Source organism: Papaver somniferum, unplaced genomic scaffold, assembly GCF_003573695.1.
Source record: "Papaver somniferum cultivar HN1 unplaced genomic scaffold, ASM357369v1 unplaced-scaffold_83, whole genome shotgun sequence".
Taxonomy (NCBI): domain Eukaryota; kingdom Viridiplantae; phylum Streptophyta; class Magnoliopsida; order Ranunculales; family Papaveraceae; genus Papaver; species Papaver somniferum.
In genome coordinates, this window is record NW_020651304.1 from 1909117 (window position 1) to 1981205 (window position 72089).

At 35.4% G+C, this 72089-nt stretch overlaps 1 protein-coding gene and 1 long non-coding RNA gene across 4 annotated transcripts; both read right to left on the bottom strand.

Annotated features, from left to right (window-relative positions):
* Positions 1-33207: 33207 nt before the first annotated feature.
* Positions 33208-41485, bottom strand: LOC113345802 (glucuronokinase 1-like). Its single transcript, XM_026589473.1, has 6 exons — positions 41137-41485; positions 40898-41047; positions 39876-40064; positions 39666-39782; positions 39290-39450; positions 33208-33829 (listed from the first exon to the last, which is right to left on the bottom strand). Exons 1-6 carry the CDS (start codon positions 41338-41340, stop codon positions 33571-33573), a joined length of 1080 nt encoding a protein of 359 aa, XP_026445258.1. The 5' UTR covers positions 41341-41485; the 3' UTR covers positions 33208-33570.
* A 5579-nt stretch (positions 41486-47064) lies between these two features.
* LOC113345717 lies at positions 47065-49925 on the bottom strand. Of its 3 annotated transcripts, XR_003358269.1 has the most exons (6): positions 49741-49925; positions 49544-49580; positions 48937-49236; positions 48209-48280; positions 47726-47834; positions 47065-47353 (listed from the first exon to the last, which is right to left on the bottom strand). It is a non-coding gene; the product is annotated as an uncharacterized LOC113345717 (long non-coding RNA). The 3 variants fall into 3 exon arrangements; XR_003358268.1 differs by lacking the exon at positions 48209-48280 and having other exon boundaries at positions 49741-49918; XR_003358267.1 differs by lacking the exons at positions 47065-47353; positions 48209-48280 and having other exon boundaries at positions 47360-47834; positions 49741-49915.
* Positions 49926-72089: the final 22164 nt, after the last annotated feature.

Below are 72089 nucleotides of genomic sequence, written 5' to 3' on the forward strand. Positions count from 1 at the left end.
CTCCCCCTTTGTCAATTTTACTGACAAAACTATCATCACATATGGAATACAAAATAAATAAACTTTGTAGCTCTCAATCCAAATGTTTGATTTCCTTGGTTCTTCAATATTACTCAAAATTTTTGTCACTTCCAAGTACTCCAATGATTCTGAACGTGTTCAACTCAGCATCATAGTTGTTGAAGATTCGTAGCTACAACAATGAGAAAACAATTGCTCTCAATCATTGTTATATAGTGTCATAGTATTATTACACAACATCAAATTCCAATTGTATCACAATTTTGACAACAATACTATGGTGATATGTATCACTCCCCCTTAGTCAATATTTCATATCACATGAAAACCACTCCCCCTTAAGTAATGATTCGTAAACCATATGTATCTGTAGTGTGAACTACACATTAATTCTCCCCCTTTTTGTCAATAAAATTGGCGAAAGTACGAAAACTAGTGGGATCCTAATGAAATTTCCATAGAGACACTTCATGACCAAAAGATAATAACATATAAACTTTATTTAGATGCAATCATATAGTCGAAACTACTTGCATTCATCAAGGAGTTTATAAAGATACAAGATAACCACTATAATATTCCACAGCCGCACTCCCCACAAAGATTTGGAAATTAAACACAAGTTCAATTAAGAACTCACCCCCATAAAATGTCATTCCCGAAAGAACAACAAGAGCGACCTTACTTTCACAAGAAAAGAAGGATTTCTTTGGACATTAACAAATCGCATGAAACATGAATTTGTATCCAAAAAACTTAATTAAATTAACCGTAAGAGAACCCATGATTAATTTAATCGGAAATGCTCACATAAGAGAACTTATGGAGCCGCACAGTATTTACACAAAGATGTTGATCAAGGAAAGACCAATACTGAGGAATATTCAAAGATTCATTTTATTTTTCATCAATATTTGCATAGATACATACAACATACTGAATTTTCGTAGACAAAAGTTCATCCTATCTTCCATCAATATTTGCATAATGACATAATAGGCTTAAATTTTGTTTGTCAAAAGTTTATTCAATCTTTTATAAATATTTGCATAATGACATATGAAAGACTTAACTTTTGACATATATGGGACAATCATAGCTCACAGACGCAAACACACATATCCCATAACAAGTTGCAATATATGAAACCATAAAGATTAATACTACAAAATCATATTCCAAATAAACTTCAAAATTTAATTAAATAAATCTAAAAACATTGCAAGATGAAAATCGTTGGAAATAGCTCTGTGTACTCACAATAATGGGTACTCCAAACCCTAGATATCCTAATTAACACATGAATAAATTCTCATAAGAAGTTTCCTAGACATTAAGGCCTCTGAAAAATTCTGTATCGTCCCTGAACTCCTTGTCGCCAACAACCATGGGAACATAAGGTTCATGAAGAAATGAGTCAAATCAAACAAACCTTCTAGATTGATGTCGAACCGGGGACTTCTGAATTTGGAGAGTCCTAAAAACAATAGCCTTTATTTCCTGAATCTCCTTTCTTATTTCCTTCAATTCTTCAAGAACCCCAGAGAACTTCTGTTGATTAGAAGGAACAACTCTTGGTTTTCTCAAATTCCTCCTTTTTCTTTTCAAAGTTGAAGTTACATGAGATTTATCTTTTTCCTTCATGATTGATAGTTTAACAATCATATTAACAACCTTTCCATCAGAAGACATAATGCTTGGATTTTGCATACCAGTATGAGATTGTGAGAGGAATTCACAAATCAGACTCAACAAGCAATCTTGTGATAAAAAGAGTATTTAGAGAAGGAAAAATGAAAGTAAGGTTACAGAACCTTTATCCACTAAAAAGGATTCACGTACGCACAACTCACAACCCTAAATAAAGCAGAATTGTCGATATTAACCCTCTTTTATTCATTAAACAACGTAAACCGCTTTCAATATCAATTTAGATATGAAAAGATGGAAGAATCCCAAACCGGCAAACACAAGACAAAAAAGAACCAATTTTTTTTCTTTTTTTCTTTAAAGCATGAAGTGTGCAAACTCTTGTCTCTTGAATTAGGCACGTGAGACAAGATGCAAAACCAACACAATTAAGTTGTGCTGGGGTGAACAATAATTTGTCCACTAAAACCTTTTTGAACGGAATTCTTAGAACCATGTTTCTCAGACTGTTTAGACCGTATTCTTTTCTCTAGTGGTCTAATTTTTTCTTTGGAAATTAACTTCTTTGGGGAAGAGAAGAGATTACATACCTCAGACGACTTCTAAACAAGTTTGAGCTTGTTTTTTAATCAATTTGCTCTTCGTTGAAGTTTATTGACATATCTTATCTTATGTTTGTACTTGAAACATTTGGAGAGTTCATGACCGTTGAGAGTACAATAAGAACATGTCAATATGGAGGATGGTTCAGACGTCATAGCTGTGCACACTGCTAGAAATACGGTAGAACCTCAAAAATTAGAAATAGAATTTCTAGTATACGAGGAGACATCCATTTTATCCTCCAAAGTTGTTGAAGTTTCTCCCGGAAGAATATCGAGGTTTATGTACGTATAACTACAATTATCAAGATCAATATTTTCACAGAGGAGTGCAACACTTGATTTTTCGTCTTCATTGGAATCATAGTGATCAAACATTTCATCAAGAGTTACAGCAAGACCTTTGTTTCCAGTGTATTTTCTACCATTCGGACACTCATTTGAAAAATGACCAAAACCTTCACACTTGAAGCATTGTGGCATATCCTCGTCATCAGTATCGTCAGTATCCCTTTTTTAGGAGGAACACGATTACGAGGTTCAACTGACGACTTAGGATTATCTCTAGTGAACCATTTACTTCTCTTCAAAAGAAGATATCTAAACTGTCGTGTGATATAAGAGACTGACTTGTCAAGATCTTCATTTGATGAATCAGTCTCAGAAGGATCATCTACAGAGATGCCAACACATTTACTTTTGGCAAGTAATTTTGTGTTATTTTGTGCTTTGAAAGCAACATCCTTTCCAGATTTGGATGTATGCTCATGATCAAATATCTTTAACTTACCAACCAGAGTATTTCTGGATAAAGGTATTAAGGTTATTTCCTTCAACGATGGCATGCTTCTTAGAATCGTATTTGGCTGGCAACGATGTGAGAATTTTCATCACAATGTCCTTTTCAGGAATAGTCTTACCCAACGCAAAAGATGCATTAAAAATTTCAGACACTTTGTGATTAAACTCATCAAATGAATCCTTATCATCCATACGAAAGTTTTCCCAATCAGAACATGGAAGCCTAGCTTCTTTCTCAGAGGAATTTCCTTCAAATACAGTTTCTAAGATATCCCATGCATCATTGGACCGAGTGCACGTAGTCACATGGTGCTGAAGATCTGGGGTAATGGCATGTATGATAGCATTTAAACCGTCAGAATTTTTCTTTGCAGCGAGAATATCATTAGGTTCATGTCTACCAATATCCTTTGCAATAGATATACCGTCTACTGTAACCAGTAGAGGATCATAACCATTAACAACATAAATCCATGAGTAATTTGATCCATCAAAAAACTGGTGGTACGTTTATAGAGATAGAACCTCTGTCCATAGAGTCATATCGTTACAAACACAGACTTATGAGGTCTTAAACGCGTTTGCCTGCTCTGATACCAATTGAAAAAGCGGGGGTCTAACAACCACACCCAATATTTCGCTTAGCAATATGTTTGGAAAATTCCAATATAATTCCAAACAGTCAGACTCGATTAGTGGAAATATATCCAAGAGTTAGCATCTCTGTTTCACAATGTAATCAGCAAATCAAACAGATAGAAATCCGCGAGCCTGATCATTATGTGAAACAACTTGAACGGTACCAAAGACCAATATTCAAGTGCCAATCAATATAATCAACAAACAAGGGTTGGATTCTTAAGTGATTGAACTTACCCACAACCTGTGATATTTCAATTATATAAACAAATATAATGCGGAAAACAAATAACACAGACACCAGAATTTTTGTTAACGAGGAAACCGCAAATGCAGGAAACCTCGGGACCTAGTCCAGATTTGAACACCACACTGTATTAAGCCGCTACAAATACTAGCATACTCTATGTTAACTTCGGACTGGAATGTAGTTGAGCCTTAACCAATCTCACACTGATCAAGGTACTGTTGCCCTCCTTACGTCTCTGAATCCCAACAGGACTCTATGCACTTTATTCCCTTAGCTGATCTCACCCAAAACTAAGAGTTGCTATGATCCAAATTCAAAGACATGATAAACCAATCTGTCTCAAATAGAAAAGTCTATTGAATAGATAAATTTATCTCCCACAGATAAACCTACGAGTTTTGTTCCGTCTTTTGATAAATCAAGGTGACAGGAACCAATTGATATACCAGATTTATATTCTCGAAGAACAACCTAGAAATATCAATCACCTCACAATAATCTTAATCTTATGGTAGAGAAACAAGATATTGTGGAATCACAAACGATGAGACGAAGATGTTTGTGACTACTTTTTATCTTGCCTACCGGAGATTAAATCTCGAAAAACCTTAGAGAAGATAGTACTCAATCACGATAGAAACAGCAAGATCTGAACATATAACTACAGAGAAAATAGTTGGGTGGCTTCACAATCCCAATGAAGTCTTTAAGTCGTTAACCTACAGGGTTTCGTGAAAAACCTAAGGTTAAAGGAGAATCGACTCTAGTCGCAACTAGTATAACAAAGGTGGTGTGGGGATTAGCTTTTCCAGTTGCTAGAGTTCTCCTTTATATAGTCTTAAAATCAGGTTTGCATTCAATGCTACCTTGGTAACGAATCATTCAATATTCACCGTTAGATGAAAACCTGATTAGACTCAGGCTAATATCTTTCAACCGTTAGATCGAACTTAGCTTGTTACACACAAATGAAAAGTGACTTCATTTAGATATGACTAACCGTACGTAAACTTGTGCACCTTGTTGGCTTAATGATAGTTAACCGAAGTTAGCCATATGAACCATATTCATCTTAACCATACCTAGTTCAAATGACTCAAATGAAACTAGTTCTAGAGTTGTTTAATTGTTTATATTCTCATAGAAGTATACAAGACACAATTGAAACAAAATCGATTTTGATTCACTGATCAAGTCATGAACATTATAGCCATGGTTTGCAAAAGATTGAATCCCTTATTATATAAATGTATTAGTTCATGAAAAAACCGATTTTAGAACATTATTCACTTGGGTATGCATACGGGTGCGCGTACCTAAATGGTCGGACTAAGTTTGGGTTTCGCCAGTTCGCGAACTGGTACGCATACCTTCCAAACTCATCAGAATTTCCCGTACCTGAACCTTACGCCAGTACGCGTACCGGTACGCACACCAGGTTCCCGGACTTTCTCAAAACCAACTAATACACATACGGGTATGCATACCATGGTTCCCGCACTTGGATTACATATAGACAAGTACGCATACTATGCTTATCCAATTGTTCTAAACTCCATTTCAACCATTTAAACATTATTGGAAGACGACAATATCACACAAACTATTAGCTTCAAAGCAATTTTCAAGTGATCGAATGATCAATACAAAACATTCCGAGTCTACATCAAATGACTGTCTCACACAAATCATGTAAGATGTTACCAGGTGATTTTCACATGATCATATTTTGACTTTTGTCAAGAATATAAGATGAACTTGGTTAAAGCGAAATCTTACCAACACATATTTCGAGAAATATGTAAGCGAGTTAAACTTAGCTCGAAATATCAAATGTGTATAATTGAAGTCTATATAGCTATACGACTTTTACTCAAATAGGAGGTAAAGTAGATATACTTTTGAGTGATAGATGAGTTCAAGTCTCCACATACCTTTTGTTTAAGAAGTTCCACAAGCTCCCCATAATAGTTCTTCGTCTTCAATCGATCAACGACATGAAGTCTAATGCTCAACTACACTTTCTATCCTAATCTGAGACTTAGCTATAAGTAGACTAGAAATCAAGACTTATAGTTTAGGCAACTAAATTTGACAACAAGCTTGAGATAGCAACGCTTGTCAGTTCGACCGACCAGTGCTCCAACAATCTCCCCCTTTGTCAATTTTAGTGACACAACTATCATCACATATGGAATACAAAATAAATAAACTTTGTAGCTCTCAATCCAAATGTTTGATTTCCTTGGTTCTTCAATATTACTCGAAATTTTTTTCACTTCCAAGTACTCCAATGATTCTGAACGTGTTCAACTCAGCATAATAGTTGTTGAAGATTCGTAGCTACAACAATGAGAAAACAGTTGCTCTCAATCATTGTTATATAGTGTCATAGTATTACTACACAACATCAAAGTGCAATTGTATCACAATTTTGACAAAAATACAATGGTGATATGTATCACTCCCCCTTAGTCAATATTTCATCTCACATGAAAACCACTCCCCCTTACGTAATGATTCGTAAACCATATGTATCTGTAGTGTGAACTACACATTAATTCTCCCCCTTTTTGTCAATAAAATTGGCGAAGGTACGAAAACTAGTGGGATCCTAATGAAATTTCCATAGAGACACTTCATGACCAAAAGATAATAACATATAAACTTTATTTAGATGCAATCATATAGTCGAAACTACGTGCATTCATCAAGGAGTTTATAAAGATACAAGATAACCCCTATAATATTCCACAGCCGCACTCCCCACAAAAATTTGGCAATTAAACACAAGTTCAATTAAGAACTCACCCCCATAAAATGTCATTTCCGAAAGAACAGCAAGAGCGACCTTACTTTCACAAGAAAAGAAGGATTTCTTTGGACATTAACAAATCCCATGAAACATGAATTTGTATCCAAAAAACTCAATTAAATTAACCATAAGAGAACCCATGATTAATTTAATCGGAAATGCTCACATAAGAGAACTTATGGAGCCGCATAGTATTTACACAAAGATATTGATCAGGGAAAGACCAATACTGAGGAATATTCAAAGATTTATTTTATTTTTCATCAATATTTGCATAGAGACATACAATAGACTGAATTTTTGGAGACAAAAGTTCATCCTATCTTCCATCAATATTAGCATAATGACATAATAGGCTAAAATTTTGTTTGTCAAAAGTTCATTCAATCTTTTATCAATATTTGCATAATGACATATGAAAGACTTAACTTTTGACATATATGGGACAATCATAGCTCACGGACGCAAACACACATATCCCATAACAAGTTGCAATATATGAAACCATAAATATTAATACTGCAAAATCATCTTCCAAATAAACTTCAAAATTTAATTAAATAAATCTAAAACCATTGCAAGATGAAAATCGTTGGAAATAGCTCTGTGTACTCACAATAATGGCTACTCCAAACCCTAGATATCTTTCTTAACACGAGAATAAATTCTCATAAGAAGTTTCCTAGACATTAAGGCCTCTGAAAAATTCTTTATCGTCCCCGAACTCCTTGTCGCCAACTGCCATGGGAACATAAGGTTCATGAAGAAAGGAGTCAATTCCAACAAACCTTCTGGATTCATGCCGAACCGGGGCCTTCTGAATTTGGTGAGTCCTAAAAACAATAGCCTTTATTTTCTGTATCTCCTTTCTTATTTCCTCCAACTCTTCAAGAACCCCAGAGAACTTCTGTTGATTAGAATGAACAACTCTTGGTTTTCTCACATTCCTCCTTTTTCTTTTCAAAGTTGAAGGTACATCAGATTTATCTTTTTCCTTCATGATTGATGGTTTAACAATCATATTAACAACCTTTCCATCAGAAGACATAATGCTTGGATTCTCCATACCAGTATGAGATTGTCAGAGGAATTCACAAAGCAGACTCAACAAACAATCTTGTGATACAAAGAGTATTCAGAGAAGGAAAAATGAATGTAGGGTTACGGAACCTTTATCCACTAAAAAGGATTCACGTACGCACAACTCACAACCCTAAAGAAAGCAGAATTGTCGATATTAACCCTATTTTATTGATTAAACAACGTAAATCGCTTTCAATATCAATTTAGATATGAAAAGATGGAAGAATCCCAAACCGGAAAATGCAAGACAAAAAAGAACCAATTTTTTTTTCTTTTTTCTTTAAAGCATGAAGTGTGCAAACTCTTATCTCTTGAGCCAGGCACATGAGACAAGATGCAAAACCAACACAATTAAGTTGTGCTGGGGTGAACAATAATTTGTCCACCAAAACCTTCTTGAACGGAATTCTTAGAACCATGTTTCTCAGACTGTTTAGACCGTATTCTTTTCTCTAGTGGTCTATTTTTTCTTTGGAAATTAACTTCTTGGGGAAGAGAAGAGATTACATACCTCAGACGACTTCTAAACAAGTTTGAGCTTGTTTTTTAATCAATTTGCTCTTCGTTGAAGTTTATTGACATATCTTATCTTATGTTTGTACTTGAAACATTTGGAGAGTTCATGACCGTTGAGAGTACAATAAGAACATGTCAATATGGAGGATGGTCCAGACGTCATAGCTGTGCACACTGCTAGAAAAATGGTAGAACCTGAAAAATTAGAAATAAAATTTCTAGTAGACAAAGGGACATCCATTTTATCCTCCAAAGTTGTTGAAGTTTCTCCCGGAAGAATATCGAGGTTGATGTACGTATAGCTACAATTATCAAGATCAATATTTTCATAGAGGAGTGCAACACTTGATGTTTCGTCTTCATTGGAATCATGGTGATCAAACATTTCATCAAGAGTTGCAGCAAGATCTTTATTTCCAGTGTATTTTCTACCATTCGGACACTCATTTGAAAAATGACCAAAACCTTTACACTTGAAGCATTGTGGCATATCCTCGTCATCAGTATCGTCAGTAGCCCTGTTTTTAGGAGGAACACGATTACGAGGTTCAACTGACGACTTAAGATTATCTCTAGCGAACCATTTACTTATCTTCAAAAGAAGATCTCTAAACTGTCGTGTGATCAAAGAGACTGACTTGTCAAGATATTCATTTGATGAATCAGTCTCATAAGGATCATCTACAGAGATGCCAACACATTTACTTTTGGAAAGTAATTTTGTGTTCTTTTGTGCTTTGAAAGCAACATCCTTTCCAGATTTGGATGTATGCTCATGATCAAAGATCTTTAACTTCCCAACCAGAGTATTTCTGGATAAAGGTATTAAGGTTATTTCCTTCAACAATGGCATGCTTCTTAGAATCGTATTTGGCTGGCAACGATGTGAGAATTTTCATCACAATGTCCTTTTCAGGAATAGTGTTACCCAACGCAAAAGATGCATTAAAAACTTCAGACACTTTGTGATTAAACTCATCAAATGAATCCTTATCATCCAAACGAAGGTTTTCCCAATCAAAACATGGGTTTTGAAGCCTATCTTCTTTCTCATAGGAATTTCCTTCAAATACAGTTTCTAAGATATCCCATGCATCATTGGACCGAGTGCACGTAGTCACATGATGCTGAAGATCTGGGGTAATGGCATGTATGATAGCATTTAAACCGTCAGAATTTTGCTTTGCAGCGAGAATCTCATTAGGTTCATATCTACCGATATCCTCTATAATAGATACACCGTCTACTGTAACCATTAGAGGATCATAGCCATTACCAACATAAATCCATGAGTAATTTGAGCCATCGAAGACTGGTGGTACGCTTATAGAGATATAACCTCTGTCCATAGAGTCAGATCATTACAAACACAGACTTATGAGGTCTTAAACGCGTTTGCCTGCTCTGATACCAATTGAAAAAGCGGGGGTCTAACAACCACACCCAATATTTCGCTTATTAATATGTATGGACAACTCCAATATAATTCCAGACAGTTAGACTCAATCAGTGGAAATATATCCAAGAGTTAGTATCTCTGTTTCACAATATAATCAGCAAATCAAACAGATAGAAATCCGCGAGCCTGATTATTATGTGAAACAACTTGAACGGTACCAAAGACCAATGTTCAAGTTCCAATCAATATAATCAACAACCAAGGGTTGGATTCTCAATTGATTGAACTTACGCACAACCTGTGATATTTCAATTATATAAGCAAATATAATGCAGAAAAGAAATAACACAGACACCAGAATTTTTGTTATCGAGGAAACCACAAATGCAGGACACCCCAGGACCTAGTCCAGATTTGAACACCACACTATATTATGCCGCTACAAACACTAGCCTACTCCATGTTAACTTCATACTGGAATTTAGTTGATCCCTAACCAATCTCATACTGATCAAGCTACTGTTGCGCTCCTTACGTCTCTGAATCCCAGCAGGAATCTATGCACTTTATTCCCTTAGCTGATATCACCCACAAATAAGAGTTGTTACGATCCAAATTCAAAGACATGATAAACCAATCTGTCTCACATAGAAAAGTTTATTGAATAGATAAATCTATCTCCCACAGGTAAACCTACGAGTTTTGTTCCGTCTTTTGATAAATCAAGGTGACAGGACCCAATTGATATACCAGACTTATATTCTCGAAGAACAACCTAGAAATATCAATCACCTCACAATAATCTTAATCTTATGGTAGCGAAACAAGATATTGTGGAATCACAAACGATGAGACAAAGATGTTTGTGACTACTTCCTATCTTGCCTATCGGGGATTAAATATCAAAAAATCTTAGAGAAGATAGTACTCAATCACGATAGAAACAACAAGATCTGAACATGCAACTACGGAGAAAATAGTTGGGTCTGGCTTCACAATCCCAATGAAGTCTTTAAGTCGTTAACCTACAGGGTTTCGTGAAAAACCTAAGGTTAAAGGAGAATCGACTCTAGTCGCAACTAGTATAACAAAGGTGGTGTGGGGATTAGCTTTCCAGTTGCTACAGTTCTCCTTTATATATTCTTCAAATCAGGTTTGCAATCGATGTTACCTTGGTAACAAAGCATTCAAGTACGCATACTATGCTTATATAATTGTTCTAAACTCCATTTCAACCATTGAAACATTCTTGGAAGACGACAATATCACACAAACTAATATCTTCAAAGCAATTTTCAAGTGATCGAATGATCAATACGAAACATTCCGAGTCTACATCAAATGACTGTCTCACATAAATCATGTAAGATGTTACCAGGTGATTTTCACATGATCATATTTTGACTTTTGTCAAGAATATAAAATGAACTTGGTTAAAGCGAAAGCTTACCAACACATATTTCGAGAAATATGTAAGCGAGTTAAACTTAGCTCGAAATATCAAATGTGTATAATTGAAGTCTATATAGCTATACGATTTTTTCTCAAATAGGAGATAAAGTAGATAGACTTTTGAGTGATAGATGAGTTCAAGTCTCCACATACCTTTTGTTTAAGAAGTTCCACAAGTTCCCCTTAGTAGTTCTTCGTCCTCAATCGATCAACGCTGTGAAGTCTAATGCTCAACTACACTTTCTATCCTAATCCGAGACTTAGCTATAAGTCGACTAGAAATCAAGAATTATAGTTTTGGCAACTAAACTTGACAACAATCTTGAGATAGCAACGCTTGCGAGTTCGACCGATCAGTGCACCAACAATCTCCCCCTTTGTCAATTTTAGTGACAAAACTATCATCACATACGGAATACAAAATAAATAAACTTTGTAGCTCTCAATCCAAATGTTTGATTTCCTTGGTTATTCAATATTACTCGAAATTTTTGTCACTTCCAAGTACTCCAATGATTCTGAACATGTTCAACTCAGCATCATAGTTGTTGAAGATTCGTAGCTACAACAATGAGAAAACAGTTGCTCTCAATCATTGTTATATAGTGTCATAGTATTATTACACAACATCAAATTCCAATTGTATCACAATTTTGACAACAATACTATGGTGATATGTATCACTCCCCCTTAGTCAATATTTTATATCACATGAAAACCACTCCCCCTTAAGTAATGATTCGTAAACCATATGTATCTGTAGTGTGAACTACACATTAATTCTCCCCCTTTTTGTCAATAAAATTGGCGAAAGTACGAAAACTAGTGGGATCCTAATGAAATTTCCATAGAGACACTTCATGACCAAAAGATAATGACATATCAACTTTATTTAGATGCAATCATATAGTTGAAACTACATGAATTCATCAAGGAGTTTATAAAGATACAAGATAACCCCTATAATATTCCACAGCTGCACTCCCCCATAAAGATTTGGAAATTCAACACAAGTTCAATTAAGAACTCTCCCCCATAAAATGTCATTCCCTAAAGAACAACAAGAGCGACCTTACTTTCACAAGAAAAGAAGGATTTCTTTGGACATTAACAAATCGCATGAAGCATGAATTTGTATCCAAAAAACTCAATTAAATTAACCATAAGAGAACCTATGGTTAATTTAATCGGAAATGCTCACATAAGAGAACTTATGGAGCCGCAGTATTTACACAAAGATGTTGATCAGGGAATGACCAATACTGAGGAATATTCAAAGATTCATTTTATTTTTCATCAACATTTGCATAGAGACATACAATAGACTGGATTTTTGTAGACAAAAGTTCATCCTATCTTTCATCAATATTTGCATAATGATATAATAGGCTTAAATTTTGTTTGTCAAAAGTTTATTCAATCTTTTATCAATATTTGCATAATGACATATGAAAGACTTAACTTTTTACATATATGGGACAATCATAGTTCACGGACGCAAACACATATATCCCATAACAAGTTGCAATATATGAAACCATAAAGATTATTACTGCAAAATCATCTTCCAATAAACTTTAGAATTTAAATGAATAAAAAAAAACATTGCAGGATGAAAATCGTTGGAAATATCTATGTGAACTCACAATAATTGCTATTCCAAACCCTAGTTATCCTTCTTAACACAAAAATAAATTCTCATAAGAAGTTTCCTAGACATTAAGGCCTCTGAAAAATTCTTTATCGTTCCCGAACTCCTTATCGTCAACACCCATGGGAACATAAGGTTCATGAAGAAAGGAGTCAATTCCAACAAACCTTCTAGACTGATGCCGAACCGGGGCCATCTGAATTTTGAGAGTCCTAAAAACAATAGCCTTTATTTCCTGAATCTCCTTTCTTGTTTCCTTCAACTCTTCAGGAACCCCAGAGAACTTCTGTTGATTAGAAGGAACAACTCTTGGTTTTCTCATATTCCTCCTTTTTATTTTTAAAGTTGAAGGTACAGGAGATTTATTTTTTTCCTTCATTATTGATGGCTTAACAATCATATTAACAACCTTTCCATCAGAAGACATAATGCTTGGATTCTCCATACCAGTATGAGATTGTGAGAGGAATTCACAAATCAGACGCAACAAGCAATCTTGTGATAAAGAGCGTTTTCAGAGAAGGAAAAATGAATGTAGGGATACGGAACCTTCATCCACTAAAAATGATTCACGTAGGCACAACTCACAACCCTAAAGAAGGCAGAATTGTCGATATTAACCCTCTTTTATTGATAAAACAAAGTAAACCCCTTTCAATATCAATTTAGATATGAAAAGATGGAAGAATTCCAAACCGGCAAACGCAAGACAAAAAAGAACCAATTTTTTTTTCTTTAAATCCTGAAGTGTGCAAACTCGTGCCTCTTGAGCCAGGCACATGAGACAAGATGCAAAACCAACACAATTAAGTTGTGCTGGGGTGAACAATAATTTGTCCACCAAAACCTTCTTGAACGGAATTCTTAGAACCATGTTTCTCAGACTGTTTTGACCGTATTCTTTTCTCTAGTGGTCTAATTTTTTCTTTGGAAATTAACTTCTTTGGGGAAGAGAAGAGATTACATACCTCAGACGACTTCTAAACAAGTTTGAGCTTGTTTTTTAATCAATTTTCTCTTCGTTGAAGTTTATTGACATATCTTATCTTATGTTTGTACTTGAAACATTTGGAGAGTTCATGACCATTGAGAGTACAATAAGAACATGTCAACATGGAGAATGGTTCAGACGTCATAGCTGTGCACGCTTCTAGACAAACGGTAGAACCTGAAAAATTAGAAATAGAATTTCTATTAGACAAGGAGACATCCATTTTATCCTCCAAAGTGGTTACAGTTTCTCCCAAAAGAATATCGAGGTTGATATACGTATTGCTACACTTATCAAGATCAATATTTTCACAGAGGAGTGCAAAACTTGATTTTTCGTCTTCATTGGAATTATAGTGATCAAACATTTCATCAAGAGTTGCAGCAAGATTTTTATTTCCAGTGTATTTTCTACCATTCGGACACTCATTTGAAAAATGACCAAAACCTTTACACTTGAAGCATTATGGCATATCCTCGTCATCAGTATCGTCAGTATCCCTGTTTTTAGGAGGAACACGATTACGAGGTTCAACTGACGACTTAAGATTATCTCTAGTGAACCATTTACTTCTCTTCAAAAGAAGATCTCTAAACTGTCATGTGATCAAAGAGACTGACTTGTCAAGATATTCATTTGATGAATCAGTCTCAGAAGGATCATCTACAGAGATGCCAACACATTTACTTTTGGCAAGTAATTTTGTGTTCTTTTGTGCTTTGAAAGCAACATCCTTTCCAGATTTGGATGTATGCTCATGATCAAAGATCTTTAACTTCCCAACCAGAGTATTTCTGGATAAAGGTATTAAGGTTATTTTCTTCAACAATGGCATGCTTCTTAGAATCGTATTTGGCTGGAAATGATGTGAGAATTTTCATCACAATGTCCTTTTCAAGAATAGTCTTACCCAACGCAAAAGATGCATTAAAAAATTCAGACACTTTGTGATTAAACTCATCAAATGAATCCTTATCAGCCATACGGAGGTTTTCCCAATCAAAACATGGGTTTTGAAGCCTATCATCTTTCTCAGAGGAATTTCCTTCAAATACAGTTTCTAAGATATCCCATGCATCATTGGACCGAGTGCACGTAGTCACATGATGCTGAAGATCTGGGGAAATGGCATGTATCATAGCATTTAAACCGTCAGAATTTTTATTTGCAGCGAGAATCTCATTAGGTTCATATCTACCAATATCCTCTACAATAGATACACCGTCTACTGTAACCATTAGAGGATCATAGCCATTAACAACATAAATCCATGAGTAATTTGAGCCATCGAAGACTGGTGGTACGTTTATAGAGATAGAACCCCTTTCCATAGAGTCAGATCATTACAAACAAAGACTTATGAGGTCTTAAACGCGTTTGCCTACTCTGATACCAATTGAAAAAGCGGGGGTCTAACAACCACACCCAATATTTCGCTTAGCAATATGTATGGACAACTCCAATATAATTCCAGACATTCAGACTCAATCAGTGGAAATATATCCAAGAGTTAGTATCTCTGTTTCACAATATAATCAGCAAATCAAACAGATAGAAATCCGCGAGCCTGATTATTATGTGAAACAACTTGAACGGTACCAAAGACCAATGTTCAAGTGCCAATCAATATAATCAACAACCAAGGGTTGGATTCTCAATTGATTGAACTTACGCACAACCTGTGATATTTCAATTATATAAACAAATATAATGCGGAAAAGAAATAACACAGACACCAAAATTTTTGTTATCGAGGAAACCGCAAATGCAGGACACCCCGGGACCTAGTCCATATTTGAACACCACACTGTATTAAGCCGCTACAAACACTAGCCTACTCCATGTTAACTTCAGACTGGAATGTAGTTGATCCCTAACCAATCTCACACTGATCAAGGTACTGTTTCGCTCCTTACGTCTCTGAATCCCAGCAGGACTCCATGCACTTTATTCCCTTAGCTGATATCACCCACAACTAAGAGTTGCTACGATCCAAATTCGAAGACATGATAAACCAATCTGTCTCACATAGAAAAGTTTATTGAATGGATAAATCTATCTCCCACAGGTAAACCTACGAGTTTTTTTCCGTCTTTTGATAAATCAAGGTGACAGGACCCAGTTGATATACCAGACTTATATTCTCGAAGAACAACCTAGAAATATCAATCACCTCACAAGAATCTTAATCTTATGGTAGCGAAACAAGATATTGTGGAATCACAAACGATGAGACGAAGATGTTTGTGACTAATTTTTATCTTTCCTAACGGAGATTAAATCTCGAAAAATCTTAGAGAAGATAGTACTCAGTCACAATAGAAATAACAAGATCTGAACATGCAACTACGGAGAAAATAGTTGGGTCTGGCTTCACAATCCCAATGAAGTCTTTAAGTCGTTAACCTACAGGGTTTCGTGAAAAACCTAAGGTTAAAGGAGAATCGACTCTAGTCGCAACTAGTATAACAAAGGTGGTGTGGGGATTAGCTTTCCAGTTGCTACAGTTCTCCTTTATATAGTCTTCAAATCAGGTTTGCAATCGATGTTACCTTGGTAACAAAGCATTCAAGTACGCATACTATGCTTATATAATTGTTCTAAACTCCATTTCAACCATTGAAACATTCTTGGAAGACGACAATATCACACAAACTAATATCTTCAAAGCAATTTTCAAGTGATCGAATGATCAATACGAAACATTCCGAGTCTACATCAAATGACCGTCTCACATAAATCATGTAAGATGTTACCAGGTGATTTTCACATGATCATATTTTGACATTTGTCAAGAATATAAGATGAACTTGGTTAAAACGAAAGCTTACCAACACATATTTCGAGAAATATGTAAGTGAGTTAAACTTAGCTCGAAATATCAAATGTGTATAATTGAAGTCTATATAGCTATACGATTTTTTCTCAAATAGGAGATAAAGTAGATATACTTTTGAGTGATAGATGAGTTCAAGTATCCACATACCTTTTGTTTAAGAAGTTCCACAAGTTCCCCTTAGTAGTTCTTCGTCTTCAATCGATCAACGCTGTGAAGTCTAATGCTCAACTACACTTTCTATCCTAATCCGAGACTTAGCTATAAGTCGACTAGAAATCAAGACTTATAGTTTTGGAAACTAAACTTGACAACAAGCTTGAGATAGCAACGCTTGCAAGTTCGACCGAGCAGTGCTCCAACAATCTCCCCCTTTGTCAATTTTAGTGACAAAACTATCATCACATATGGAATACAAAATAAATAAACTTTGTAGCTCTCAATCCAAATGTTTGATTTCCTTAGTTATTCAATATTACTCGAAATTTTTGTCACTTCCAAGTACTCCAATGATTCTGAACGTGTTCAACTCAACATCATAGTTGTTGAAGATTCGTAGCTACAACAATGAGAAAACAGTTGCTCTCAATCATTTTTATATAGTGTCATAGTATTATTACACAACATCAAAGTCCAATTGTATCACAATTTTGACAACAATACTATGGTGATATGGATCACTCCCCCTAGTCAATATTTCATCTCACATGAAAACCACTCCCCCTTACGTAATGATTCGTAAACCATGTGTATCTGTAGTGTGAACTACACATTAATTATCCTCCTTTTTGTCAATAAAATTGGCGAAGGTACGAAAACTAGTGGGATCCTAAAGAAATTTCTATAGAGACACTTCATGACCAAAAGATAAGAACATATCAACTTTATTTATAGGCAATCATATAGTTGAAACTACATGCATTCATCAAGGAATTTATAAAGATACAAGATAACCCCTATAATATTCCACAGCTGCACTCCCCCACAAAGATTTGGCAATTCAACACAAGTTCAATTAAGAACTCTCCCCCATAAAATGTCATTCCCGAAAGAACAACAAGAGCGACATTACTTTCACAAGAAAAGAAGGATTTCTTTGGACATTAACAAATCGCATGAAACATGAATTTGTATCCAAAAAACTCAATTATATTAACCATAAGAGAACCTATGGTTAATTTAATCGGAAATGCTCACATAAGAGAACTTATGGAACCGCAGTATATACACAAAGATGTTGATCAGGGAATGACCAATACTGAGGAATATTCAAAGATTCATTTTATTTTTCATCAATATTTCCATAGAGACATACAATAGACTGGATTTTTGTAGACAAAAGTTCATCCTATCTTTCATCAATATTTGCATAATGATATAATAGGCTTAAATTTTGTTTGTAAAAAGTTCATTCAATCTTTTATCAATATTTGCATAATGACATATGAAAGACTTAACTTTTTACATATATGGGACAATCATAGTTCACGGACGCAAACACATATATCCCATAACAAGTTGCAATATATGAAACCATAAAGATTATTACTGCAAAATCATCTTCCAATAAACTTTAGAATTTAAATGAATAAATCTAAAAGCATTGAAAGATGAAAATCGTTGGAAATATCTATGTGAACTCACAATCATTGCTATTCCAAACCCTAGTTATCCTTCTTAACACAAAAATAAATTCTCATAAGAAGTTTCCTAGACATTAAGGCCTCTGAAAAATTCTTTATCGTTCCCGAACTCCTTATCGTCAACATCCATGGGAACATAAGGTTCATGAAGAAAGGAGTCAATTCCAACAAACCTTCTAGACTGATGCCGAACCGGGGCCTTCTGAATTTTGAGAGTCCTAAAAACAATAGCCTTTATTTCCTGAATCTCCTTTCTTGTTTCCTTCAACTCTTCAGGAACCCCAGAGAACTTCTGTTGATTAGAAGGAACAACTCTTGGTTTTCTCACATTCCTCCTTTTTCTTTTTAAAGTTGAAGGTACATGAGATTTATCTTTTTCCTTCATGATTGATGGCTTAACAATCATATTAACAACCTTTCCATCAGAAGACATAATGCTTGGATTCTCCATACCAGTATGAGATTGTGAGAGGAATTCACAAATCAGACGCAACAAGCAATCTTGTGATAAAGAGAGTATTCAGAGAAGGAAAAATGAATGTAGGGCTACGGAACCTTTATCCACTAAAAAGGATTCACGTACGCACAACTCACAACCCTAAAGAAGGCAGAATTGTCGATCTTAACCCTCTTTTATTGATAAAACAAAGTAAACCCCTTTCAATATCAATTTAGATATGAAAAGATGGAAGAATTCCAAACCGGCAAACGCAAGACAAAAAAGAACCAATTTTTTTTCTTTAAAGCCTAAAGTGTGCAAACTCGTGCCTCTTGAGCCAGGCACATGAGACAAGATGCAAAACCAACACAATTAAGTTGTGCTGGGGTGAGCAATAACATATCCACCAAAACCTTCTTGAACTGAATTCTTAGAACCTCGTTTCTTAGACTGTTTTGACCGTATTATTTTCTCTTGTGGTCTAATTTTTTATTTGGAAATTAACTTCTTTGGGGAAGAGAAGAGATTACATACCTCAGATGACTTTTGAACAAGTTTGAGCTTGTTTGCTAATCGATTGCTCTTCGTTGAAGTTTATTGACATATCTTATCTTATGTTTATACTTGGAACATTTGTAGAATTCATGACCATTGAGAGTACAATAAGAACATGTCAATATGGAGAATGGTTCAGACGTTATAGCTGTGCACGCTTCTAGACAAACGGTAGAACCTGAAAAATTAGAAATAGAATTTCTAGTAGACAAGGAGACATCCATTTTATCCTCCAAAGTGGTTGAAGTTTCTCCCGAAAGAATATCGATGTTGATATACGTATTTCTACAATTATCAAGATCAATATTTTCACAGAGGAGTGTAACACTTGATTTTTCGTCTTCATTGGAATCATAGTGATCAGACATTTCATCAAGAGTTACAACAAGACCTTTGTTTCCAGTGTATTTTCTACGATTCAGACACTCATTTGCAAAATGACCAAAACCTTTAGACTTGAAGCATTGTGGCATATCCTCGTCATCAGTATCGTCAGTATCCCTGTTTTTAGGAGGAACACAATTACGAGCTTTAACTAACGACTTAGAATTATCTCTAGTGAACCATTTAATTCTCTTCAAAAGAAGATCTCTAAACTGTCTTGTGATCAAAGAGACTGACTTGTCAGGATCTTCATCTGATGAATCAGTCTCAGAAGGATCATCTTTAGAGATGCCAACACATTTACTTTTGTCAAGTACTTTCGTGTTCTTTTGTGCTTTGAAGGTGACATCCTTCCCATATTTGGATGTATGCTCATGATCAAAGATCTTTAACTTCCCAACCAGAGTATTTATGGATAAGGTATTAAGGTTATTTCCTTCAACGATAGCATGCTTCTTAGAATCGTATTTGGCTGGCAACGATCTGAGAATTTTCATCACAATGTTCTTTTCAGGAATATTGTTACCCAATGCAAAAGATGGATTAGCAATATCAAACACTTTGTGATTAAACTCATCAAATGAATCCTCATCATCCATACGAAGGTTTTCCTAATCAGAACATAGGTTTTGAAGCCTAGCTTCTTTCTCAGAGGAATTTCCTTCAAATACAGTTTCTAAGATATCTAATGCATCTTTAGACCGAGTGCACGTAGTCTCATAGTGTTGAAGCTCTGGGATAATGGCATGTATGATAGCATTTAAACCGTCAGAATTTTTCTTTGCAGCGAGAATCTCATTAGGTTCATATCTACCAATATACTTTGCAATAGATACACCGTCTACTGTAACCATTGGAGGATCATAGCCATTAACAACATAAACCCATGATTGAAAAAAGGCACTCGAAGAAAGGCACGCATAGAAATTTTCCACCATGAGTAATTTTATCCATCGAAGACTGGTGGTACGTTTATAGAGATAACACCTCTGTCCATAGAGTCGGATCGTTACAAACACAGACTTATGAGAGGTCTTAAACGTGTTTTCCTGCGCTGATACCAATTGAAAAAGTGGGGGGTCTAACAACCACACCCAATATTTCTCTTAACAATCTGTATGAACAACTCCAATATAATTCCAGACAGTCATTATTGGAAATATATCCAATAGTTAGTATCTCTGTTTCACAATTTAATCATCAAATCAAACAAATAGAATTTCGCGATCCTGATTATTATGTGAAACAACTTGAACGGTACCAAAGACCAATTTTCAAGTGTCAGTCAATATAATCAAAAACCAAGGGTTGGATTCTCAATCTATTGAACTTACACACAACCTGTGATATTTCAATTATATAAACAAATATAATGCGGAAAAGAAATAACATAGACACCAAAAGTTTTGTTAACGAGGAAACCGCAAATGCAGAAAACCCCGGGACGTAGTCCATATTTGAACACCATGCTGTATTAAGCCGTTACAGACACTAGCCTACTCCAAGTTAACTTCGGACTGGAATATAGTTGATCCCTAACCAATCTCACATTGATCAAGGTACAATTGCGCTCCTTACGTCTCTGAACCCCAGCAGGACTCTAAGCACTTGATTCCCTTAGCTGATCTCACTCACAACTACGACCCAAAGTCGAAGACTTGATAAACCGACACAACTTGTCAACCAATTAAATAAATTTTAGTGTTGATGGTTTTTAGTAGTTAAGATTTATCTCACAACCCAACCCAATTCTAAATTAATTCAGAAAAGTCTATTGAATAGATAAATCTGTCTCCCATAGATAAACCTACGAGTTTTGTTCCGTCTTTTGATAGATCAAGGTGAACAGGAACCAATTGATATACCAGACTTATATTCCCGAAGAACAGCCTAGAAAAATCAATCACCTCACAATAATCTTAATTGTGTGGTAGCAAAACAAGATATTGCGGAATCACAAACGATGAGATCGAAGATGTTTATGACTAATTTTTATCTTGCCTATCGGAGATCAAATCTCGAGCAAATCTTATAAAATATAGTACTCAATCACGATAGAAACAACAAGATCAGAACACACAACTACAGAGAAATTAGTTGGGTCTGGCATCACAATCCTAATGAAGTCTTTAAGTCGTTAACCTACAGGGTTTCATGAAAAACCTAAGGTTAAAGGATAATCGACTCTAGTCGCAACTAGCATCACACAGGATGTGTGGGGATTAGGTTTCCCAGTTGCTAGAGTTCTCCTTTATGTAGTCTTCAAATCAGGGTTTGCAATCAATGCTACCTTGGTAACAAAGCATTCAATATTCACCATTAGATGAAAACCTGATTAGACTCAAGCTAATATCTTTCAACCGTTAGATCGAACTTATCTTGTTACACGCAAATGAAAAGTGACTTTATTTGGATATGGGTAATCGTACCTAAACGTGTGCACCTTGTTGTCTCAACAATAGCTAACCGAAGTTAGCCATATGAACACTTTCATATCAAACATATTCATCTGAACCATACCTAGGTCAAATGACTCAAATGAAACTATTTCTAGAGTTGTTCAATTGTTTATATTCTCATAGAAGTATACAAGACACAATTGAAACAAAATCGATTTTGATTCACTGAATCAAGTCATGAACATTATAGCCACGGTTTGCAAAAGATTGCATCCCTTATTATATAAATGTATTAGTTCATGAACAAACCGATTTTAGAACATTATCCACTTAGGTATGCATACGGGTATGCGTGCTTAATGTCCGGACTAAGTTTGGGTGTCGCCAGTACGCGTATCAGTACGCATAACAGGTTCACGGACTTGGATTACATATATACAAGTATGCATACTATGCTTATCCAATTGTTCTAAAATCCATTTCAACCATTGAAACATTCTTGGAAGACGACAATAGCTGTCTCACACAAACTATTAGCTTCAAAGCAATTTTCAAGTGATCGAATCATCAATACGAAATATTCCGAGTCTACATCAAATGACTGTCTCACACAAATCATGTAAGATGCTACTAGGTGATTTTCACATGATCATCTTTTGACTTTCGTTAAGAATATAAGATGAACTTGGTTAAAGCGAAAGCTTACCAACACATATTTCAAGAAATATGTAAGCGATTTTAACTCAGCTCCAAACATCAAATGTGTATAATTGAAGTCTATATAGCTATACGAATTTTGTCTCAAATAGGAGATAAAGTAGATTGACTTTTGAGTGATAGATGAGTTCAAGTCTCCACATACCTTTTGTTGATGAAGTTCCACAAGCTCTCCTTAGTAGTTCTTCGTCTTTAATCGATGAATGCCGTGAAGTCTAATGCTCAACTACACTTACTATCCTAATTCGAGAATTAGCTATAAGTAGACTAGAATTCAAGACATATATTTTTGGCAACTAAACTTGACAACAAGCTTGAGATAGAAACACTTGCGAGTTCGACCGAGCAATGCTCTAACACATCCCATGACCTGGATTGTCTTGAACGGATATATGTGCCTATCAATGTTAAAAATTTGAATAGTTCTGAAACAAAAACATTAGCTAAAACTATCTCTGCGTATGACTCCACTGAAACTGATGAAATTGAATCTCTTAATCATGATTCTAAATCCAGAGTTCAATCGCAAATCGATTTCAGTAATATGATAGGTATTTCAATTTATTGACACAGATTAGCAAAGAAATAATGGAAAAGGATTTTACTCATACGATAGATATGGAAGTACTCTGTAGATTCGGCCAAAGAACATATTCGCAAGAATCAGCCTATCTTGGAGGGTGCAAATTTGTTATGGAGACCTGCTATACATCCTTCTCTTGCTGCTAGAAATTGGAAATTACTTCGTGGTGCTTGTGCAACTCTTGACAAGGTACGAAGTAGATTTAAATATCAAGTAGTTAATAAATGTTGCTTATGTAATAGAGAAGAGAAGAATCTAGATCATATTCTTTGGTCTTGTGATTTTGTTGCCAAGGCGTGGTTGTGGATTGCAGATGTTTTTGGTGTTTTCCCTCACCAAAATCTTGTTATAGCTTATAAAGAAGCAAAGGGTAAAAGCCGTATGTTCAAGGACTTATGGTTATTGGCTATTTTGGTTGTTAGATCAGAATTGTGGATGACAAGGAATGGTTTTATATATGGTAATCAAAAGGTTAATTGGAATTTCTTTCATAAGAAGGTTTCAATCAAATCCATGATTATTCAAGACGTTTTAAGGGGTTCATGTTTAACAGCCAAGACGACTTGCGTGTTCTTACCTACTTTAGAGTACAACATAGAAGAGTGAAGATTTCAGATCCTAAGGAGTGCTATTGGGTTCCTCCGGAGGTTAATGAATTGCAATTATGTTGTGATGGTGCTTCTACAGGAAATCTGGTTAGAGCTGGTGCTGGTGTGGTGGTTCGTGATTCTGATGCTAATGTTTTAGGAGCTGAGTGTTGGATTTGGAGTTCGTACGAATTATTTAGCGGAGCTCTTTTGTATTATAGTGGCCTTGGAATGGGCGACTAAATTTGGGATTGGAGATATATGTATTCGTACAGATTCCATGGGAGCGGTGCAGGCCTATAGTAGTGATACTTTGGCAATTCCTTGGTTTCTTAGACCAAGGTGGATGGTGGTAAGAGCTAGATACAACATAATTCATTTTGTTCACACTTATAGAGAGGCTAATTTTTCAGCGGATGTGATGGCCAAGAGAGGTTGTTTGCTTGAAGATGGTGAAGGTATTAGTTATGATAACAAGCCTGAATTTATTCGTTTAGTTGAATTGTCAAATGTAATTTACTTCAGATTTGATTAATTCTTGTAAGTTTGTAAGTTTTTGGGGTGCTATGCCTCTTTTCTTACAAATTTATTTGTAAAACTCTTGCTATTTAATTATACATTTTGGATTTACCAAAAAAAAAAGATAGATATGGAAGTACCTCTAAGTGAAGATGATGATGGCCTTGCTGATTTCGATGCTAAAGAGAATCTCCAAGACTTTCAAGTTAAGAAGGAGAAAGAAACTCAAATTGATGCAATGAATTGCACTTCGAAGGTGATAATTTGGATATAGAGGTAAGTTTCAATCCAATTATTTCCAGGGCAGATTTGGTTTCTTAATGGAGCACAAAGTTTTTAGTTGGAACATTAGGGATTTAGGACAGGATCCTAAACTAGTGGCAATCAAGAATTCAATTAGGAAGAACAACCCTTCTATTGTTACAATTCAAGAGTCTAAAAAGGAATTTGTTTTATGATGCATTGATTCGGTCTCTTTGGGGTAGCAATAGGTACAAATACATATATTTAGCATCTGAGGGGGCTTCAGGGGAAATTATTTTTATGTGGAAGGAAGAGGATTTGGATATGGAGGATAAATTACTTGGTGCTTAATCAGTCTCCATTAACTTCAGAAATTTAGTAAATGATTTTATTTGGTTGTTTTCTGCGGTGTATGGTGCAGCGGAATCGGGATATTACAGTCAATTTTGGCAGGAATTGAGAGATATCGGATTAATGTATGATGAGTCGTGGCTACTTGGTGGTGATTTTGATGCCATATTGTGTGCAAATGAAAGAAATTGTCCTGGTGGTAGCTTAGCATACAAAAAAGCTTTCAAATCGTTTGTGAATAAATTTGGTTTAATTGACTTACCATTGTCTCGTGGGAGATTTACGTGGACAAACTCGCGGAAACCTCCCCTACTAATACGGATGGACAGATTTTTATTATCGCATGAGTTTCGTTCTCATTATCCAGCTCCAATTCAGTTGAGAATAAACAGACCAATCTCTGAGCATGCACAAATTATGCTTTGCTGCAACTCTGGGGACAAGATAAGATCACCATTCAGGTTAGATAATTTTATTTTATCACTCATGATTTCTTAAGCAAACTTAAAGTTTGGTGGGATTTTTTTTTTGTGGGTAAACCTAGCTACATCTTCGCCAAGAAATTACAGGCAATTAAGTTTATTATCAAAAATCGGCAAGAGCAAACATTTGGTAACTTACAGTCTCAGATTAACAATTTAGAACGAAATATTGAAGTGCTTGATAATCTTGAGGAGATTTCTGTGTTGTCTGATGATGACATGGTGGCAAGAGAGCAACCCAAAATGCAACATGCTTATCTGTCTCTTTCTTTATCCAGAAAACTTAATCAAAGAGCGAAGAAACGGTGTTACCAGGATGGTAAAAGAAACTCCGGCTATTTGCATTAGTTAGCATCTTTTAAATATAAGCAAAATGGCATTAATTTTTTGAAAATATAAGGTAATTTGTGTTTTGACGAGCAGAAGATTGCGCAAGAGAATCTTTATATACTTCTTTGTTCACCGAAAATCATAAGTCATGGCCTAGGTTTGATTCTCTTCAAATGCCATCTATTTATGTTATGGAGAGTATTTGTTTGGAAAAGCAGTTCACTGAGAAGGAAGTCAAAACATTGGTAGATCATTTTGGTGTTAATAAAAGCCGTTGGTTTTATATGGAGTTTCATAAACATGCTTGGGGGGTAATTAAGGTTGATCTGTTACTGGTGATTAAAGAGTTCGAGACTAATTGTTCACTTGACTGGAGAATCAACTGCATCAATTTGACACTCATAACTAAGTGTAAAGGGGCAGTCTCACTACACAATTTTAGACCTACAAGTATAATTGTTAGTTTTTACAAGATTATCTCAAAGTTGTTAGTGGAAAGAATGAAGCTGTTGATGCCTTCAATCATATCAAAATTGTAGGGTGATTTCATTTCATGCTATGCAAATACATGATACAGTTTTAATTGTGTCCAAGCTAGTAGATTCCTTTTTGGTCTCAAGGAACTAATGTCATATACAGTTTTAATTGTATTACCACACCATCTACTCCAGCTTCTCCATTTACTCTTGATAGGTTTGGATGTGGTCATAAATGGAGAAGCTGAAGTAGATGGTGTATTGCCACACCTAGATTTGTTGTTTTGTTAAAGGGTGAGAAACTAAATTATTATGTAACCAAATAGGAATCAGACAAGGTGTTCCAGTTTTACCTTTTTTATTCATTTTATTTGCTGAGGTGCTTTCTTTGATGTTTAAATCAGTTGTAGATCAATGTTTCATTTCAGGATTCAAAGTGGAGGAACAAGGAACAATGATAACCCAATTATAATTTATTGATGATCTTATAGACTTTTTAGAAGACAATGTGATGCAGGTAAGTAATCTGAAAAAATATTCTTACATCTCTCGAAACTATCTCTGGACTCAAAGTTAACTTTAGGAAAAACACAATTGTTGGGCTTGGACAATTACATAATGGAGAATTTTAACTAAGATTTTTTGATGTTCTTCATGTCAGCTTCCCTTGAATTATTTGGGAATTGAGTTAGGAAGCAAATCTAATTGTAGAGTATTATGGAATAAGGTAATTCAAAAGTTTCAACAAAAGTTATTAGGTTGGAAAAGAAGTTACTTATCCAAGGGGAAGAGGTTGGTGATGATATAGAGTCTGCTTGCTAGCTTGCCAGTTTACTACGTGATTCTGCTTCAAATGCCGATTAGTGTAGTTAAAGACCTTGACAGATTTATGAGGAATTTCCTTTGGGGTTCGAGTTCTGCAACTAAGAAAAAGAGTTGGCTTTCGTGGACTAAATAAACTCTACCAAAAAATAAGGGGTGGTCTAGGGATAAAGAATTTACGACTAGTTAATAAAGCTCTACACTCGAAATTGATGGAGATATGGCATTGAAAAGCGTGCGCTGTTGAGAAAAATTATAGCACAGAAATTTGGAGGAGCTACTGAAGCTTTATTTCCTAATCAATCTAGCAGAACTATAGGTCGGAGTCTCTGGATGGGAAATCTAAAAGCAAGGGACTTCACTAAAGCCGTTACTTCATTGATTATAAGGGGAATTGATTACTTCATTTGGTATTTACTTTTGGGATGATATTTGGGTAGGTGAACAGGCGCTAAGGAAGATTAATCCCACTTTTTTTAAAATCTCCAAAGGTAAGAATCTCACTGTGAAGGAAATGATGTCAGATCAAGGTGCATGAATTTATAGTTTGTTAGGGCGTTGAATGAACTTGAGCTACATGAAGTTATTCAGTTGTTGCAGGTTATAGGTGACCCTAATGTTATTCTCTCTGCTGCTAGTGATGATAAAAATTGGAGATATGGAAATGGAAAGGTCTTTTTCCGGATTTACAAAAAAAAAAAAAAAAAAAAAAAAAAAAACAAATAAAGGTTTTTCGGTTGCTTCCGCATACTCGACCTTAGAAACAGAAGGCTTTATCTTATTTCCAAACAAACAACTTTGGAGTCCTAACGTTCCACTCAATGTTTCTTTTTGGGTTTGGAAGTTATGATAAAACTGTATGCTCCCACACCAGATCATCTTTACAACGCATGTATTATTCAGGATGTCAATTATTTGTTATGTGGTATTCATGAGGAACTAATATTCATTTGTTTTTACATTGCAAAACAACTTTTAAGGTTTGGTCATATTTCATGAATAGTTTTGAATCATCTGGGATTTTGCAAGTGTTGTCAGAAAAAATTTGTGGGAATGGAGTAATAAGAAGAGACTTAAACGTCTTTGGGGGTATCTGCCTTTCGCAATTTGGTGGAGTATGTGGGGAGAAAGAAATAACAGACTCTATAAGAATTTAAGTAGAAGTATTAAACATATTATCGTGTCAGTAAAAGTTTTGTTTTTCAATTGGCGACTAGATACACATATATTTTTTCGGGTTTCACTTTATCCACGATTATCTGTTATTGGGATGTTGTAACTAGGGATGCACAACGGGTAGGGTGGGTAGGATATGGCCTATTTCGCCACCCTACCCGCTTACTGGCGGTAAGAAATTTTTTACCCGCCACCCTACCCGCCATTAAACGGGTAAGATCCTACCCGACCCATTAATTGGCGGGTCGGGTAGGATAGGGTGGCGGGCATAACCTTTTTCTTTTTTTTTTTGGTCTTCCTTGACTGTATACAAAAATGCTTCAGAAAAAAAAAAGATCTTGCAACAGCACAAAGGCTAATCTAGCTAAATATGTACCCAATGGTACTGCCAATCTAACTAGGTAAAAGTGAACAAACAAAAGAACAAAAAAAAGATCTTGCAACAGCACAAAGGCTCAAGAAACAAAAGTTCTATTCTTTTCAAAATCGCCGATGAATCCCAGCATAATTCCATGTTCTTCACGTAACCTTGTTCTTCAGATAAGAGTATCATCACTAAAAGCTCTTTATATGACCTTCTTCAATCATCATCTACGATGATGGAATACGTACTAAGATCACAAAATAAATCTGCATACAAGTTATCTCTTGTTAGATCCTCTTACTGATACAAGGGAGAGAGCAAGCATATAAGTAGTACTATTACAAAAGACCAGCCAATGAGAGATGCCAGGCCGCCACACCAATATGAATATTCTGATCAGATGCAGAGGATGTAAATGAGCAAGTCGGATAAAACAAACATGCCTAGATGAAAAAACAATTCACAATTACAAGAATACTCTTCCTTCTTGTTACATCATTTCTCAACAAAAAACTCCCAGTTGATAGTAAGGTGTCAAATACAGGGAAAAAATAAAACCTTTTAATTTAGCATTTACTAACGGCTAATGCATTGCCCTGTTGCAAGAGCAGTAGACAACAAGGTGTGCTTTTTATGGAATTCATTGCCTATTTTAGTACTATCCTAGAAGTCCAAATGAGTTACTTATCGCCTAATGGAAGTGTGGCAAGAGTGCAGATGAAACTGACTACAAGCAGATTTTAAATCCTAATTCCATGCCATTTCTTGCGTCTTATAAAATCTCCCAAACAAGGCTATCTTATGAGTCCAGATCCTAAATCATTTTACAATTCATACTTCAATCCTAAGAACTTAAAGAGTCAAATTAACTACTTCATAATCACCTGGTACCAGCTCAAATGCACAAACACCCTACAAAGCGAAAATCAACCTAAATCCAAACAAAGATACATGCTTCGAATTACACAACAGATATAACTTTACCAAGAAACATATTTCAACCATGCACAAACATCTCTTCTGTAATCTCAATCATGTTTGCTCACACTAAGCCTGCACAAACTAAACCATGTTTAGTGACTTTTCCTGATGTGAAGATCAGTCTCAAAAGAAATAAAATGACATCAATATTACCTATAAATGAATTTTCTAGAAATGTCATCAAGAAAAACTAATATTTTCGAAGAAGAAGCGAGATTTATCTAATATGTTTTGGTGGCACGAAATTTATCTTCAGCCCGGAGTAAGAGGTAGCAATTTCTTTTGTTTGGTCGTGAAGGTGAGCCACCAGGACACAACATGCACTATTTGTCTGTCTAAGTCCTAACTAGGGAAACAACAAAAGTATGAAATCCTTCCACCAGTGACTCAACTGTTTTAACATTTCATCACTGCTAACCTCTCACTCTAGCCTAAAACCAACCTCAAAGACCGAAGTATAGTCAAGAAGTATAGTTAGCTAAAATGCTACCTAGCCAGAAACTTTAATAAACCTGGTTGTCAAACCACAACTAAATTAAAAGATCACTAACTAAATTAAAATCAACTTTTAGTAAGCCCCAAAATCAATTTAGGAAAATCTAGAAATTAAAATTAGAAGGTGGAATACCCCTAGGAATTGCAATCTACGAAAGTACAAATTCATTCACTTATGGAAAACTAAGCATCCAAATTCAAATCAGAATCAACTTCTGAAATATCAAGCTCAACTCAAGTGAATCACTCATACTCTAGTTAGGATTAGGATCATATATAACAAAGCAAACAAACCCAAGCAAAAGAAATACAAATCAATCACAAAATAAACAAGAAATTAGAGAAATCCTAATTCCCACGTTCTATTTCAGTAGTATAGGGTTGTTCATAAAAAATTCAAAATTAGTTACTAATAAAAAGGAAATCAAGACTCTAACTTTGATTTCGTCCTCCATGTGGAACAAACTAAACTCCTATGAAAATTTCATCAATCACTTAACATGCATGTTAATTTCTCATAATGGCAATCATATTACTCAACTGATTTCAAATAATTTCTTCAAATAAAAATGAAACCACCAAGCAATACAACATACTTCAGGTATAAAAAGAAAAATCCATTCAGATTATCAAAAAAGAAAATGATAATTATGTGATTATTATGGACTTACCTAAGATTGGACGTCAGTTCATAACTTCTTCATCAGATTTGCCGGAATTAGATTACTAGGGTGTAAACGAACCAACTGAGTAAAGGGTTTTAACCGAGACCTTGAAAGATGAACACGAATTCGAGAAGAGTAAGGTCTAGGGTTAGCACTGGGAAAGGGTTTCTATGACTCTATGTTCGATTTGAGGAGGAAGAAGAAAGAAGAGAATAGAGATAGGTAGACGAAAAGGCCAGTTTACATAATACCCCTAAGAGCATCCACAATGGGCGAGTATAACCAAAAATTTGGGATGAGATCGTAACACAGTGGGACGGAGTAAAGATCAAATCCCAACCAAAGATCAAATTCCAGACCAAATATGGTCGCGACCAAATCCCAAATTCTAATATAGTCGGGCGTAAATTTAAAGTACGCTTGTTGCTGGGCGTAAATTTAAAGTACGCTTGTTAACGGGCGGAGATTTAAATTACGCCCGATGAAAATTCAAATTAAATAAAAAAGAAAAAGAATGAGGCGGACTTTTAAAGTCCGCCTAATGAAAGTTACGAAAAAAAAAAGTCCGCCTGATGAAAGTTACAAAAAATAAATAAATGGGGCGGACTTTTAAGGTCCGCCTGATGAAAGTGTAAAATGGGGCGCAGCCATAACAGTCCGCCTGACGAAATTTTAATCATGTACCGTTGCGTCACAACACGGACTAAACCCAAAATTTGGTCTTTTTTTTGATCTTTGATCTTTGGTTTTGATCGCACCACTGCAGTTGCTCTAATATCTTTTAAAATAACAAAAAAATAGGCAGGAGAAAAAAACAATGGAAGGGTTATTTTGTCTTTTCAATATAAGGCGGGTAGGATAGGATAATTTCGAGCGTTACCCGTCACCCTACCCATTTAATGGCGGGTAAGAAATCTCTAACCGTCACCCTACCCGTCACATGGCGGGTAGGGTAGGATACGGTTAAAAATCTGACGGGTAGGATAGGATTGGCGAGTATGGGTAGGGTATGTACACCCCTAGCTGTAACTTACACATCCATGTAACAATTCTGGTTCCTTTTTCACTGCTTTAGTGATTCAGAACCATTTTTAATTAAATTTTCTTTTTCTCGTAAAAAAAAATAAATTTGGTCCTAAACTTTGAATTTTTGTTCTGAAAAATATGTACTATTTCTATTTTTTGTATCCCTCGAACTACTTGAGTACAAAATATTAGCCAATGATTATGTTACGCCGAACTTCAGAGTTGACAATAACATAGGAGTAATTATCGAGTCCCACGCGCATTAATGTCTGAGAAAACCGAGAGATAATCACTCTAGTCACACTGTTTCACGGTTGAATGTAATGTAAAAAAAAAAAAAAATTGAAAGGCAATGCCATTTACAATTTTTACAGTATAAGTTTTTTTAAAAAAATAAATAAATTGTAATTGTAATTGCGATTGTTTTTGTTTCTGCTCGACCAAAAAGCAGCAGAAAACAATCTAATGTACTGTTGATATAGCTAGGGAGGGTGTGGCATCTGTGTAGCACGTAAGGTATGCATGCAACTGTCCTCTTCCTCTTGCATTGGTTCACCTCAATCCCTCTTTGATTCTGTTTGCCAGCATCCGCACCATCAGTTCCTGTGAGATCGAACAGTCATCATATCCATCTTTCCATTGTCTACATGCGTGGATGTAGTAGCAGCTGGGGGCTGGCATGTGGACATCAACAATGGAACCGCACGAACTCCATTTCCCAAGCGGCGGCACCTGGCATTCCAACGAAACCATCATTCCGGTAGGCAGGTTAAATTTCATGGTATCCAAAAAAACAATTCCAAGCAACACCTGACTCCGATGAAAACTAACCATCAGAGAGCAATTCCACCAACTCCTGAGAGCAAGGGCTATGGGATAGACTGTTTTAGAGTCTATCCCTTTCAAAATGAAAGAGTTGTTTTAGATCAACTTTTTCGTTGTGAAAAAAAACGCCCAACCCCCATAGCCCTTGCTCTGAGACACTCAAGTGAAGCGACTCCACAGCCGCGCATAAGACACCCAAGTTGTAGCATACTATCACTGTTCCCTACATAGTTGGGCGTCAAAAGTTGAGGTTGAATTTCGAAGATAATGATTTTTATGTCCAACGCATGCAACCGCTTATGTTCACCTTTTTTTTTGTTTTTTTTTTCTTTCCTTTTTTTTTTCTTTTGCCAAGTCTAAAAGTTTATTAAAACAAAAAACCTAATTACAAGAATTATAAAGGGGCTCATGGGGCCCCACACCCATAAACCGAAGGGGATATAGAAATAACTTCCCTAAGAACCTAGAATACCCTTAATTACAATGTCATAGGCTCATAACTAAAATAAATAGCATTTCTAAAAAAAGAGAAAATAGCAAAAAGGCTAGATACCTAATTCCTCTTATTCATCTCAATTTTCCTAAACCAGAGAACTATATTGCTCAAAATCTTCTCAGATCTCTGCAGAACTCCTCTACTCAAGTAAAAATTCCTTGCAACAACTGCCAAATTAGATTTCAGAAGCAACAAAACTTTATAACATTTCTCCTTAAAAACTGTAAAAGAGTTATCAAAACTAAGCCGAAAACAAAGAGGACGTGTCAATTGAGGGTCCCATCTCAAAATTAGTAAGATAAATTTCTAGTTGGAAGGAACAGGAGGACATGCGCTATTGAGATCGACATCTTTTAGAAAGGATGGAACAACCGTAGCTGGCTGAATTATGAAACCTGCTTTCTGGCAAGCATCCTCTAGAAGTTTTACTTGTGAAGGTCCATCAGGACAGTAGGCAATAACTGCTCCCCCACTTCCAGTAAACTTCGATGCAGCTCCAACTCTTCTTGCCACTTCTACCATCTCTAGGTTCATCGATCCTAAAGCATCATCTCCAAACATGCGTCTGACGAACATGAATTTTAGTAAGTATATATTAATCGAAAGAAAACCAGAATAAAATAAATGAACATGTTATACTGAATGAAACAGTTCGACTATTTTTTAGAATAGAAAAAATTAAAAATGATATATTTACAATCCCTAACTAAAAAGATGTCATCAGAGATCAAACTCCGAATGTCCCTGCAATCGAAAAAAGTATCCATATTATTAGCACTGGAATTATCACTATTATCGCCACTATCAATATTTTTATCCCTATCGATCTTCACTTCCACTGGTATTTTCAATAGGACCAAGACTATCCATTCATTTACTTAGCCCATATCTATGTTTTAATTCCTCGTTAAACAACATTGAATGGAACCACCTTTTTTCCATAGACCTTGCCTGACCCCCTATTTGATGTAAATACAATAGATGAATAGTCATTTGATGAATATATCCACACGGAATAAGCATATAAATCCAATAGAATAATTAACTGATCACGGATGAGTCTTGGAAAAAAGGATTCTTTTTTTTTGTGGGAATCTCGACATCACTTCGCTATCAATGGAACCCTTTCTTCAATTAAAATAGAAAGAGAGGGTTATTCTTTGACGTGTTTCCGGATATTTGTAAACTAATTTTCCAGTGTATATCCAATTTCTGCAAGCAGCCTACTACTTCATTCTGGCAATGAGATTTTTAGGTTGTTTGTGTTAGACTTTTTTGTGTTTTGCGCAACAAATCTCTATTTGGTTAAACTAATCTTGTTTATACTATGTTAAGTCGGATTAGTTTTAATCCGCATTAAGGCATGTTTATGGTTTTAATCATGCATTAAGGACTATCTTAAGGTTAATGCTAGATAAGGTTGAGTCAAAGCATGACATGTCCTTTAGCTTGACATGTCATATGTGCTGTCAAATGTAGCCATGAAGTGTCATCCTACTCATGATGGAAAGGTTGGAGTTGACATGTGGCAAGCATGACTAGGACTCACTTCTAGCCTCATATGTTTTATAAAGCAAAATTAGTTTTCATCCACTATGAAGTAATGTGAGGAAATAGAAGTTGATAATAAGTCATGAAAGGTTAGGTGTCTTGAGTGTTTCTATTTCCTTGTTCTCATCTTGTTTTAGTATGAATCATATGTAGTGTTATAGCTATATGTGGTGCTTTTTCAGTGAGTTGATGAGTATGCTAATACTAGGTTCAAGTCTAATTTCAGCTTGTAGTGAGCTTATAAGATGTCTAGTAATAAAGCTTAAAGGTTAAGGAGCTGAAATTCCAACATTCAACTTCTATTTCCCCTAGTTATAACATATTCAGCAGCTAGGGTGATTGTATGGTTGAGGTTTTGGATTGTTTTCCTTCTAAGGTGGTAGTTCTTCTCATATGCGGTGATTCGGTACTTCATACTTGATGTTGTGGGGTTGTAAAATCGGTATAACAAGTATTGGAGCAGTTGTAGAAGATTTGTGTATCACAATCAAGGTTTGTTCACATCTGCGATGGATTTGGACTTCTCAAAATAGTGTTTTCTGTTCAAGTATAAGGTCTGAATTTTTTATGTTTTGAGAAATTGTAACTTGTACAATCTGTAGCTTTCATTACTCGACTAAGTGTTTCCAAAGTGATGCTCTGAGAGTATGTGGAAGTGTTTTAATGAGAATTATGTGATTTTGGAGGTTCGTTTTGATTCATTCAGAAATTGTAAACACGAATCTTGCCCAAAGGTGTTCTGTGTTTATGAAATTTGATGTGAATCAAGTCTCATATGAGTGAAAGCTTTTCATATGAGAATTTATTCTTAAACTTATTAGGACTCATTGTATGTCGTAATTTCTGCCCAAAGGTAATTTGCGATGATACGGAGTCTTGTTTTGAGTTTAAGATGTTATTGTTCTTGCTTATTGATATGCTGTCTATATGGTTTGTTATAGTATAGCAATATAAAGTGATAATAAGCATGTACGTGGTGTGCTTGAATCTGAATTTCAGTGGAATTGTGATTTATCATCAAGTTTATTCCATATTATGTTTGAATCTGAAATACAGTGGGAGTGATATTTGTAGCTTGATTATAGCTTGTTTATCATCATTCTTACATTCTTGTGAGGTTTGTATGCTTATAAAGTAGTCTCTAGTTTGAGATGAAGCATATTATGGTTAAAGTCAATGAGAATATGTTGTTTATGGCTTTACCATCATATTTGTTTCCTTAATTTTGTAAGTTGTTATATGCTCATAAAGTGGTCTCTGGTAGGAGACATAGTTCTCATTCGATATCATTAATGTCCTAAAGTTCTTGGTCTCATGATGAATACGAGCATAGTGCTTAATTCGAGCAAGAAAATGGGGATGTCATCAAGGAGAAAAAGCGGGTGGCGTAAGAGCGTATGTAGTGCTGCTTGTATGGCTTAAAGCCAAGCCAATAAAGTTATAAGTGCAATTTAGTTGGCATAAGGCTAAGCCAAATGAAGTTTTTGAAGTTCAGTTTGTTTTTGGCGTAAAGTCAAGCCAATAAAATGTTTCCTGTTTTGAAAAATAAAATGTTTTACTTGAGAATGGTAGGCCGTCTAGTTTTCTGATTATAGAAATGGCTTACGCATCTTAAATGTGACGTGTATATAGTCGAAGGCTAGCGTACTATTTGACTCGGGTGTGCGGCTAGCACAATAAGTTTCTGATAAAAGTTTTTGTTGCTTAAACAAGTGGGAGATGTTAGACTTTTTTGTGTTTTCCGCAACAAATCTCCATTTGGTTAAATTAATCTTGTTTATATTATGTAAAGTCGGATTAGTCTTAATCCGCATTAAGGCATGTTTATGGTTTTAATCATGCATTAAAGACTAGCTTAAGGTTAATGCTAGATAAGGTTGAGTCAAAGCATGACATGTCCTTTAGCTTGACATGTTATATGTGCTGTCCAATGTAGCCATGAAGTGTCATCCTACTCATGATGGAAAGGTTGGAGTTGACATGTGGCAAGCATGACTAGGAAATAAAGCAAAATCAGTTTTCATCCATTATGAAGTAATTTGAGGAAATAGAAGTTGATAATAAGTCATGAAAGGTTAGGTGTCTTGAGTGTTTCTATTTCCTTGTTCTCATCTTGTTTTAGTATGAATCATATGTAGTGTTATAGCTATATGTGGTGCTTTTTCAGTGAGTTGATGAGTATGCTAATACTAGGTTCAAGTCTAATTTCAGCTTGTAGTGAGCTTATAAGATGTCTAGTAATAAAGCTTAAAGGTTAAGGAGCTGAAATTCCAACATTCAACTTCTATTTCCCCTAGTTATAACATATTCAGCAGCTAGGGTGATTGTATGGTTGAGGTTTTGGATTGTTTTCCTTCTAAGGTGGTAGTTCTTCTCATATGCGGTGATTCGGTACTTCATACTTGATGTTGTGGGGTTGTAAAATCGGTATAACAAGTATTGGAGCAGTTGTAGAAGATTTGTGTATCACAATCAAGGTTTGTTCACATCTGCGATGGATTTGGACTTCTCAAAATAGTGTTTTCTGTTCAAGTATAAGGTCTGAATTTTTTATGTTTTGAGAAATTGTAACTTGTACAATCTGTAGCTTTCATTACTCGACTAAGTGTTTCCAAAGTGATGCTCTGAGAGTATGTGGAAGTGTTTTAATGAGAATTATGTGATTTTGGAGGTTCGTTTTGATTCATTCAGAAATTGTAAACACGAATCTTGCCCAAAGGTGTTCTGTGTTTATGAAATTTGATGTGAATCAAGTCTCATATGAGTGAAAGCTTTTCATATGAGAATTTATTCTTAAACTTATTAGGACTCATTGTATGTCGTAATTTCTGCCCAAAGGTAATTTGCGATGATACGGAGTCTTGTTTTGAGTTTAAGATGTTATTGTTCTTGCTTATTGATATGCTGTCTATATGGTTTGTTATAGTATAGCAATATAAAGTGATAATAAGCATGTACGTGGTGTGCTTGAATCTGAATTTCAGTGGAATTGTGATTTATCATCAAGTTTATTCCATATTATGTTTGAATCTGAAATACAGTGGGAGTGATATTTGTAGCTTGATTATAGCTTGTTTATCATCATTCTTACATTCTTGTGAGGTTTGTATGCTTATAAAGTAGTCTCTAGTTTGAGATGAAGCATATTATGGTTAAAGTCAATGAGAATATGTTGTTTATGGCTTTACCATCATATTTGTTTCCTTAATTTTGTAAGTTGTTATATGCTCATAAAGTGGTCTCTGGTAGGAGACATAGTTCTCATTCGATATCATTAATGTCCTAAAGTTCTTGGTCTCATGATGAATACGAGCATAGTGCTTAATTCGAGCAAGAAAATGGGGATGTCATCAAGGAGAAAAAGCGGGTGGCGTAAGAGCGTATGTAGTGCTGCTTGTATGGCTTAAAGCCAAGCCAATAAAGTTATAAGTGCAATTTAGTTGGCATAAGGCTAAGCCAAATGAAGTTTTTGAAGTTCAGTTTGTTTTTGGCGTAAAGTCAAGCCAATAAAATGTTTCCTGTTTTGAAAAATAAAATGTTTTACTTGAGAATGGTAGGCCGTCTAGTTTTCTGATTATAGAAATGGCTTACGCATCTTAAATGTGACGTGTATATAGTCGAAGGCTAGCGTACTATTTGACTCGGGTGTGCGGCTAGCACAATAAGTTTCTGATAAAAGTTTTTGTTGCTTAAACAAGTGGGAGATGTTAGACTTTTTTGTGTTTTCCGCAACAAATCTCCATTTGGTTAAATTAATCTTGTTTATATTATGTAAAGTCGGATTAGTCTTAATCCGCATTAAGGCATGTTTATGGTTTTAATCATGCATTAAAGACTAGCTTAAGGTTAATGCTAGATAAGGTTGAGTCAAAGCATGACATGTCCTTTAGCTTGACATGTTATATGTGCTGTCCAATGTAGCCATGAAGTGTCATCCTACTCATGATGGAAAGGTTGGAGTTGACATGTGGCAAGCATGACTAGGAAATAAAGCAAAATCAGTTTTCATCCATTATGAAGTAATTTGAGGAAATAGAAGTTGATAATAAGTCATGAAAGGTTAGGTGTCTTGAGTGTTTCTATTTCCTTGTTCTCATCTTGTTTTAGTATGAATCATATGTAGTGTTATAGCTATATGTGGTGCTTTTTCAGTGAGTTGATGAGTATGCTAATACTAGGTTCAAGTCTAATTTCAGCTTGTAGTGAGCTTATAAGATGTCTAGTGGTGAAGCATAAAGGTTAAGGAGCTGAAATTCCAACAGTTTGATCAGGTTGTCTTAAACGTATTACACTGTCAACCCAACATTGCCTACTTTGTGTTCTTCTGTTATCTCAAGACTCGTCTCGTCCAAAACAACTTGGTGGTATTTTCACCCATGTATTCATATGAAATGGAGTTCTCTCAGCTAAAGATGGATATTACACTTGGCAGTACCTATTAGATGAATTAGTTAGGTCTGGTGTAGGTTTTTACCTTCGGATATCAAAATTACGATTCATGAGCTCTGCGAATTTGGTGTAGTCCTTCTCAAGCAAGGCTGTTCGACCCTCTAAAGCTATATCTGCAACCTCGGTCATTGATGATATTATGAATTCGTCGCCATTAAGCCACCTTTGGCTAACAGTGCTGTGTACCTGTCAGAAAACACTATGCAGACTTGAGCATATATGTATTTTTCTTGATTGTTACATTGGCATAAATTCAGAACAGTAAAACTACTAGATTCTATCATCCACAAGAGTTCAAACCCAAAGATATTGATCTTGCAACAACTTCGCCAGTAAAGAGACTTTAGTAAGTGCAAATAATAGATGGATGATCGAATGGCAAAACATTATGGGAGACTTACCTTTCCCGAGTCACTGGGGTTTTCAGCATAAATGAGATAGAGAGGAGGAAGAAGACCAATTTCCATTGGAGTATACTTGCCATGCCCCAATTTGTCCATGGACTCTTTGTCAAAATCCTGCACAACCAAATTAGAGCGCTTAATGGAATTATCAACATAAACAATATGCCATGTAAATACTAATGAATTTAGATTCCTAAAAATCAATACCATATAAACTAGTCCACCATACACCTGAGCTACACGATCTTGGAGCCCAGCAACAATACCGAGCTCCCTTTCTGCCGACAGAATCAAGTTGGGCCTGATCTCTACTTCAATGATATGCCTCACATTGTAGAAATCAAGAAAGCAATTTAGGGCAGCACATACAATAGCACTGGAGCCTGAAAGTCCTGTCTGAAACGTCAAAACAGTTCAAATAAGCAATAAAAACCAGATCCTTATAATATTAAGGAGCAACTTGTGAAGCTAAGGTACATATATTTTTTTATGACCAACAAACAGTTACTCATGCCATGGAAAACTACCATGATTTCATTAATACTAAAAATTAATCAAATCATCTTATTATTGGAACCAAACAATTCAAATGGACAACGAGTTATGTAGACGAATGAATTTTGTGCTTCATAAAACAGTATCTATATGTATACAGGAACATATATGAGCAGAAAACACAACAATTGCACAGGGCAGTTCACAACTGCAACTTTACAATCAATTCCATAATATGTTAACTATGTTACTCTACTTTATGCCCTTTATTCTGACTGCAGGATGGACTTTCCAAGTAAACTAACACCTGCTTATGTGATTTGCTAACTTTGAATCACAAGGTACTCATAATGGGAACCCAAGAAAGTTAAACTGCTCTCATCCATTTACCCGCTAACATAGAGATGAGAGGTCCACTAGGGATCGTAAATTGCTCGGGAGAGAACTATGCTTCTTTAGTCTCTCAGGGACCTATCTTGTCACTTTGACTTGGTCCAAATTTGCAGAATGTCTATAGTCTACATAATACTACATGTTTCTCATCCTGAAGTCTACTTTTTTTATTTATTTATCATTACAAAACGCCCCCTCCTGAAGTCTACATGTATATGCATTCCTTAAAGAAAACCAAGAAACCAGAATTTTCATCTTTACATTTCTATCAAACTAAGATAGCAAAATCCAGTCACCGTGACAAGGAAAAAAGTAAAAGTCGGATCACTTGAAAGTTTTACCTGGCGAGGTATATTTGTATCGTAGGATAATGTGAAATTTCCATCATTAAGCTCGATCTTGTTCTCCTTACAATACCTATAAAAAACCTTACAAATAGCCATAAGCAAGCGAACTCCTCCATAATAACCTTCATTTTCCAACCTGCCTACCTACACGACAATAAGTTTTATGCTTCAATATTACAAACACCATTAAATTCAACATTAACCAAATACAATCAAGGCCAAAAGGCACAGACCAAATGATCGAGGGAATCGAACTGAACGAGATCATTAGTCGGATGAGGTTGAATAATCAGATCTTTAGACGGTTCTAATCGAACAATAGCCCAGAAATTCCCAAGACTAAATGAAATTGTACGACCAAAGTATACATCGCTTGGATTCCCAAGAAGACCAACTCTGGCAAAAGATTTGTGTTCGATGAACGAAGATTCTGTCATTTCTAATGATCCTTCCTCGGCAAATGATAGTTCCTTCAGCTATTTCCTGGATTTGAAGATTACACAATTCACAATTCAAATGACTAATCAACCCCTATCCGGTTTTACCTGAGGATCGAAAAGGCAACCCTGGCAGAATTTACGAGATACACGGGAAAATGGAGATGTAACATTTACAGTAATGTGTAATGTAACCAGTATCTTGGCCGTGCGTTGCACGGGACTAACTCTCATTTTGTAATTCGTGTAATTATATTATTTTCCTTTAATAAATCATTTTGACCCAGCAAAAAAAAAAAGGTTGCATGGGACTAACTTAATAATATTATCAATTTATCATTTGTTTTTTTTGTTTTTTTGGTAAAGGGGCATTCCGAGAAACTAAAAAGATGGTACTGCTTATATTATCATTTGTGCAATATAAAGATATGCCTTTCCTTTTTTGTTAAAATGTAATATTAGCAAGTCGGATAGTTGTACCTGCGGAAGTGTAGAGGTTCGCAGAGCATTAGCATATCGGCCTACCTATTTGGGACGACTAATCTTTTGCAATCTTCATCAAATTTTGGAGTTGGTAACTGACACGGCACACTATTAAGTATTAGCATCAAAAGGCTACACAATTCACCGCCTCTTTCTCATTAAGTACGTACTCAAATAATGAAACAACTATTAAGTTAAGAGCAGTGCTGCCCGGCGCAGCTCAGTTTAATAAGCAAACAACTTGTGGGGCGTTGGATCATTTTACCTACCGTTAGATTAATAGCCATTTTAGTTTTCCACTTAAAATACAGCTGGTTAACTTGTGTAATTAAAAATAGGTCCCTTATTTTATTAAACAAAATAGAAGCCATCCCCACAAGTGCCATAAAAACTGAAAACAATATCGCCTTCCTCCTCCCAATTATCAGCAGACAAAAGATGCGACCAATGAACCCTAAAATTTTGTGAAGAGAAAGACAAAAGACCAAATTTCATGTCGCTTAATTTGATCATCATACAATAAGCTCACAATCGTAGACCCTATAATACCCAGACGGAAACTGAAATGGACATTACAAGAAGAAGCAGCCTTAAAATCTGGTGTTAACAAACATGGAGCGGGGAATGGAAAAACATTGTGACAGATCCTGAATTTGGTCCTTGTGTTGTTTCCCATACCAGTGTTGACTTCAGGGTAAACTCTATCATTCTCAATTCCATCAAATTTAATGATCTTTGAGGGATTTTGTATTTCCTGAAAATTGGTCATTGCTTCTGAATCTCCCTAATAATCATTTCTGTGGTGTTAATGTTTTACACATGAAAAATGGAGGAATATGACTTGTGAGAGTTCTTATAGACCAAAAGTTAAGTTGGTACCAACAACAACATGCTCCAAGACTACAAAAAGGTAAATTAAGAAGCCGGAATTTACAACTTATGCTTATGCTGCTCTATGTGTTGTTTATGCTTATGCAGTGGAGTTTTTAGAGACATTTTTTCCCTATACACTTCTATTATTAAGAGTGATGACATGCGGCACCAATCACGTCAATTAGTCAAATGAATGAATTTGATCTTAATGTTGATCTTACGGGTACAAGCATATATGTTGATCTCATTGGTTATGGTCACTAATTAATATATTTTTATGGGATGCAGGATTCACTTGTTTGAATGTATATAAGGTTCCTTTGAGAGATGAGCATAAGTTCTTGAAGAATTTTAATGCCGGTATTATTAGTACGCTTCCATCCAAGCCCATTTCTGTTACCGAGGATGGAAGAAGATGCTTGTTATTAGTATTATGAAGAAGAACTAAAGAGAAATTAAGTTATGCAGTTCATATTTTGTAGCCGTGAAAGTTATGTCGTTCATGTTTTTTTTAGTTTTTGCAGTCATGGAAGTGACGCAGTTATGTAGATTTTGGTCGGTTTGGTAAGACAAATGTGTCTAAATCGTAATTGGTTTTGAGAACTTAAGAAAAAAAATCCAAAATTGTTTTCATGTTGGGTGTTTTCGATCCTTTGTACATGTTAGCAATTATGTTTTACGACTCTTGCTCCTATAAGCCAGTTATCTTTTTTTTTTGCTGCAACATAGACTTGTTTGTACGAAACACAAAATCAAGTTTAACACTAATGATGGCGTCCCCTTGCTAGCAGCTTGCCCTTATGTCTGTCTAAGATGGTAACAGTTGACGAAGGGTCTGAAAACGGATAATTCATAACTAAGAAAAGGGTACAATACGAAATGGTTATAAACTAAAAGGACCTAATTCTAAAAACTAAAACTTGACAGCTATATTTCAACAGGGAAACTAAAATGGCTTTAATCCAACGGTGGGTAAAATTATCCAACGCCCCCATAATCTGTTTTGCTTATTTAATTGAAGGTACTGAAAATAATTAAGTTTCTGAAACATTGGGTCCAAATTTGAACATTTATTTCATTGAAAACTGACAACACATTCAATAAGCTTACCTACCGCCCTAAAAAACCAATACTATAAGAAACATCTAAAACATTAAGGTATTGTGGTGAAACATTTGCAAAGATTACAACAATCATTCTCAAAATACTGATAGTCGTTAAATTTCTCAAACTCCCTCGTTTGGTCTACATAATCATTATTATGTGGACCGCGTTGTCGTTTCAAGTCTTCAAAACACTTACTCCCCTACCCCGCGTTGTACCAATTGCAATTCAATATACAAAGGACATGGATACGAAATTTACACAACCAAAAGGGAGGTTTGGCCTTCCACAACAGCAATGAGCCCTTCAAACTTGCGACAATCAAGTATACTAATTGGTTTAACTTAAACTTAAGGTTGCTGCGGTGATAAAACAATAACTGCCTCTTATGTTAGGAGGTGATGATATTAACAACATGTTCGTTTCAAGGAATTGGATTCCCCGGTGATGATATTAACAACATGTTCGTTTCAAGGAATTGGATTCCGAGGAAAGGGAATGCACCCAATTTCTTGAACCGAACTGTGCAAATGAACTTTTTGTAATTAAGAATTTTGATTCCTAGAAATCCAATTCACTCCACAATAGTAGAATTCCATTGCATTGGTCCAATAGTGCAATGAAATTGGATTCCGGGGTAAAAACAAAGATAATTGAATCACCTCAACCGAACATGAATTTTTAGGATTTGAATTGCATTCCTTGGAATCCAATTCCAAAAATTGGGTTACCCAATTGAATTCTTAGATTTCAAATTCTCCCAACAGAACCGACTGTAAAGGTAATCATAAAGCTCATTTTATTTGGTCCATGTAGTGTAATCATTGACTTGAATAGACAATTATCATTATGGATGCCTGATCACTTGGTTACCATGAAACTACTTTGGCGCACGCAATGAAACACCTTTTATCGCTTGTTAGGACCTTTTTGCGTCTTAGAGCAACTGCAGTGGTGCGAGTATAACCAAAGATCAAAGACCAAAAAAAACGACCAAATTTGAGTTTAGTCTGGTGTGTGACGCTACGGGTGGAAGACTAAATTTGATCGAGCGTAACACTGTGCATTCGCCTGATGTGGGGCGTGTGACTATACGTCCGCCCGTTGTTTTATAAAAAAAAAAAAAAAAAATTGGGGCGGAGGATTAAATCTCCGCCCGTCCCACTAATATTTCAAAGTCATTTTATGGGGCGGAGGTGTAAAGCCCCGCCCCATACAAAATTGAAAAAAAAATGAATCGCGCGGAGATTAAAAACACGCCTGGTGTGGGGCGTAAACTAAATGTATGCCTGGTGTGGGACGTAGCCTTCAGGTCCCGCGCGATCAAATTTGGGTTTAGTCTTGGTCCCAGACCAAATATAGTCTGGGATTTAATCGATGGTCAGGATTTAATCGATAGTCCGTCCCACTACGTCTCGTTAATAAACCAAATATTTGGGTTTAGTCGCCCACTGTGGATGCTCTTAGTGACAATCTTTAATATGGAGATATATTACCAAATTTTCCAAGTCACATTTTGTCTCTTAACGAACCTCTTATGCACTACCACATTAAGGCACCTCTAGCACCGGAGGTTTTCCGCCTTTCTTCTTTTGCAAGAAGTCTTACTGCTCGATGATTTGTTTGGTGTGAGTGAACTCCTATTCACTTTTTCTTAGCATATCGCAAGCAGTGGGAATCTAATTTTAAGATATTATTGCTGCAACAACCAATAATGATAAACTTCAATCGAATTCAGCCAAAAATGAACCTTTTGCTGCTTAACAGACCTTTTCCTGATATAATGCAGTAAACCAAGAACTTCCGTGAATTGTTGAAAGGAACGGTGAGGTAATTTATTCTACCTACTGTAAATTCCGCATCTTAATCACCTACCTCCTGTAGAAGTTTGTACATATAAAAAATGATTCCTTTAATACCAATTGGTTCAAATACTTGAGAAGTGATAATGGCGCTCAATTCAATTGAAAATGTTTTGTAATTGCTCCTTTACCGTGTTCCGGTAGAAACCTCCTTTGCATCATTTGTGTTGATTTGTTTCCCTGATATCAGAAGAAAAAAAACACATCATCACTTAGAAAAAGCAAGAGATATAAACCACAAAACCCCATGAAATCGACGAATAAGAAACTCTGCAAATGATGTGATAGGATCTAATGCAAAGGTTAGTAGGTACATGCTGGCTGAAAATATATGTTTGCAAGGTTAGCAGGTACATACTGGCTGAAAATATACTACCATCTCCGAGAAACATGTTTGCCATCACCCGCAGCATTATTATCTCCACCAAATATCATCCTTGGTGACTATCCTCTATCACAGGGCATTTGAATTGAATAAAAAGATTAACGTATTTCAGATACACGAATGCTGAAACAATCATACATAATAGGAAAATTAGATTCATTTATAGTGTTCATATTTTATTAACCAAAAGGATGTATCCACTTTATCATAAGGATGTATCTACTTTATCAATCAGAATTGGCTTTTACTAACTACTAATAGCATCAATGTAATTGTTAAATATGTAAATGAGGAGGTTATCTCTATATTTTCATTATGTGGCTCACTCACTCATTAAGCGGCCTAGTGGCAACGTATATATGGTATGTCTGGCTCAATTTCAGGCTTTATTATTTGTTCTTACCAAGCCTCACTGGGATCATCGTCTGCATTCATTTTCTTTCATTCATCAGCTTATTTTTCGTATGCTCGTTAGAATATAACCCGTGCCGTAATGCCCGGGATTGAGTTGGTGTTACTATAAAATGAGACATTAACTCATGTAATGTATTTAAGCATTCTTAAGTGATATTGGGAGCATTTTCTTATATATTTTTTTCCGGACAACATATGGATGTAGCGGTCATATGAAGGTGGACGAGATAGTTTGCAATCTGGACCTTTAAAGCCCAAGATTCCAAGTCTGATAAGAAATTTGTGCTAATATGATTTTGTTGGCTGCATTTTTAAGAGCTCAATAATTGGATTTCTTTTTACAGAGCCTCCCTTGGTATTGTGGATAAATCGAATGTTTCGTTATAATTTCATTGTATAAATGGGGTATGATAAAAGGTTGAACACACTAATGCATAACAAGAACATAAAAGGTCGACGACACATTTGCCTTTGGTGTCAGAAGCACCCTGCTGGTTCCATTTTTTTTTTTGATCAGACGATGGTTCCAAATTTCTCTTTGCTTTTATTATTGTTGTTTGATAGCACTGTTAAAAGAAAATTTTCCCACAGACCCATAAACAAATAAGCTCGCACAAAAAATTCAAATTGTCCGACTGCGTGGGCGCTGCAACTATTCTAAATCGTGAACAACTTTATTCAAAAGGAAAAACTTCAACTAAGTATGTTCACATAATGTACAATCTAAAAATTAGCACTATATGGAAACCGGCACCATTACTGATTAATGCCAACCACAACTGAGAATTAGGAGAAAAAAATGCAACGGTAATACTTCAAGCTCAGAAAGAAGTGCCAAGTTTAAGGAGGATTCTCTTGGATGATGCATTATTTATATACGTTTCGTTCACCCCTGCAAATAATTTTTCAAATCACGTAAAATGATTTTTCTATGAAATTCTATATATGTGCTCACTAACCCTGAAATTCGAATAAAATATATTGATTTTCAAGAAAAAACGCAAAGCATATCCCAGTACCTATAGGGGAAATGTACAGAGCCAAGATTTACATGTAACAACCAATTACAAAATTTTCTTAGTTCCCAACAACAAAGAATCGGATCACAATTGGGAGTGACTCAAAATCTAATGGTACCCGTTAGAAATAGGGTGCACCGTGGAAGTAATATGTATCGCAAACAAAAAAGGAAGGAGCTTAAAATCTGACAAAATTTTGAGCAGCCAAGTACAAATGTAAACAGGGGTCATACCAGACATCATACCTTGGATCCAAGCGAATGCCACGATCAATAAGGCCACTGAAACCAAAAGGAAGAAGAGAAAAGCACATTTGAAATCCCTAGGGTGGATGTATGAATAGGTTCCTCCTATCTGCAGTTTTCAAGTAGCACTTGATCATATCATCAACCATTAATTACTTCCAATTGGCTGTAAAAATATTTGATGAGCAATAAAAAATGGTAGGCGCATGTACTGACGTGCCTAGACTCGACAACATACAACAAAAGAACTTCAATTACAAATTGCTCTGAGATTTAACACTCATCTCAAAGAAACAAAAGAAGGTAAACAAGGAAATAACTGTTATCCTTATGCATGGTCTATTTAAAAGCAACTAAAATTGATATGCACAAACAACTTCAGAAAACAGTACAACAAAACCAAATACAAATTCAAGAAAAATTAATTCAAATACAAATTATGCATCAACAAAGTCATCCAGAATGAAAACTCAGCCAGATTACCCTTCAATAACAGTGACCTCATACGAATGGTAACTCGAGATGGATGGCATCCCTCAATGTACAGACAAAAATCTGCAACAATATATCCATCAGTTTTTTTGTAAGTCATAACTCTCCATGTGCATAAAGAACATAACGGTCGAATTTTTTTTTGGTCAGTCACCATTTAGACTAAAGCATCAGTAGGTCGTGTTTAACATTGGAAGGTATTCTTACGCTCAGTTGCAAAATGAATTGGGCATTTAGGGAAGTCATATTTTTACTTGGCGAAAGTTCAAAGCATTCTCTATCTATTTATATACTTCATGAAAGTTGTAGTTATGGAAAAGCTATATGAATCGAACTTCCAATGCTTATTAAATATTTCGTTCTTATATGTATGAATTAAAACTCTATATATTCTTAATTTAAGGATCATCTAATATATGAACGTGGATACATAGAAATAGACAGCCAGATGACTCAAGTAAGAAATATTCTTATGTGAAAGCCCCAGGATACTGCTGTTTCACAGGAGCTAATTGGTAGATGGAGGTTTCGACAATGGTGATACATGATAATTCTCTAAATTCTCATAGGATACCAAGCTCGTCATCTCAAAGGAATTTTTTTTAAAGCTCTCTACAAACAAAATATGCAATTTTGCTATAAAAAATTGAACCTAACTAAATATCATTTAAATAACAACACCTTCACAACAGAGATAATTAAAACTTATCATGAAATACCTTTGAATATTGAAGCTTCTCATCAGTTGAGAGGCCTTAATTTATTTCCTCACATATTTCATCTCAGGGATTGCTGAGTTATTATGATTCACTGCTTGTGAAGAAACATTTGATGATCAGATTTTCTTCCACAAAACCAATGGACCCAGTTCTATTTTGGTTTCCCAGGTGTTGGCGCATCAGAACCTATCCAACATGCAATAATACTCGCTGAACGTCATCTAGAATCAACTTTTCCATCTAATAGTTTCTTTATCCATCCACGGCTTCTCTTAGTAGAACCCTTCTGCGAGTAAAAAACTACAACAACAAAGAGTAGTCTAATCAAACTTAACACATACACTTTCTACAAAAACTCGTCTTATATAGTAAACAATTTCAGCAGCATCATACAACGGAAATGAAAGTTCCACCATGGAGGTATAACATGTGACGCACAAAATCCAAGAGAAACACAGACAAAAATAGTTTAAACTAAAACCAAAATCCTAAAGAAACAAAGATAGAGATGGTTCAAATTTGCAAACTATAGAATCAAAATCCAACATATAATGATCTCCAAATTAAAATTAAGTTTGGAACCAAAATATGGAAATACAAATCTTACACATGTATGGAGGTGAGTTTAGTTATTCCACCATCTTCTGCAATCAATACATATATATTAGAGAAATCAATTCGTTATAGAACATCACAAACCCAAAAAGAGAGGAAGCTTTGTGTTATGATAAAATAAAAAAAAAAGAGTTTGAGAGTAAACAAAAACAGCAAAAATGCAAACATGAATTAAAATGAGACATTTACCTTGAATCAAATCAATTTTGCAGATTATTTTCTACAAACCCGCCGAGAAGATTTGCAAGATAGCATGTATGCATGTGGTTTATCGGGTTTATGTAGACGAACAATTCAAGGGATTGGTGGTGTTAATAGGTTATTTATTTTTGTAACGTATGAATAATTGATTTGATTGTTGAGGTAGGAATTTAATTGCGGAAATACTGTTGAAAACCTGGAGGAGAAGAACTTTAAATAAAACAAACCCTAGGGAAAACGTAAAATAACAACATGGACGGTCAAAAAATACATTGATTACCATTGAATAAAATTATGCTCAATACACGCTCAGCCATTCCAAGCCATAGGATTCGATCATAAAAGAGGGAAGAATTCTGAACCACGATTTGTCTTTCACTTTTGAGAGCAAATGCCGTCCGTGGATCACAATAAAACACCCATTCACCACCATCGGATTAGCAAAAACACATTTGTTTGTGTAAGATAGATTTTAACGTAGTTGCAACATTTAATGTAGTATTTCTTAGTCACAAATTTCCTTTGAGTTCTGAGAAATGAGACAAATGTAACAAAACACCAAACCTCATGTCACTTTTAGAGTGGGCTTAGCTTTGCCTCCAATTCCATAATACATATCTTGTAAACTCAACCATCATTCACAAACTAAAGATTAGTTATATGAGAGAGCAGGCTAATATAAACAAAAACATAAATAAAATGCTTAGAAGTTCGAACACCATTGAGGTGCATAAAAAAAGAAAAGGGCAAACAAAACCAAAGATGTAAAGGATTAACCTTGAGTATAAAAGTATGTAAAATAAGCTATGATTATTTATAGTGTGAATCAATCATGTGATCCTAATCTATTATCACCTGCAATGCCAAAAATAAAATAAAAAAGTAAAATAATAATGTGACAAAAATAGAAAATTGGGTTTCTTAAGTTACCTCTTAATGCTGTGTATGATATATCACAAAGGCAAGTCTAAAAAAATTAGAGAATTGGATCTATACATTAATGATTTTCCTCAGAAAAATAAGTTTCAAATAGAAATTAGTTTTGAAACCTTAACTCTCTGATCAGAAAAGAGACTACGACCTCTACGACATCTTTTCAGTGTAGGAATTTACCCAATAGACATGGTTCAGGATCAAGAGCATTGAAAAACTCGAAAATCAGAAAGAAAAAGAATGGAGGAAGAAGTAATGCGTTTTAAGTTTTAACTTAGGGTTTTAGTATTTTTATTGGAATTGAAAAACGAAAAAATATGATTAGATAACCACCCACCCTGTGGTGCTAAAAATAAATATCGAAAATCATGGAAACTCTCGATTCTTATTGGTCGAGGGCCAGAATCTCTAGAATTCAATCTTTTGGCCTAACTTTCAATGTGAGGCTAATACAAACAAAAACATAAATAAAATGCTTTGAAGTTCGAACACCATTGAGGTGCATGAAAAAATAAGAGGGCAAACAAAACCAAAGATGTAAAAGATTAACCTTGAGTAGAAAAGTATGTAAAATAAGCTATGATTATTTATAGTGTGAATCAATCATGTGATCCTAATCTATTATCACCTGCAATGCCAATAACAAAATAAAAAAGTAAAACAATAATGTAACAAAAATAGGAAATTGGGTTTCTTAAGTTACCTCTTGATGTTGTGTATGATATATCACAGAGGCAAGTCTGAAAAAAATATGGATGTGGAATTTATATTAATGATTTTCCTCAGAAAAATAAGTTTCAAATAAAAATTAGTTTTGAAACCTTAACTCTCTGATCAGAAAGAGACTACGACCTCTACGACATCTTTTCAGTGTAGGAATTTACCCAATAGACATGGTTCAGGATCAAGAGCATTGAAAAACTCGAAAATCAGAAAGAAAAAGAATGGAGGAAGAAGTAATGCGTTTTAAGTTTTAACTTAGGGTTTTAGTATTTTTATTGTAATGGAAAAACGAAAAAAATATGATTAGATAACCACCCACCCTGTGGTGCTAAAAATAAATATGGAAAATCATGGAACCTCTCGATTTTTATTGGTCGAAGGCCAGAAGCTCTAGAATTCAAGCTTTTGGCCTAACTTTCAATGTGAGACCAACAATTTCTACTCAAATTATATATACAATACTCCCTCCATCCCTAAAAATGGATGACTTATTTATTTTTAAATTTTGTCCCTAAGTAACCTGGCGAGATTGGGTATACCCAAATTTATGTGGACTCTTTCTAAGGGCTAGGGGTACCCTAATGGGTGAAGTTATAAAATTACCCTTTCCCTTTCCCATTATAATTCTTATTATTCTAATCAGTTATCATTTTCATTTCATCTTCTCCTCTTCTTCATCTCCTCCTCTACCATACCGGCTTCTTCATCCCCCACCACCGAAAACTCGTCGATTAATTCGTCGTAATCGTCGTTTCCAAAAATCGATTGTCGATTAATCTTCAAACATGGAGCCGTCGAAGGCTACTCGTATGAAACAAACAAATAGAAAACCTAATCGAGATAATCCTGGAATTGCAAATATAGTTCAACACAAACGGAGTAAAAATCCCGTTGAAGAAGAAGAAATCAATGCCGCTGAAACCGAAGAAATGGTGCAATTGAGAAAGTAAGGGCCTACTTAAACTCACTCCAGTACTTCAATTTTATGTTTGCATGTCAAATTAGGGCAGCAAAATCGAACTTTTGAATTTGCAGTTATTTAGCCGGCAAGGTGCTTGTTCCACGATCTTGCGGACTTTTCATATTTAGGGTTAGTCGTTACCTTCTTCGGTTGAAGATCTTGCCGGCAGTTAATATCTGTAACTGCTATTTAAAGGATCGGCACGGTATTCAACCTTAATACCATGGGAACATTATATATATACCCCTATTATGAGGCCCATTGAAATATACCCTTTTTTAAACTTAAAATATACCCCCTAACCTTCTAGAAACCCAAAACTTGAATTGTTAGATTACCAAAATAACCTCTCTTAAAAATACTTATTCTTTCACTTCACCTGTTATTTTCATTTCTCTTCCCCATCTCTCTCTCTATCTTCTTCTCTCTCCCCAAGTGAAAACCCAAAACAAATCGAAACAACAGAAAAAACTGAAGCAAAATAGACTAAAGCTTCGAAATCAAACACCAAATCAATCATAAATCAGTAGATTAATACTATTACGCGATCTAGAAGATCAAATCTGACTGGAACACACCAAAAAAATGAGAAAATTAGGTTCCAGGAATCAATTTACAGTGGATCTTCAACAACAACATTTTGAAATGATTAAATTGAAGGTAAACAATGATTTTGTTTCTCAATTCAGTTTATTTTTCATTTGGTTTCGATTTTTAGGGCTTCGTACATGATTTATCTTCAAACAGATTTAGGTTTTTCATATTTAGGTTTCAATTAGATTTAGGTTTTTCATACCATTACTGATTTCCGTTGAATTCATACTAATTTTCTTTGATTTAATGTTGTATGTGTTAGGAAACAACAAAATCAACTTCTTTTGTTGGTGTTAAGAAATCAGTAAAGGTAGGTTTACTAGTTTACTTGTTTTAGTTCAATTTCCTAGTATTTTGCTTCATTTACTGATTTTGTTCATTTAATATTGAATTGGTAGTGTAGTTTGAAGTTTATTGTTCAACTGTAATACAACTGTAGATACTAAAGGTTTTCAGGTAGTTAGGTTGCAAATGGGGATTAGGCGACGATGGACAAAAACAACTCCTTAGATTTTTCCAGAAAGCGGAAGAAAAGTAAGAAATTTAAATTGCAAAGAATTCAGTTGACTGTGTATGTATTGTAGTATTTAACATGAATGTTGAACTGTTATGCATACCATATGTAGAGTAAAACAACGGATACGTAACATGCTTTTTAACCAGAAGTCTGGTTCAACTTCCTTATTATTTTGTGTTGTGATGTTTTAAAAGTAGATAAGACATAGGTTAAACCAAGTTTTTTGAGCCGAACTAATCATCTTGTAATATTATGCCATTAGATAAGATAAACCTAGTAAGTTTAGTATCTTACAATTCTGTATTAACTAATACTTTATCCAACTAATGATGCCTATAATTTAATTTTGGTTATCAATGGATGAGGTAAACTGTTTGACTTATATATCTTGATGTATTTTTTTTTGGGAGCACAGGTTTGTCATTATAAATGCAAATAGTGTTACAACTCTTTATAGGAGATTTCTCAAGAAGGGGAGAACTGTCTACTAGGAAAATGCATCTTGCGGATTTTTTAAGGATCCTGCAAAAGTTGGTTGATGAGGTAAAACCTATAACTACATCTCCATATAGAAATACATTCTCGTTTTACAAAGGATTGCTCAGTTCAGTATTTGAAATATGGAATATCTTCTCTTAATTGTTATCTTTAGGGGAAATAATTAGGATTGCTCAGTGTGTTTTTTTTAACCCTAAATCCAATGGTTTATTAAAGCAAACAAACGTAATTACAAGAATTACAATGAGGTCTCAAGTCCCCCCACCCCCATAAACCAAAGGGGTGAAAAAATAACAGCAAATTGCACTAAAAGCTTATAATAAGATCTTAAACACAAATAACTAACAAAAAGAAGAATAATATATAGGAACTTAAAAACGTTTTCGCCCCTTTCCCATATTAAAATTCATCTTCTTAGGATGGAGACCAGCAAGGATATCCGCCAAAACATCAGGGTGTCCATAAAAATCATTAGACTCGTCATCATAAATATCATCATATTCATCTTCATCTGAAGCATAATTACCACCAGGAATAAGCTTAATAGGAGTTTGAGGTTTTTTCTTAGAGACTCTCTCCAACAGCTCCTCTTTTTCCTTAAAATACTCCTTTTATATAGGCTGGATTTGTAATGAAGTTAGCACACACTTCATCATTCTGAATTTTGCTTGCCTCCTCTAATTCCTCCATAGAAAAAATATTATTCATATAAAAAACGGTATCCTCCAACCCAATTTGTGTTTACTTTTTCTGTTCAGTGTCACGGCTAGGAGTTACCTCATTGGACTTGGAATCCTTATTGGAAGATTATTCTAATCTAGCATCAAATTTCAAAGAACACCTAGCCATGTTTTTTGCAGCTTTCTTGACCACCTTCCTAGCGTCTTTCCTTGCTAGAATATTTGCATCAACTTCACTCCACTTTTTTGAACCAATATTAACATCTGAGTCAGTTGAATCTTCTATATCTTTTTCCTCTTCTTTCTCCATATCCCCACTAATATTAGTAGCAAGGCCTAACTCAGATGCTAGGACGTCAAACTGGTTATTATTAACAATTACTTCTGTTCTCAATAGATCATCCACCAAAGGCGTCATAAAAGGTTTAAAAGTAAATTTAGAGGGCGAGTTTTTACCCTTAACTGGTGTCCAATCTTCTTTAGAAGTACCCGCAACCATTCCCGAATCAGACATGCGATCTAAATCAGCTCTGGACTTGGCTTCCAAAGTAACAGACTTGTTTTCCAAGCAAATAATTGTCTTGCAAACGGAATCACCATCCAGATCCGTGATAAGTTTGGATTCAATATTTTTCTTGGACGCGGATATTGGCTTAATCACGTACTGAATTTCAGTTTTTTCTTGCAAACAGAATCTCCATCCAAATCTGTGATAAGTTTGGATTCAATGTTTTTCTTGGACACGGACTTCTTGGACACAGATATTGGCTTGGTCGCAACATCTGCATGGCCTGCATGAGCAGATTTTTTACGTGTAGCAAGATCTGTTTGTGCAGCAATTGCATTTTTGCATCTAATCAACTTGAGCTGTGCTTCACGAAATTCAATTTCAGAGCACTCAAGTTCTGCCTCTAACTGATTAGCATCAACTGAAGCATCAATTATGCTATCCTTCTTAGATTCCATATTCAAAGACTTTAGTTTTTCCTCATCAGGTTTAACAGCGTTACCTGGGTTAGCCTGAGCTTTCTCCAAAGTTGTAGCGGTTGTATCTTCTTCAACACTCTCATTATTGTTACGCTTAACCTGCCAGGCTTGTTTTGAAGTTTTTTATGTGGAAACAATCTTAGTTTCCTTGCCAGCAGATTTGCTTGTAGTCTTCTTCTTACACTCATCATCAACATAACCAATAATGTTGCAAACACAACCAAATTTAGGAGCATTCGGTATATCATGATATTTCCAAAACTTCCTACCACCAGTAGTTAAAGCAATACGTTCAGGGATATGTTTAGAAAAGTCAATATCCACCAAAACAGCTGCAAAGTGACCATACTCTAGATTTAGGGTTCTTTGGTCAACCACAATTGGAGATCCCAGAATTTTACCCGTTGAAAGCAATGATTTCTCAGTCCATAACTCAATATGAAAACCTGGAAAACGAACCCAAACAGTTGCATGGGAGGTTCTTTGCGTCTACGATTTGAATCGTGGATACCAATCAATCAGTTTCAAAACTTGTTGTTTAACGTACCACTTTGTTGAACATAACTTCTCCTTATCATCTTCATTAGATAACGTGATAAAGAAGAAACCCTTAATCATCGGCACAAACTTACAATTATTCCCAAGTTTCCATTGATCTTCTAGGTTTTTTTTAACTTCAAAAAATTCTAATCCCGTAGGATCCAACCTAGCAATAAAACTGTGTTGGAAAGGTTTGCACCCCTCTTGAAAGAAATCATTAGGTATCTTTAAAGCAGGAAACCGAAGTAGGGTTAGGTAACGTTGAGATATCAATAGAGGTTGGGTTTAGGGTTACCTTCTTCTTAACTTTATCAGCAAACGAGATTTTCTTAGCATGACTCTGATTAGAGGTGCTAGGATCAGAAACAAGTGTTTCAATCATCTTGACATATCCTAAGATGATCATGATAATCAAAACCTACATGAAAAAGGAGAAAAATAGGATTGCTCAGTGAACTGCCAATATAAATACCTGTATCGTTTGTTCCTCAGAGCAACAAGATCAACCAGCGAGACGACCCTGTCAGTACGCGAGTCTGAAGTTACTGCTTCAGGAAATTGGAACATGAAGTCTCGAACGTCGTCCATAATTGGATTCATAGAGGGTAGCATATTACAGGAGGTAACTATTATTTCCTAAACTGTTTTATTCTTAATATAAGCATTCATCCGTTTGTGCTTTGTTTTTCTATTTGTGCATTGCTAGCTTGTGGCCTTCATACATTGTTAGTCTAAAACGAAATTACCATTGTATTAGACTATTTTTCAACTGATTGCAGAATGCTTGGGATGTCAATTGAGTTTTGTTTTAATGTTTTAAGTGTATTGTGTTGTGCGTGCTATTTACTTAAACGGTGTTGATTTTCGGGTGCAGTTTGTTTTGGTTATTGGGTTTTGTAATGGAGTTGAGGAATAAATATTCTTTCTTTTACAATTGCAAGCATGATCAGGACTTGATTCTTGTTAGAATTTTGGTATGCTGCTAAGTACAGTATATCTTATGTTATCTAGATGTTGGTTTATTTTTTTTTTCATTTGACCTCTTTAAGGTTCTTCCGTAGTCTAGTGTATTTGAGTCCTTTCTCATTTCTATTGTGTTTGTACAGTGAATAATACTCCCTCCTGCTCTAATAAGATGACCTAGTTGTAGTTTGCACAAATTTTAAGACAAAGATGAAAGTTGAGTATATTTAACTATTTTTTTACAATTATACCCTCATGGGAAATAATTAATAAAATTTAGAAACGATTTATCTCTTAAACATACCACGGGTTTTTATAAACTTTATACCGTTGAAAAGCATTTTAAAACACCTACGCAACGAATATAAACATGACTATCAAATTATACATATTTCTTATAGAAAAATAATCAATTAAAAGGGTAGTTTTAGAAATATCCCTTGATTAGTGAAATAAGTCATCTATTTATGGGACAAAATTTAAAACCAAATAAGTCATCTTATTAGGGACGGAGGGAGTATTATTTAGAAGTTGTAAGAATTTTCTTTAATTTTCTCAGTGTTGCGACAAGAGATTATTTTTTCCTTGTCCCGGCCTTTAATAGCTCTGTAGTGCTAAACTTCCATTGATGTCGTTTAAGTGATGTGGACTTGGTTTTGTTTTAGTGGACTGTGTACTTCAAATTTAAAGGTATTGTGTACTAGATCAAGTTACGACTGTTAAGATAGTATGATGATATCAATTGAGTGTTTTTATCTAAATTATTAACTCTCTCAAAATTAGCTCTTAGGCCTATGGATTGAAGTAATCTCCCGTATGAGCATAATTGCTTCTATATCATGCCTTTCAATCTATTTGGCTCTTCAACAGTTAGATGTATCCGGTTGATCCTTAAGTTAAACCTTTACTTACCTACGTGGATGTGATGGTGACGCCTTGGCTTTTCGGCTAGTACTTTAAATTCTTTCATTTAACTTGCAATCTAGCTCCCTACATTCTCTACAACAAGTTTCACAAGCACCGAGTCTAGTGGCACTAAAAATAGCAACTGCAGTGTTATAGTTCAGTGCCGTACTCAAGTGGAAATTATCATTTAGGGGCTTACGGTTGCATTGTCCATTGCCCACTTGGTGTCAAAGCCTTTACTATTTCAGCAGCATTGGCAGTGGTGTCAAATGGGGAGCACAAGAAAGCAATGAAGAATGTGGTTGATATCCATTTCAGGGATTTGTTTCTCAGCTCATGCAGGTTGAAATGTACTACCAGGTGAGGGATATGCAAAGAAAGTTGGTTGGGAGGATGCTACAGTCCTTAAGCCAGATATAAGCGAGGCCAGAGGAATGAACCCCGGTGGATGTGTTAAGATTCAGTGTTTCCTTTCACATCTTTGACATAATAAGAGTCACTTGCTTTTATTTCCAATGTATGGTATTACTTCACATGTTAATGTAGTTATACCTCTCTTATTGATAAATTCATGATGCGTCCTTGAACTATAGTTGTTTAGTAATCCAATGTTCCACTTGTAGTTGTTTCCATTTATTTATATTTGTCTTTGTTTTATTGAGCATCAAACGTTGGTTCTTGATTAATGGGATTTTTAATTGTTGTAGTAAATAAGATTCGAACTCTAAGACTTGTGAAGATTAAATTTAAAGATTTATTAAAAACGAGAGTTACTGGGATTAGGATTCCACCGAATTCATAACATAAGGTTTAATTATTTATTCCCAACAATTATCGCTCAATAAATAAACACATGGACTCTTATTTTTGCCAAGGTAGATTTTCAAAATATTAGTTATAAATCGTAAGCATGGGACACCAAACAATTAAGCAAGCATGACCCATCAAATAAAATAATAACTAATTAATTCAAATCATAAATCAATTTAAAATAAATGCAAAAGTCATAAAAGGAATAAAATAAATTCATCCATGTATGAAATTCGGATTAATCCGTTGTCCCAGTGTAGGGGTTTAACTCCTCATATTGTAGACACGCTCAAAATTCATTTTTATTGCTCAAAATTGCTTACAAGAGGTGAAAAGATAAGAAAACTGAGTTTCGCAACACTGTAGAGGCGTTACAAAACTGTTACAATGACTATTACAGAAAACTATTGTATTGTTCTGTCGCAGAAAAACTGTCGGGAAGAAACAATGACAGTTCTAAAACGACAGTCTACAAGCATAGTTTGTTCTTCTTCTTCTTTTCTGCAGCATCAGAAAAATCTGCACTGCAACCCTTTCTTCTTCTCCCAGTCACTCCATATCCCTTCTAACACATTCCGGGACTCTTTTTATACCTCACCAGAAACAAATCTTCCGCAATAACTCCATGTCATCCTCTCTTCAATTCAATGCAGTCACGGGATTATTTCTTTCCTTTTTTTTCTTCTCTTACGTGTTCTCTTGTGTTATCTTGCAACTGGCACACTTCAAACACGCAATTTTCTCGTAACATATTAAGCAAAGAAGATTTCCACACGCTCCAAACATGTAATCTCCACAAACTCATCCAACAGAATTTCGAATATCTCGTGCTCTGTTTTCTTTCTTTCACTCGTCACTGTATCTGTCAATCCTAAAGACTCGAAAAGAACGAATCCTATGAGAATATCTTCTCTTAACTGCACTTAACTTCCAAGTAAGACTCACCAGAAATTCAACCATAAACCCGGAGATATTTCTTCCCCGTTTTATCAAAATCCGTATAACTCCTTGATTTTCTCAATTCCGGCGCACCTACCATTCCTTTTTGGTAAGAATAAGTCATTCTCCAACGAAAACAGAAAGAAAATCTCGAGAAGATCTCTTGTAATCACTTCCAGAAACTCGACATCTTTTCCACACTCTGTTTCGCTTCACATGGATATCCAGCCAAATTCTTTCGAATACAATGACAATACCAAGCCTGTTTAGTGTTAACAGGTCCAACAAAAATGAATCCAGCGATTGAATCTTTTCCGAACATGCCTTAAAATCAAACCATAAATCTGATACTTCACTGCAAATTCTTCCCGCCAAAATCCAAATTCAAACGGAGAAGATGACCTCCCCCTAATCATGTATGGATGTCCCTTTAGCACTTGCCTTATGGGGTGTAAATAGTAAGGAAGGTGCCCCTTATCTGTTGAGATGCCCCTTAGTAATTGAGGTGTCCCTTAACCAACATTCAGAGTCCGAATAACACGTGTCCTCCGAGTGTAAAAATCAACTTTTCGTGTAACATTTCCACAAGAGCTTATTTCCTTGAAAAGACTTAAAAAACAAGATTATTAGTGATAAAATGAATCATAACTAATGTATTTATGGGCGAAAATGCGTTGCACTTTCATGCTTATCAAATTCCCTCACACTTACATTTTACTAGTCCTCGAGCAAAACAGAAGAAGACCTGCTATACAGCTGATCATATAATAAGAGAGAGAGAGATGCAGAGAGAGAGACCCACTACACAGCTGGTCATATCAATTATTTTATTTAATTTTTAATTTTTTTAGACCCGCTAAACAGCTGGTCATAACATGCAAGAAAAAAAGAAAAAGACCCGCTACACAGCTGGTCATAGCCCTAATAATCATAACAATAATATTTTTTTAGGGAACATTATTTATATACCCCTACTATGAGACTCATTGCAAATATATCCTTTTGAACTTTACAAATACCCCTAAGCATAATACATTACTAAAATACCCTCTTTTGTGTAATGTATATACAAAACCATTACCACTAACCACTATTCAATAAAAAAAATAAAAAAAAATAAGAAAACCTCTACTGTCCGCCATAACCACTGTCCACCACCGCCAACAACCACCACCACCAACCACCACCAACGACCACCACAACCACCACCACCGCCAACCACCACTGTCCACCACCGCCAACAACCACCACCACCACGACCACCACCACTGTCCACCACCGCCAACCGCCACAATTGTCCACCACCGCCAACCGCCACCACTGTCCACCACCTCCGTCATCCACCACCGCCAACGACCACTACCACAACCACCACCACTGCCGCCAATCACCACCAACGACCACTACCGCCACCAACCAGCGCCGCCGCCAACCAGCACCACTGCCGCCAACCACCACCACCGACAACCAGCGCCAGTGTACACCACCGCCAACCACCACCATCGACAACCAGCGCCATTGTACACCACCGACAACCACCACCACTACCCACCACCGCCACCACCACTTTCATCCACCACCGCAAATCACCACCATCAACCACCAATTCCACCACCATCATTTAGAGGAAACTTGCTGAAAGTTGTCTCCAAATCTGGAGGCAACTTGCGGAATTTTTCTTCAATAATGGAGGCAACTAGCTCAAGTTGTCTCCACATATGGAAGCAACTAGGACAGGTTGTCTCCACATTATGAAAAGTATACACAAAAAATGGACCCAGCGTGAGTCGAACATGCATCATCTGACATGGAGTCAGTCATGCTACCGTTGCACCATAGGTTTGTTAATGCAAAATGACATACAAAATCACATCCGAATAGATATACTACAACTACTGATTTATAAAACTACACAGATGTTCATGGTCTGTAACATATACATATCAAAAATCACATACCATCATCTCCCACTTCATATCTCTTTACTGCATTAACACATTTTCAATTACAAACCCAGAAAGCAGATTCACATATTCTCCACACCATCAGTGCTCAACCAACAATTCAAACAACCACCAGACAACACCATATCCTCCATCTCTGCTACTGCAACTCATATTGAGTTCCTGCTGAACTTCCTAAGCATTCATTTATCCTCTTGACTTTAAAGCATGAGCATCAGCAGCACAACTATCATCAGCAACTCAACACAACAGCTACTCTAAGATATATGTATACGATAATTTCATATGAATGAATGGACCCAAAAACATAACCAAGTTGCCTCCAATATGGAATCAACTAGTTCAAGTGGCCTCCGAAAGTGAAAGTAACTTTCTCAAGTTGTCTCCAAAAAAAGGAAGCAACTAGATCAAGTTGTCTCCAATAGCGGAAGCAACTTGATGAGGTTGTCCAGGGATACAATTAATTTACCTTCCCGACGGAGCAGTTGTGATCTATCAACCAGCTAAACCTAATTCCAAAACCACCAATATCCATAAACCCATTGCACTTTACAGCCTGAAAGTTAAAAAATAATTTGTTCAACTTACCTGCACTTTAGATGCAAAAGACCATTTCTACAATAAGGTAACTTGGAGCTTTAATGATCTGTAATTGCCTGTACAAAATTGATTAATCCACACAAATCCAAGTGCCAACCAACACAACATCACATATAGTTTGAATTCTATAAAAATCATGGCAGTTGGAATCCTCCACTATTACATACTAAAGCATCCCAACATAACAATACTAGTAAGAACCAACACAATCCTTATTAAAGATAATAACAGTGGCATACACATTAACTACCTACAAGCATATAGAAGAGAATAAAAAACTGAAATTCAATACAGAAACAACAGATACAAGTTGTCTCCAGAAAAAGGAATCAACTAGCACAAGTTGTCCCTAACAGTGGAAACAACTTGGTCAAGTTGTTTCCAAAGTTGGAGGCAACTTGATGAGGTTGTTTCCAAAAATCTGAAGCTTAGTAGTAAAAGGGCAAGCTAAAAATACATTAATTGAATGTCATTTTAGTTTTGACTTCTAGATAGTGACACCAAAAAGGAATTCAGGATGGAGATTATAATATCAGTAAAAATTAGCACATCTAATGGGGATTTCACATTAAGAAAAGGATGCTAAATACAGATACTAGTAAATGACGTAAGTAAGTCTAATAGTCGATGCCTGGACTCAAGCATAGCGACTTAAGGAAACTCCCCACCACTTCCCTGTTTGATTGACAATTAGTTATGTAATCTACATAATTAAGATTCTAGAGATTGAACGAGAGAGACATTGATAGAGAGAGAGAGTTACACTTTTGGGTTGAATTCCGCCATGCCAAATCATGTAGTTAACTGTAATAAGGAAACTTAAAAGGATTAGTCACACACATAAGTATTCAATTTATTATAAAGGATATTCATTAGACTTTTAGGGGGATTCACACCTATCCAACAAAACCTTTGGCAACAAGGACACCTATGGAAGTGGCTTATTCAACCACGGTAAAAAAAATCCGAATCTACCTACAATTTCACCAAAATATTTGTCAAAATGAAATACATGAAGAGAGAATTATTAATTGAGGAACAATATCCATACACCTTAAATTAAAAGCTAGTACGTAATGTCTGATTACTTTAGTATATCGAGAGAGACTTTACCTGTAACAACACTATAACAAGCAACAACACAATTCTAAATCACTGAAATATTACTCATTTCAGTGACAAATTTTCAGAGACTTTACCTCCCCGCAATGTTACTCATTTTGGTGGACAAATTTTTAGAGAAACCCAATGCCTGTTGTAGTATGTGTGTTTAGTTACCATGGAATGACCGACATAACTAATATGATGTCCAGTTTGGGGGAAAACAAAGTGGAAGGCAGCTGTTAGATCATACGATACTAGCTCATCCCATGACCAGTTCTAGTATGGCTGTAGTTAGTCAAATTCAGTTTCACAAAAATATGCTATTCATCGCATGAAACTGAATTTTAGTTTCAGTTTCAGTAACCCATATGACCACATACAGAAACATAAGTAATTTCATCAGGAATTCAGGATGTATAGATTTGTTTTTCAAACAGAAGGCCTCCATGGAGCTAATACTATAGAACCAGCTATTCCATCCTATCACCCTCCATCAGCTATCATAAGCTAAACCTTCAAACTGGAGAAAGATTGTGAAAACCAGTGCTAAATGCAATTGATATGAACTTATAAATTTAGATAGCACGCAGTCAAATGCAATGGTGCTATTTGCATTACCAAGCAGAATCATTACCAACACCAAATCAAATCAAATGATATTGAACAAAAAACTAAATCATTACCAGTGAACACTTAAAACACAAATCATATAGAAATTATCCAAGATTATGGAAACTGATTTTGTTGAAATTAATTGAATCAAAATCAAAATCATAAAAAGTATAAACTAGTTTAAAAACTTAATCTTCATGTCGATTGATATTAAATACTACATCTATTTGAGAAAAATTTCCAAGATCTGAAATTAAAAACGTAATCATTAATTTTACCCACATCTAAAAGATTTGTTATTAGGCTTCGATTATAAGAAATTTTTAAATCTTCCCACCGGAATAACCATAAATTGAATCCCAAGATGAGATCTCTCAACAGATCGGAGCTTAAGTTTGGTGATGGTGCGCTGGTGATAACGAGATGTTGTTGTGGTGGCGGCGGCGATAGAGATGGTGGTGGTGAAGCTTTGTCTGATCCATTTTCCATCTATCAAAACCAAACCTTTAAGGGTGGTGGTGTTGGTTTTGGTGGAGGCGACCAAAATGGTGGTGGTGATGGAGCGATGTAGATGATGGGTGGGAGCGACGGAGGCGATGGAAAATTTTCTTCTGGCTTTGTTAAAGAAGAAGGAAATGAAATGGAAAGGTTAAAAAAGGAATTATGGAAATTTTGTTTTCCATAAAAATTTCGATTGTGCCATTAGGGGTATTTGTAAAGACCTTTAAGGGTATTTGTGAAAGGACCATGGATAGTAGGGGTGTTTATAACATTCCCATTTTTTTTATATAATTGTTTTTATAATTTAGACCCACTAAACAGCTGATCATTTTTTTTTGGAAACCCGCTGCACAGCTGATCATAAAATAGAAATCTGAAAGGTTAACCACTCCCCCACACTTGAATCTAACATTTTCCTCGATGTTTCAAACAATGCAACCTGTAATGGGATGCAATAAATATTAATAATAGAAACAAATATAAATCAAAGAGAAGCGATTTGAAGATTTCACCTTATTGACGCAAGAAGAGTATCATTCTCTATAACACACATCAAAATATGGTAATAACAAATAACAATGAAAATCAAATAAAAGCAAAAAGACTAAAGAAAATGTAAAAAAAAAAAAAACTACCTACTGGATATATGTACAGAAACGGATCCCAAAAATTAACAACCTGAAAATTTGGGGATCAACCCAAAATATTATATTCACAAATGACAGCTTCACATTTATGTCATGACAACGCGGAGACACTGAAACTATCAAAAAGAAAAAGTTACCCCCAAATCTGGTGTTTACTTCACAAGGAAGTGCATAAAGAACATAATATGGGGATACTATTGGGACTGGGAAATTGTCAATTGGCTCATGGACGGTATCAGAAACAGGGACGTCCTCTGGGTATTTGGATGCAAAGTAATCCAACAAATTTTTTGAAGCACATAATTCTAACCCTATATTAGGTAACTTTCGGAAGTCTATGGGTCTAGAAACAACCTCTAAGTCAGGTGAAAGATCTTGCGAGATAGATTTTTCTAATAAATTAGACAAATCATCTACACAATCATCCAAAGGGTCATCTACAAATTCTATCTCGACCACTGAGTCACTACAAGACTGATCATCATCATATAATTTTTTGCATTCCTGAATTCTCATTCTCTGTTCCAAGCTAAGTGGTGTGTGTTTATAATACTTCTCATATATCATTAGAGGCGATTCTTCACTTACTACATGTGGATCAAAAAAACCATACCATTGCCTATGCATGTATTCACCAAGCGTCATCTCTGATGAGGTTTCCTGATGATTTGAACTTCTACGCTTATATTCTGCCAATGTCATCTTAGGTGACGTCTCCCCGGAAGAAGTCATCATCCTCAAAAAGTCCCTGAAAAGAAATACAAAAAGAAGCACATAAAAAGGAAAAAAGAAAATCTAAAATGAAATGAAAATACTGTACAAAATAAAAAATAAACCTAAAAATTAATCTAAAAACAAGTCCGCGTCGGCAACGCCAAAATTAATGAGATTTTTAATTGTTGTAGTAAATAAGATTCGAACTCTAAGACTTGTGAAGATTAAATTTAAAGATTTATTAAAAGCGAGAGTTACTGGGACTAGGATTCCACCGAATTCATAATATAAGGTTTAATTATTTATTCCCAACAATTATCGCTCAATAAATAAAACACATGGACTCTTATTTTTGCCAAGGTAGATTATCAAAATATTAGTTATAAATCGTAAGCATGGGACATCAAACATTTAAGCAAGCATGACCCATCAAATAAAATAATAACTAATTAATTCAAATCATAAATCAATTTAAAATAAATGCAAAAGTCATAAAAGGAATAAAATAAATTCACCCATGTATGAAATTCGGATTCATCCGTTGTCCCAATGTAGGGGTTTAACTCGTCATATTGTAGACACGCTCAAAAATTCATTTTTATTGCTCAAAAGTGCTTACAAGAGGTGAAAAGATAAGAAAACTGAGTTTCGCAACGCTGTAGAGGTGTTACAAAACTGTTACAATGACTATTACAGAAAACTATTGTTTTGTTCTGTCGCAGAAAAACTGTCGGGAAGAAACAATGACAGTTCTAAAACGACAGTCTACAAGCATAGTTTGTTCTTCTTCTTCTTTTCTGCAGCATCAGAAAAATCTGCACTGCAACCCTTTCTTCTTCTCCCCAGTCACTCCATATCCCTTCTAAGACATTCCATATGTTCTTCAACACTCTCATTATTGTTACGCTTAACCTGCCAGGCTTGTTTTGAAGTTTTTTATGTGGAAACAATCTTAGTTTCCTTGCCAGCAGATTTGCTTGTAGTCTTCTTCTTACACTCATCATCAACATAACCAATAATGTTGCAAACACAACAAAATTTAGGAGCATTCGGTATATCATGATATTGAAACTTCCTACCACCAGCAGTTAAAGCAATACGTTCAGGGATATGTTTAGCAAAGTCAATATCCACCAAAACAGCTGCAAAGTGACCATACTCTAGATTTAGGGTTCTTTGGTCAACCACAATTGGAGATCCCAGAATTTTACCCATTGAAAGCAATGATTTCTCAGTCCATAACTGAATATGAAAACCTGGAAAACGATCCCAAACAGCTGCATGGGAGGTTCTTTGCTTCTACGAATTGAATCGTGGATACCAATCAATCAGTTTCAAAACTTGTTGTTTAACGTACCAATTTGTTGAACGTAACTTCTCCTTATCATCTTCATTAGATAACGTGATAATGAAGAAACCCTTAATCATCGGCACAAACTTACAATTAATCCCAAGTTTCCATTGATCTTCTAGGTTTTTTTTTAACTTCAAAAAATTCTAATCCCGTAGGATCCAACCTAGAAATAAAACTGTGTTGGAAAGGTTTACACCTCTCTTGAAAGAAATCATTAGGTATCTTTAAAGCAGGCAACCAAAGTAGGGTTAGGTAACGTTGAAATATCAATAGAGGTTGGGTTTAGGGTTACCTTCTTCTTAACTTTATCAGCAAACGAGATTTTCTTAGCATGACTCTGATTAGAGGTGCTAGGATCAGAAACAAGTGTTTCAATCATCTTGACATATCCTAAGATGATCATGATAATCAAAACCTACATGAAAAAGGAGAAAAATAGGATTGCTCAGTGAACTGCCAATATAAATACCTGTATCGTTTGTTCCTCAGAGCAACAAGACCAACCAGCGAGACGACCATGTCAATACGCGAGTCTGAAGTTACTGCTTCAGGAAATTGGAACATGAAGTCTCGAACGTCGTCCATAATTGGATTCATAGAGGGTAGCGTATTACGGGAGGTACCTATTATTTCCTAAACTGTTTTATTCTTAATATAAGCCTTCATCTGTTTGTCCTTTGTTTTTCTATTTGTGCATTGCTAGCTTGCGGCCTTCATACATTGTTAGTCTAAAACGAAATTACCATTGTATTCGACTATTTTTCAACTGATTGCAGAATGCTTGGGATGTCAATTGAGTTTTGTTTTCATGTTTTAAGTGTATTGTGTTGTGTGTGCTATTTACTTAAACGATGTTGATTTTTGGGTGCAGTTTGTTTTGGTTATTGGGTTTTGTAATGGTGTTGAGGAATAAATATTCTTTCTTTTACAATTGAAAGCATGATCAGGACTTGATTCTTGTTAGAATTTTGGTATGCTGCTAAGTACAGTATATCTTATGTTATCTAGATGTTGGTTTAATTTTTTTTTTCATTTGACCTCTTTAAGGTTCTTCCGTAGCCTAGTGTGTTTGTGTCCTTTCTCATTTCTATTGTGTTTGTACGGTGAATAATACTCCCTCCTGCTCTAATAAGATGACCTAGTTGTAGTTTCCACAAATTTTAAGACAAGGAGGAAAGTTGAGTATATTTAACTATTTTTTTACAATTATACCCTCATGGGCAATAATTAATAAAATTTAGAAACGATTTATCTCTTAAACATACCACGGGTTTTTATAAACTTTATACCGTTGAAAAGCATTTTAAAACACCTACGCAACGAATATAAACATGACTATCAAATTATACATATTTCTTATAGAAAAATAATCAATTAAAAGAGTAGTTTTAGAAATATCCCTTGATTAGTGAAATAAATCATCTATTTATGGGACAAAGTTTAAAACCAAGTAAGTCATCTTATTAGGGACGGAGGGAGTATTATTTAGAAGTTGTAAGAATTTTCTTTAATTTTCTCAGTGTTGCGACAAGAGATTTTTTTCTCCTTGTCCCGGCCTTTAATAGCTCTGTATATTCGAATTTAATATATTACTCTCTATTCATACTTTCATCTTATGTAGTGCTAAGTTTCCATTGATGTCGTTTAAGTGCTGTGGACTTGGTTTTGTTTTAGCGGAATGTGTACTTCAAATTTAAAGGTATTGTGTACTAGATCAAGTTACGACTGTTAAGATAGTATGATGATATCAATTGAGTGTTTGTTTTTATCTAAATTATTAACTCTCTCAAAATTAGCTCTTAGGCCTATGGATTGAAGTAATCTCCCGTATGAGCATAATTGCTTCTATATCATGCCTTTCAATCTATTTGGCTCTTCAACAGTTAGATGTATTGATAGACGCATTTATGTGTCTAATATAACCCAATTGTATATTGTGTTAGTACCCATTTCTGTACTTATTATGGTTTTTTATGTCCCTGTAGGTATTTCTGGAGAAATAAGCTTTTGCGGCGAAATTGGCTAAAAAAGTGGTTTTTGCGCTCGTGGGAGAAAATTATTATACGGACTCTCACTTTGGATAAGGGGTGACCCATTTCCAGGCAGCTGCTAAAGGGACACCAGAACTGGATAGGGGGAGGTCTTCTTCAAATTTCAAATAATGGTTTTTGGCGGGAAAATGCATGCAGCGAGGAGCAGATTTGGAGATCGAATTTCTACATGATTTTAGGAGATTCAATGGCCTAAATCGGTTTCTATGGACTGTAGAAGATCACTCAATCCCAGTACAATCAATTGGATCCGGCCAATTGGGCTGGAATGGCCGAGAGAGGGTTTCAAAGTCTCAACAGAGAGACGTGTTCTGTTTCGAGTTTAGAAGATTTTTGAGAGATTTCTGGAGGACTTTGACGCTGGATTAACATGTACATGGTCTTATTAAAGTCTAGGGAAGAGTTTGGTAGCTATTTTATAGCTAACAGCACGTGAAAAAGCTCAACAGAAGCGATTATTCTCTCAACAGCGCAGAGAAGAAAAAGAAAAGAAAAAGTCGGAATTTATACGAGATATTTGGGGTCTGTGGGATATATAAGAGTGCTTTCAAGTCATAAAAAGGGTTAGAAAAGTTTAGAGAGAAAGAGGAGAGAGTTCAGAGCCGAAACAAGGAAGATACCATTGATTGTTGCTGCTGCTGCTGCGAGGAGGAAGAACGTGAAGAACAGACTCTCCAAGGCCGTCGTTTATCAACAGTGACATCGACTGTCACTTGTGGGTCGTAGTTCTTCAACGACAACAGCACTTCAGCTTTGTCGTTGATTCTGGACGCCTTCTGTGGGTCGCAAAATTCTGTTTTACATCATTTGCTTGTCTTTCTCTTCATTGTAAAACACTTTTGAGCATCAATGAAATATTTTGAGAGGTTTTCCAACATGATGAGCAGCTAAATTCTTGGTGATTGAGGCAATGGAGGATCTATTCACTCATGTTTGATTGGTAAATTCTTTTTATAAATTCTTAATTATTTATTTTATTTAATTCACTTGGATCAATAAAAAAAAGAGATAAAAATGGTTTTCTTAATTAGTTGTGAATCAGTTTGATGTTTTATGCTTAGAATTAATTCTTTGATAAATCATGCTTAAGGATTACAATTTAATATTTGGACACCTTATAGATTAAGAAGTGATTTAATGGAAAAAGGGCTAGATAATAATTATGAAATATTTTTCTAACCAATCAACTTGAAGTAATAGTGAATCCGGAGCCTTAGTCCATTTTAAATCTTGACATCACTCTTTGAAAATTAATTTGCTTTATTTTTATTAAAAAAAAAAAGTTACCTTCACAAGTTCGAAAAGAACCCCTTTTACCACTACAACTACAATCACTATTTGAAAACCATCAAATTTTTGGCGCCCCGACGCGGATTTGTGTTTAGGTAGCATTTTTTTTAGATTTTTTTTTATTATTATTCTTGTTCTTCTTTACGTTTTTGGTTTTTTTTTGTTTCCTTGCAGATTTTTGAAGTTGGAGCGAGAGATAAATTTGCCAAAGCTTGTGGTGATTTACTTAAAGTTTGGGAGCGAAAAGCAAAGCTATAGGAACGAAAGAAGAAGAATTTTTTTTATTTTTTGATAAAAAGAGAGAAAAAAAAAGAGAGACATTTTTATTTTTGTAATTTTTTTTTTTTTGTTTTTTTTTTTTTTTTTTTATGGACTTTGGACATTAATTTGGGACATTTTATTTTTATTTTAAACCCTACGGAAGGGTACCCTTAAATATAAACTGTTTGCAGGGAAGGACGACGATTACAATATCGTCTCGGCCCCTCGGGTTCGCACACGGCATAGGAGTCGTGGCCCGAGTCGACTTCAGCGGTTCTTCGCCCGTCTGGTACGGGAGGTAAAATTCTAAACACCCGCGAATCTCCTGCAAGCGGGTTACTGGACTCCTTAAGGTGAATATATGCTGAGGACTTGAATATGGACTGTTTTTAAATTCCTAGTAAAGGGCAAGGACTGGACCATATAAGATAAGGGTTCGGATTTCATCACCGCTCCCTTCTTGCCCGCCTTAGGAAAACGAAACCTAAAGCGAACCTAAGCCTAAAATTTGGACTAGAAAGAGACCTATAGGGTATCGAGCTTAACAGGACAATCATTCGAAAAATATTGGTTACTCTTTTAAGCACACCTCGAAGTTCTTGACGGTTTCTGCGAGTTGAATGCGTGACTGCGCCGCATTGGATCGGTGAGGTTTTGGGTATCAAAGCTCCACTGAGCTTCCCTCGCCTCGATTCAACTTGCTTTAACTCGGATTGATTCCAGAGGGGTTTGCTCAAATTGTAACGAATTCCCTTTCGAAGGATTAGAAGCTGGTCTAGAAACAATCTAAGTGGAGCCATCATGCTTGTTGTTTGCTAGAAATCTTTAGGTTTGCTGTGGTAAAGTCGAGTCAGCCTGCTGTGTGATTGCTAGAACCTTGTTAGGATTTTTATTTCTTTTTGAATTTTTTTAGTGTATGCCCGATTTTGTTAGGGCTTGGAAAAGAGATACTCTAGGTCGATTGATTAGCGAAAAACCTAGTAGTTCTTCTGATTTAAGCAGGGAGCTCGAAGACTCTTCTTTGAGAGCCCTGTTTTTGGAAACTTCAGTTTTGAGAACTGTGAGGAGTACCCCTAGTACTTCTGTTGTGCCACGATGGCAACTTTGAAAGATTACATGTTCCCAACTAGGACCAACCGAGCTTCATGCATTAAATTGCCAGCCACTACGGCTAATTTTGAGATAAAA

Bases quoted from the DNA above. Each gene is read 5' to 3' on its own strand.
- LOC113345802 (XM_026589473.1), bottom strand. From the start codon at position 41,340: ATGACAGAATCTTCGTTCATCGAACACAAATCTTTTGCCAGAGTTGGT. The intron at 39,783-39,875 runs GTATTGATTTTT...TTGGTTGTGCAG, and splicing joins ATGGTGGACTAGTTTATATG to GATTTTGACAAAGAGTCCAT. The intron at 33,830-39,289 runs GTAAAAACCTAC...CATGTTCGTCAG, and splicing joins CGTAATTTTGATATCCGAAG to ACGCATGTTTGGAGATGATG.